At 45.1% G+C, this 72,089-nt stretch overlaps 3 protein-coding genes across 3 annotated transcripts; all 3 read right to left on the bottom strand.

Moving 5' to 3' along the window:
- Nucleotides 1-18,487: 18,487 nt before the first annotated feature.
- Nucleotides 18,488-20,398, bottom strand: LOC123397591 (glucan endo-1,3-beta-glucosidase 5). Its single transcript, XM_045092128.1, has 2 exons — nucleotides 19,996-20,398; nucleotides 18,488-19,787 (listed from the first exon to the last, which is right to left on the bottom strand). The coding sequence occupies exons 1-2, from the start codon at nucleotides 20,346-20,348 to the stop codon at nucleotides 18,647-18,649; spliced, it is 1,494 nt and encodes a 497-aa protein (XP_044948063.1). The 5' UTR covers nucleotides 20,349-20,398; the 3' UTR covers nucleotides 18,488-18,646.
- A 4,922-nt stretch (nucleotides 20,399-25,320) lies between these two features.
- Nucleotides 25,321-26,163, bottom strand: LOC123452045. Its single transcript, XM_045128618.1, has 3 exons — nucleotides 25,986-26,163; nucleotides 25,694-25,878; nucleotides 25,321-25,567 (listed from the first exon to the last, which is right to left on the bottom strand). Exons 1-3 carry the CDS (start codon nucleotides 26,088-26,090, stop codon nucleotides 25,321-25,323), a joined length of 537 nt encoding a protein of 178 aa, XP_044984553.1. The 5' UTR covers nucleotides 26,091-26,163.
- Nucleotides 26,164-45,828: 19,665 nt separating this feature from the next.
- Nucleotides 45,829-51,510, bottom strand: LOC123452693 (casein kinase 1-like protein HD16). Its single transcript, XM_045129401.1, has 16 exons — nucleotides 51,160-51,510; nucleotides 50,679-50,801; nucleotides 50,464-50,537; nucleotides 50,280-50,349; nucleotides 50,125-50,180; nucleotides 49,615-49,686; nucleotides 49,435-49,529; nucleotides 49,100-49,166; nucleotides 48,890-49,019; nucleotides 48,563-48,781; nucleotides 48,309-48,436; nucleotides 47,386-47,560; nucleotides 47,216-47,306; nucleotides 46,677-46,834; nucleotides 46,395-46,583; nucleotides 45,829-46,265 (listed from the first exon to the last, which is right to left on the bottom strand). Exons 1-16 carry the CDS (start codon nucleotides 51,244-51,246, stop codon nucleotides 46,206-46,208), a joined length of 1,794 nt encoding a protein of 597 aa, XP_044985336.1. The 5' UTR covers nucleotides 51,247-51,510; the 3' UTR covers nucleotides 45,829-46,205.
- Between the last annotated feature and the right edge of the window lie 20,579 nt (nucleotides 51,511-72,089).

The raw sequence follows: 72,089 nt of genomic DNA, 5'->3' as shown, positions 1-72,089 counted from the left end.
TTTTACGTGGCTGATTTGGGTTTCTAGCAAGACTGCCTTCTTACCTACATGACAGCCACAACGATGATATGCCAAAGCTATTTACCCTTCATAAGGACCCTTTTCATCAAATCCAATCCGACTAGAGTAGGAGAGACAGACACCCGCTAGCCACCTTTATGCACGGTGTGCATGTCTGTCGGTGGAACCAGTCTCACGTAAGCGTATGTGTAAAGTCGGTCCGGGCCGCTTCATCCCACAATACCGACGGAAAAAAATAAGACTAGTAGTGGCAAGCAATAAACAAATCATCGCCCACAACCTTTTGTGTTCTACTCGTGCATAGAATCTACGCATAGAAAACCTGGCTCGGATGCCACTGTTGGGTAACGTAGCATAAATTCAAAAAAATTCCTACGCATATTCAGATCTTCCTATGGAGAGACCAGCAACGAGAGAGGGGTGAGTGCATCTTCATACCTTTGAAGATAGCTAAGCGGAAGCGTTACTAGAACGCGGTTGATGGAGTCGTACTCGCGGCGATTCAGATCGCGGTGTGATTCCGATCTAGTGCCGAACTACGGCACCTCCGCGTTCAGCACACGTGCAGCCCGGTGACGTCTCCCGCACCTTGATCCAGCAAGGAGGAGGGAGAGGTTGGGGAAGATCTCCAGCAGCACGATGGCATGGTGTCGATGGAGAGACGAGGTCTCCCGGCAGGGCTTCGCCAAGCACCGGCAGAGAGGAGGAGAAAGAAGAGCAGGGCTGCGCCGAGGGAGAGGGAAAACTCTCTCTCCAAAAGCCCAAAAGTGCCCACTATATATAGGAGGAAGGGAGGGGGGTGCCACCCCTAGGGTTCCCTGTTGGGGAACGTCGCATGGGAAACAAAAATTTTCCTACGCGCACGTAGACCTATCATGGTGATGTCCATCTACGAGAGGGGATGAGTGATCTACGTACCCTTGTAGATCGTACAGCAGAAGCGTTAGTGAACGCGGTTGATGTAGTGGAACGTCCTCACGTCCCTCGATCCGCCCCGCAAACAATCCCGCGATCAGTCCCACGATCTAGTACCGAACGGACGGCACCTCCGCGTTCAGCACACGTACAACTCGACGATGATCTCGGCCTTCTTGATCCAGCAAGAGAGACGGAGAGGTAGAAGAGTTCTCCGGCAGCGTGACGGCGCTCCGGAGGTTGGTGATGACCTTCTCTCAGCAGGGCTCCGCCCGAGCTCCGCAGAAACGCGATCTAGAGGAAAAACCGTGGAGGTATGTGGTCGGGCTGCCGTGGAAAAGTCGTCTCAAATCAGCCCTAAAACCTCCGTATATATAGGTGGGAGGGAGGGGACCTTGCCTTGGGGCTCAAGGAGCCCCAAGGGGGTCGGCCGAGTCCAAGGGGGGAGGACTCCCCCCCCCCCCGAAACCGAGTTGGACTTGGTTTGGTGGGAGGGAGTCCCCCTTCCTTCCCACCTCCTCCTTTTTTTTCCTTTTCTCTTGATTTTCTCTTCTTGGCGCATAGAGACCTTTTGGGCTGTCCCACCAGCCCACTAAGGGCTGGTGTGCCACCCTCAAGGCCTATGGGCTTCCCCGGGGTGGGTTGCCCCCCCCCCCCCGGTGAACTCCCGGAACCCATTCGTCATTCCCGGTAACTCCGAAAACCTTCCGGTAATCAAATGAGGTCATCCTATATATCAATCTTCGTTTCCGAACTATTCCAGAAACCCTCGTGACGTCCGTGATCTCATCCGGGACTCCGAACAACATTCGGCAACCAACCATATAACTCAAATACGCATAAAACAACGTCGAACCTTAAGTGTGCAGACCCTGCGGGTTCGAGAACTATGTAGATATGACCCGAGAGACTCCTCGGTCAATATCCAATAGCGGGACCTGGATGCCCATATTGGATCCTACATATTCTACGAAGATCTTATCTTTTGAACCTCAGTGCCAAGGATTCATATAATCCCGTATGTCATTCCCTTTGTCCTTCGGTATGTTACTTGCCCGAGATTCGATCGTCAGTATCCGTATACCTATTTCAATCTCGTTTACCGGCAAGTCTCTTTACTCGTTCCGTAATACAAGATCCCGCAACTTACACTAAGTTACATTGCTTGCAAGGCTTGTGTGTGATGTTGTATTACCGAGTGGGCCCCGAGATACCTCTCCGTTCCCACGGAGTGACAAATCCCAGTCTTGATCCATACTAACTCAACTAACACCTTCGGAGATACCTGTAGAGCATCTTTATAGTCACCCAGTTACGTTGCGACATTTGATACACACAAAGCATTCCTCCGGTGTCAGTGAGTTATATGATCTCATGGTCATAGGAATAAATACTTGACACGCAGATAACAGTAGCAACAAAATGACACGATCAACATGCTACGTCTATTAGTTTGGGTCTAGTCCATCACGTGATTCTCCTAATGACGTGATCCAGTTATCAAGCAACAACACCTTGTTCATAATCAGAAGACACTGACTATCTTTGATCAACTGGCTAGCCAACTAGAGGCTTGCTAGGGACGGTGTTTTGTCTATGTATCCACACATGTAGATGAGTCTTCATTCAATACAATTATAGCATGGATAATAAACGATTATCTTGATACAGGAATTATAATAATAACTATATTTATTATTGCCTCTAGGGCATAATTCCAACATTCCCATCCTAGGTGGTGCGTCAGCCTCCCCAGATGGGAGGTGCGGCGGCCAGGGCACGGGGGAGGGGTGGCGCACCCCTAGGTGGGCCTTAGGCCCACCAGCGCCTAGGGTTTCCACTCCTCTCCACCTCCTGCGCCTTGGGCTGAGTGTGGGGGGCGCACCAACCCACCTAGGGGCTGGTTCCCCCCGTACTTGGCCCATCTAGCCTCCCGGGGTCGTTGCCCCCTTCCGGTGGACCCCCGGGGCCACCTCCGGTGGTCCCGGCCGAAACACTTCCGGTGTCCGAAACCATCCGTCCTATATATCAATCTTTACCTCCAGACCATTCCGGAGCTCCTCGCGACGTCCGGGATCTCATCCGGGACTCCTAACAACTTTCGATAACCTCGTATAACAATTCCATATAACCCTAGCGTCATCGAACCTTAAGTGTGTAGACCCTACAGGTTCGGGAGACAGGTAGCCATGACCGAGACACCTCTCTGGCCAATAACCATCAGCGGGGTCTAGATACCCATGGTGGCTCCCAGTTGTTCCACGATTATCTCATCGGATGAACCACGATGTAAGGATTCAATCAATCCCGTATACAATTCCATTTGTCTGTCGGTATAAAACTTTGCCGGAGATTCGATCATCGGTATACCTATACCTTGTTCAATCTCGTTACCGGTAAGTCTCTTTACTCGTTCCGTAGCACGTCATCGTGTGACTTACTCCTTTAGTCACATTGAGCTCATGATGATGTTCTACTGAGTGGGCCCAGAGATACCTCTCCGTCACACGGAGTGACAAATCCTGATCTCGATTTGTACCAACCCAACAAACACTTTTAGAGGTACCCGTAGTGCACCTTTATAGTCACCCAGTTACGTTGTGACGTTTGATACACCCAAAGCACTCCTACGTTATCCGGGAGTTGCAAAATCTCACGGTCGAAGGAAAAGACACTTGACATTAGAAAAGCTTTAGCATACAAACAATACGATCTAGTGCTACGCTTAAGATTGGGTCTTGTCCATCACATCATTCTCCCGATGATGTGATCCCGTTATCAATGACATCTAATGCCCATGACCAGGAAACCATGATCATCTATTGACTAACGAGCTAGCCAACTAGAGGCTTGCTAGGGACACATTATGATCTATTATTCACACATGTATTACTATTTCCTGTTAACACAATTATAGCATGAACAATAGACGATTATCATGAACAAGGAAATATGATAATAACCATTTTATTATTGCCTCTAGGGCCTATTTCCAACACCAAAGATGCATGATGGCTATATTCTCTGACTTTTGTGACTTCTGTGAAAAGATTGTCGAGGTTTTCATGGATGACTTCTCCGTTTACGGGTCTTCCTTTGATGATTGCCTTAGCAACCTTGATCAAGTCTTACAGAGATGCGAAGAAACCAACCTCGTCTTGAGTTGGGAGAAGTGCCACTTTATGGTTAATGAAGGTATCGTCTAGGACACAAAATCTCTGAAAGAGGCATTGAAGTTGATAAGGCTAAGGTTGATGCAATTGAGAAAATGCCTTGCCCCACAGATATCTGAGGTATACGAAGTTTCCTAGGTCATGCTGGTTTCTATAGAAGGTTCATTAAAGACTTCTCTAAGATTTCTAGGCCTCTTACCAACTTCTTGCAGAAGGATGTTCCTTTTGTATTTGATGAGGATTGTGAGGAAGCTTTCGAAATACTTAAGAAGGCTTTGATAACCGCACCTATTGTTCAACCACCTGACTGGAACTTGCCCTTTGAAATCATGTGCGACGCTAGTGATTATGCTATTGGTGCTGTTCTAGGACAAAGAGTTGACAAGAAGTTGAATGTCATTCACTACACTAGTAAATCTCTAGACAGTGCCCAAAGAAACTATGCCACTACGGAGAAGGAATTTTTAGCAGTCGTGTCTGCATGTGAAAAATTCAGATCTTACATAGTTGACTCCAAAGTCGCTATTCCCTCTGATCATGCTGCTATTAAGTACCTTATGCAGAAGAAGGACGCTAAGCCTAGGCTGATTAGATGGGTTCTCCTGCTACAGGAATTTGATTTGCACATCGTTGACCGAAAGGGTGCTGATAACCCTGTAGCAGATAACTTGTCTAGGCTAGAGAATGTCCTTGATGACCCACTACCAATTGATGACAGCTTTCCTGATGAGCAATTAAATGTCATCCGCACTTCACTTAGTGGACCGTGGTATGCCGATTATACAAACTATATCGTAGCCAAATACATACCACCCAGTTTCACCTATCAACAAAAGAGGAAATTCCTCGTTGATTTGAGACACTACTTCTGGGATGATCCTCACCTTTATAAGGAAGGAGTAGATGGTGTTATTAGACGTTGTGTGCATGAACATGAACAGGGATAGATCCTGCAGAAGTGTCATTCCGAAGCCTACGGAGGACACCATGCTGGAGATAGAACTGCCCATAAGGTATTGCAATCAGGTTTCTATTGGCCCACTCTCTTCAAGGATGCCCGTAAGTTTGTCTTGTCTTGTGACGAATGCCAAAGGATAGGGAACATCAGTAAGCGTCAAGAGATGCCTATGAACTATTCACTTGTCATTGAACCATTTGATGTCTGGAGCTTTATTATATGGGACCCTTCCCGAGTTCCAATGGGTACACTCACATCTTAGTTGTTGTGGATTACGTTACTAAGTGGGTAGAAGCTATCCCCACTAAAAATGCTGATCACCACACCTCTATTAAGATGCTTAAAGAAGTCATATTCCCAAGATTTGGAGTCCCTAGATACTTGATGACTGATGGCGGTTCACACTTCATTCATAGTGTTTTCCGCAAGATGCTAGCTAAGTATGATGTCAACCATAGAGTTGCATCTCCCTATCATTCTCAGTCTAGTGGTCAAGTGGAGTTGAGTAATAGGGAGATAAAGTTGATCCTACAAAAGACCGTCAATAGATCTCGAAAGAACTGGTCTGGCAAACTTGACGATGCACTATGGGCTTATAGGACTGCTTATAAAAATCCCATGGGCATGTCTCCGTATAAAATGGTTTACGGTAAGGCCTGTCATTTACCTCTTGAGCTGGAATACAAAGCTTATTGGGCAATCAAAGAGATCAACTTTGATTTCAAATTTGCCGGTGAGAAGCGGTTGTTTGATATCAGCTCGTTAGATGAATGGAGAGCCCAGGCACATGAGAATGCCAGGTTGTTCGAGGAAAAGGTTAAGAGATGGCACGACAAACGAATACAGAAACGAGAGTTCAATGTAGGTGATTATGTCTTGCTATACGATTCTCGTTTGAGATTCTTTGCAGGCAAGCTTCTCTCTAAATGGGAAGGTCCCTATGTTGTCGAGGAAGTATATCGTTCCGGTGCCATCAAAATCAATAACACGGAAGGAAATTTTCCTAGAGTGGTAAATGGGCAAAGAATCAAGCATTACATCTCTAGTACTCCCATAAATGTTGAGACCAATATCATCAATGTCATAACTCCAGAGGAGTACATAAGGGATGTTTATCAGCCTGTTTCAGACCTTGAAAATGAATATGTATCTTTTTCGGCAAGAAATTGGACTCTGATGCTTTTCCAATAGGAAATTTCCTCAGCTTTGGAATTTTTGGAAAATTAGAAAAATAAAAAAGCAGTCCGGAGAGCGAACGAGGCAGCCACAAGGGCCCACCCCGCCACCACCCCCTGGTGGCGGTGGGCAAGCTTGTGAGCACCTCGTGTGCCTCCCGGACCCCGTTTTCTTGCGGAGGACTCCTTATGGCCCAGAAAAAAAATCAATATATAGTCGCCCGAAGGTTTTGATCTCCGTATCGCGCAGTTTTCCTCTGTTTTCGTTTCGAGCTTGCTTCTGACGCAGATCTAGGTCAAGATGTCTTCTCAAGATTCAGAGGGAGAGAGCTATGTGGCTGACTACCTTGCTAACCCCAAGGTCTATGGGAACTTGGAACCATATGGCTGGACCACTGAGGGAAGAGGACTTTGAGCCCAAAGGGAAGGAGCAAACGAGTACCGATGAAGAGGAGGCTCCTCTACCTCAACCTGCAAACACCCATGTGGAGTTCAAGAAGTCAAGCCTCCCTGACCGTAGGAAGAAGCCTAAGACCTTGTTTATCCCTTCTCGTTTCTTGCAGGAGAGTAAGCACGAGCTTTGCCATAGAGTTTTGAAACTTGAGGAGGAAAATGACGATCTAAGGGAGCATAACTTTTTGCTCAAGATGAAATTAGACAAGCTCAAGACTGCTCCAACAACGCCACCGTCACCGCCAAAGGAAGACAACTAAGCATTGGTATGGGAAATCCCCTTGGCTTCTGCCAAGCTTGGGGGAGTTTCCCTGGTATCGTATCACCTTTATATCTTTTGCTTTTACCTTTGTTTTAGTTCTTTCCTTTTCAGTTTTTATTTCTTCTTTTAGAGGAATAAGTCTTTAGTTTTCAGTTTGAGTCTTTTGCTTTTGTCTCTCCCCCGCTGTATTCGAGCTTACGAGCTATATAATAAAGAGTTTCTTAGTTACGGGATTTGCTTTGTGCCATGATCAAAAGTATGAAAAGAACGATAGCATGAAAGATCATGAGATGATCTTATGGAAAGTGATAGCTTCACTTATGACACGTATGATGATTGAAACTTGTTGAGAGTAAATCAACATAGACCTCAGTCATTGTTGCAATTAATAAGAAGTAATAAGGAAAGAGAGGTTCACATATAAATATATCATCTTAGACACTTTTTACAATTGTGAGCACTCACCAAACTATTACATGCCTAGGAGTAGATGTTGGACAAGGAAGACAACATAATGAATTGTGTTTGCTTGGTTCCAAACAATGCTATATGATTAGAGATCCCTTAGCATGTGACGATTGCTTCCACCTCATATTAGCCAAAACTCTCGCACCAAGTAGAGATACTACTTGTGCATCCTTAAACCTCCAACCCAGTTTTGCCATAAGAGTCCACCATACCTACCTCTGGATTGAATAAGATCCTTCAAGTAAGTTGTCATCGGTGCAAGCAATAAAAATTGCTCTCTAATATGTATGATCTATTAGTGTGTGGAAAACAAGCTTTGTACGAACCTGTGATGAGGAAGACATAAAAGCGACATACTGCATAATAAAGTTCTTTATTACAAGGGGCAATATGAAGTGATGTTCCTCCGCACTAAGAGGACACGCATCCAAACCTCAAAAGCGCATGACAACCTCTGCTTCCCTCTGCGAAGGGCCTATCTTGTACCTTTACTTTTTACCCTTGTAAGAGTCATGGTGATCTTCACCAATTCTTTTTTTGCCTTTGTCTTGGCTACCGTCACATGCTTGGGAAAGATCTATATTCATATATCAACTTGGAGTTGAGTACTCATGCTTTATTATTGTTGACTTTACCCTTGAGGTAAACTGTTGGGAGGCAAAACTATAAGCCCCTATCTTCCTCTGTGTTCAGCTGAAACTTTGACACCATGAGTACCATGTGAGTTGTAACAATTGTGGAAAACAAAAGAGATGATTGAGTATGTGGTTTGCCTTACAAGCTCTTATTTGACTCTTTCTAATGTTGTGATAAATTGCAATTGCTTCAATGACTATGGACTATTGTTGGTTACTTCTCGGTAAGGTTTTTGCTTCATGCTTTGCTTTGTGAAGGAATTGTTACTTTCCCATAAGAATCTTTATGATGTATTGTTGTTCTATGTGTGATGATGATGCCCTCATGTCCGTATTATGTTTTATCGACACCTTCATCCCCAAACATGTGGACATGTTTATGGAACTTGGTTTTCGCTTGAGGACAAGCGAGGTCTAAGCTTGGGGGAGTTGATACGTCCATTTTGCATCATGCTTTCATGTTGATATTTATTGCTTTTTGGGCTGTTATATTACTGGTGGTACCATATTTATGCCTTTTCTCTCTTATTTTTCAAGGATTATTTGAAGAGGGAGAATTCAGGCAGCTGGAATTCTGGACTGGAAAAGGAGCAAATCCTAGTCCACTATTCTGCACATCTCCAAATGCCCTGAAAATTTACGTGGATTTTTTCTAGAATATATTAAAAATACTGGGCGAAAGAACTATTGGAGGGGGGCCACCAGGGCCCCACAAGCTTGCCCACGGCCACCACCACCCTGGTGGCGCAGGGCAGGCTTGTGGGCTGCCTGAAGGCCCACTAGCCCCCCTCTTTTTCTATTTGATGCGTCCTGACCTCGGAAAAATCATATGAGAGCTTTTTTGTGGTTTCGCCGCCGCCACGAGGCGGAACTTGAGCAGATCCAATCTAGAGCTCCGGCAGGACGATCCTGCCGGGGAAACTTCCCTCCCAGAGGGGGGAATCGTCGCCCTCGTAATCACCAACACTCCTCTCGTCAGAGGGGAGGCATCTTCATCAACATCTTCACCAGCACCACCTCCTCTCCAATCCCTAGTTCATCTCTTGTAATCAATCTCCGTCTCACGACTCCGATTGGTACTTGTAAGGTTGCTAGTAGTGTTGATTACTCTTTGTAGTTGACGCTTGTTGGATTACTTGGTGGAAGAGTTTATGTTCAGATCCTTGATGCTATTCATTACACCTCTGGTCATGATTACGATTATGTCTTGTGAGTAGTTACTTTTGTTCCTGAGGACATGGGATAAGTCATGCTGATAATAGTCATGTGAATTTGATATTCGTTCGGTATTTTGATATGATGTATCTTGTTTTTCCTCTAGTGGTGTTATGTGAACGTCGACTACATAACACTTCACCATATTTGGGCCTAGGGGAAGACATTGGGAAGTAGTAAGTAGATGATGGGTTGCTGGAGTGACAGAAGCTTAAACCCCAGTTTATGCGCTGCTTCATGAGGGGCTGATTTGGATCCACTAGTTTAATGCTATGGTTAGACTTTGTCTTAATTCTTCTTTTGTAGTTGCAGATGCTTGCGAGAGAGGTTAATCATAAGTGGGATGCTTGTCCAATTAAGGGCAGTACCCAAGCGCCGGTCCACCCACATATCAAACTATCAAAGTAACGAACGCGAATCAAATGAACATGATGAAACTAGCATGACAGAAATTCCCGTGTGTCCTCGGGAGCGTTTTTCCTCCTGTAAGACTTTCTTCAGGCTTGTCCCTTGCTACAAAAGGGATCGGGCCACTTGCTGCACCGTTGCTACTACTTGTTACTTGTAAATTTTTGCTTGCTACGTTTCACCTCGCTACACAATCACTTGTTACCGCTACTTTCAGTGCTTGCAGTTATTACCTTGCTGAAATCTGTTTATTAGAGCCTTCTGCTCCTCGTTGGGTTCGACACTCTTACTTATCAAAAGGACTACAATTGATCCCCTATACTTGTGGGTCATCACTCCGCCCGAGCTCCGCAGAAACGTGATCTAGAGGAAAAACCGTGGAGGTATGTGGTCGGGCTGTCGTGGCAAAGTTGTCTCAAATCAGCCCTAATACCTCAGTATATATAGGAGGAAGGGGAGGGACCTTGCCTTGAGGCTCAAGGAGCCTCAAGGGTCCGTCCGAAGGGGGGGAGGAAGATTCCTCCTCCAATCCTAGTCCAACTAGGATTGGAAGGTGGAGTCCTTCTCTATTTTCCCACTTCCCCCTTTTTTTTCTTTTCTCTTTGATTTTCTTTCTCTCCTGCGCAGGGGCCTTCTTGGGCTTGCCCACCAGCCCACTAAGGGCTAGTGCGGCACCCCTAAGGCCTATGGGCTTCCCCGGGGTGGGCTGCCCCCCCCCCCCCGGTGAACATCCGGAACCCATTCGTCACTCCCGGTACATTCCCGGTAATGCCGAAAACTTTTCGGTAATCAAATGAGGTCATCGTATATATCAATGTTCGTCTCCGGACCATTACGGAAACCCTCGTGACGTCCGTGATCTCATCCGGGACTTCGAACAACATTCGGTAACCAACTATATAACTCAAATACGCATAAAACAACGCCGAACCTAAAGTGTGCAGACCCTGCGGGTTCGAGAACTATGTAGACATGACCCGAGGGACTCCTCGGTCAATATCCAATAGCGGGACCTGGATGCCCATATTGGATCCTACATATTCTACGAAGATATTATCGTTTGAACCTCAGTGCCAAGGATTCATATAATCCCGTATGTCATTCCCTTTGTCCTTCTATATGTTACTTGCCCGAGATTCGATCGTCAGTATCCGCATACCTATTTCAATCTCGTTTACCGGAAAGTCTCTTTACTCGTTCCGTAATGCAAGATCCCGTGGCTTACACTAAGTCACATTGCTTGCAAGGCTTGTGTGTGATGTTGTATTACCGAGTGGGCCCCGACATACCTCTCCGTCACACGGAGTGACAAATCCCAGTCTTGATCCATACTAACTCAACATACACCTTCGGAGATACCTGTAGAGCATATTTGTAGTCACCCAGTTACGTTGTGATGTTTGATACACATAAGGCATTCCTCCGGTGCCAGTAAGTTATATGATCTCATGATCATCGGAATAAATACTTGACACGCATAAAACAGTAGCAACAAAATGACACGATGAACATTCTACGTCTATTAGTTTGGGTCTAGTCCATCACATGATTCACCCAATGATGTGATCCAGTTATCAAGCAACAACACCTTGTACATAGTCAGAAGACCCTGACCATCCTTGATCAACTGGCTAGCCAACTAGAGGCTTGCTAGGGACAGTGTTTTGTCTATGTATCCACACATGTATCTAAGTCTTCATTCAATACAATTATAGCATGGATAATAAACGATTATCTTGATACAGGAATTATAATAATAACTTATTTATCATTGCCTCTAGGGCATAATTCCAACACTGATGAGGTCTAAAAATGCTTTCTTCAGCAGGACTAGATTTATCATCGGTGATGGTGAATCAACTAGATTCTGGGAAGATACTTGGTTAGGGGAGTTGCCCTTGGCCATCCAATATCCACAGCTGTACCATATAGCACAATGTAGACAGGCGTCTGTTGCGTCAGTGCTCTACGAGTCACCTCTCAATATTCAATTCCATAGGTCCTTGATGGGCGATAGATGGGTCAGATGGCTGCATATAGTTAGGAGGTTAATGGACATTAACCTCTCTGACAATCCCGATCGTCTCCATTGGAAACTGACTACTAATGGAGTATTCGCGTGCCTCCACACTCATTGGACCACACACATCGGTATGTATGATTTCCAACAAGTCACATGCACGCTCCATTGTTCCGGAGAATGGAGTTTTAGTCATCTTGCCCATGAGGCATGGTTCGCACGTGTCAAGTGAATCAAATTCAAGTGACTCCAAAAGTCCATCGGTATGGAATTTCTTCATGCGCTTTACACAAAAATGACCTAAGCGGCAGTGCCATAAAAACATGGTGCTATCATTGTTAACTCTAACTCTTTTGGTCTCAATGTTATGTATATGTGTATTATCACTGTCAAGATTCAATATGAACAATCCTCTCACATTGGGTGCATGACCATAAAAGATATTACTCATAGAAATAGAACAACCATTATTCTCTGACTTAAACGAGTAACCATCTTGCAATAAACAAGATCCAGATATAATGTTCATGCTCAACGCAGGCACTAAATAACATTTATTTAAGTTCATAACTAATCCTGATGGTAACTGAAGTGAAACTGTGCCGACGGCGATTGCATCAACCTTGGAACCATTTCCCACGCGCATCGTCACTTCATCCTTTGCCAGCCTTCGCTTATTCCGCGGTTGCTGTTTCGAGTTGCAAATATGAGAAACAGAACCGGTATCGAATACCGAGGCACTCCTACGAGAGTTGGTTAAGTACACATCAATAACATGTATATCGAATATACCTGATTTTTCTTTGGCCGCCTTCTTATCAGTCGGATACTTGGGGCAGTTGCGCTTCCAGTGACCCATACCCTTGCAATAATAGCACTCCGTTTCAGGCTTAGGTCCAGCCTTGGGTTTCTTCGTCGGATTGGCAACAGGCTTGCCGCTCTTCTTCGAATTACCCTTCTTTCCTTTGTCGTTTCTCTTGAAACTAGTGGTCTTATTCACCATCAACACTTGATGCTCTTTACGGAGTTCTGACTCTGCGACTTTCAGCATCGCGAATAACTCGCCGGGTGACTTGTTCATCCCTTGCATGTTATAGTTCAACACGAAGCCCTTATAGCTTGGTGGCAGTGATAGCCTCTTGCGGGAGTTCAATCCCCAGCTCAGCTAGACGGTTTGAGTACCCAGACATTTTGAGCACATGTTCACTGGCAGACGAATTCTCCTCCATCTTCCAAGCATAGAATTTATCGGAGGTCTCATACCTCTCGATCCGGGCGTTCTACTGAAAGATAAACTTCAACTCCTGGAACATCTCATATGCTCCATGACGCTCAAAGCGACGTGGAAGTCCCGGCTCTAAGCCATACAAGACTGCACATTGAACTACCGAGTAGTCCTCCTTACGTGTTAACCAAGCATTCTTAACATCTTGGTCAGCCATAGCGGGTGGTTCATCTCCTAGCGCAGCATTAAGGACATAATCCTTCTTCCTAGCTTGCAGGAGCAACTTAAGATTACGAGACTAGTCTACAAAGTTTCTTCCATCATCTTTCAACTTAGCTTTCTCTAGGAACGTATTAAAATTCAGGGTGACTGTCGCGTGAGCCATTGATCTACAACACAAATATATTCAAAGTGGACTTAGACTACGTTCAATATAATTAGAGTTTAACTAATCAAATTACTTGCTAAACTCCCACTCAAAAAGTACATCTCTCTAGTCATTTGAGTGGTTCATGATCCAGTTCCACTAGCTCAAGTCCGGTCATCACGTGAGTTGAGGATAGTTTCAGTGGTAAGCATCCCTATGCTAATCATATCAACTATATGATTCATGATCAACCTTTTGATCTCATGTGTTCCGAGGCCATGTCTGCATATGTTAGGCTCGTCAAGCTTAACCCGAGTGTTCCGCGTGTGCAACTGTTTTGCACCCGTTGTATGTGAACATTGAGTCTATCACACCCGATCATCACGTGGTCTCTCGAAACGACGAACTGTAGCAACGGTGCACAGTCGGGGAGAACACAATTTCGTCTTGAAATTTTAGTGAGAGATCACCTCATAATGCTACCGTCGTTCTAAGCAAAATAAGGTGCATAAAAGGATTAACATCACATGCAATTCATAAGTGACATGATATGGCCATCATCACGTGCTTCTTGATCTCCATCACCAAAGCACCGGCATGATCTTCTGTCACCAGCGGCACACCATGATCTCCATCAACGTGTCGCCATCGGGGTTGTCGTGCTACTCATGCTATTACTACTAAAGCTACATCCTAGCAATATAGTAAACGCATCTGCAAGCACAAACATTAGTTGAAAAACAACCATATGGCTCCTGCCGGTTGCCGTACCATCGACGTGCAAGTCAATATTAACTATTACAACATGATCATCTCATACATCCAATATATCACATCACGTCGTCGGCCATATCACATCACAAGCATACCCTGCAAAAACAAGTTAGACATCCTCTAATTGTTGTTGCATGTTTTATGTGGTGACAATGGGTATCTAGTAGGATCGCATCTTACTTACGCAAACACCACAACGGAGATGTATGACTTGATATTTAACCTCATCCAAGGACCTCTTCGGTCAAATCCGATTCAACTAAAGTTGGAGAAACCGACACTCGCCGGTCATCTTTGAGCAACGGGGTTGCTCGTAGCTATGAAACCAGTCTCTCGTAAGCGTACGAGTAATGTCGGTCCGAGCCGCTTCGATCCAACAATACCGCGGAATCAAGAAAAGACTAAGGAGGCCAGCAAATCGCACATCACCGCCCACAAAAACTTTTGTGTTCTACTCGAGATGACATCTACGCATGAACCTAGCTCATGATGCCACTGTTGGGGAACGTCGCATGGGAAACAAAAAAATTCCTACGCGCACGAAGACCTATCATGGTGATGTCCATCTACGAGGGGGATTTCAGATCTACGTACCCTTGTAGATCGCACATCAGGAAGCGTTTAATAAACGCGGTTGATGTAGTGGAACGTCCTCACGTCCCTCGATCCGCCCCGCGAACTTTCCCACGAACCGTTCCGCGATCCGTCCCACGATCCGCTCCGATCTAGTGCCGAACGGACGGCACCTCCGCGTTCAGCACACGTACAGCTCGACGATGATCTCGGACTTCTTGATCCAGCAAGAGAGACGGAGAGGTAGATGAGTTCTCCGGTAGCGTGATGGCGCTCCAGAGGTTGGTGGTGATCTTATCTCAGCAGGGCTCCGCCCGAGCTCCGTAGAAACGCGATCTAGAGGGAAAACCGTGGAGGTATGTGGTCGGGATGTCGTGGCAAAGTTGTCTCAAATCAGCCCTAATACCTCAGTATATATAGGTGGGAGGGGAGGGACCTTGCCTTGAGCCTCAAGGAGCCCCAAGGGGTCGGCCGAAGGGGGGGGAGGAGGATTCCTCCTCCAATCCTAGTCCAACTAGGATTGGAAGGTGGAGTCCTTCTCTATTTTCCCACTTCCCCTTTTTTTTCTTTTCTCTTTGATTTTCTTTCTCTCCTGCGCAGGGGCCTTCTTGGGCTTGCCCACAGCCCACTAAGGGCTGTTGCGGCACCCCTAAGTCCTATGGGCTTCCCGGGGGTGGGCTGCCCCCCCCCCCCCGGTGAACATCTGGAACCCATTCGTCACTCCGGTACATTCCCGGTAATGCCAAAAACTTTCCGGTAATTAAATGAGGTCATCCTATATATCAATGTTCGTCTCCAGACCATTATGGAAACCCTCGTGACGTTTGTGATCTCATCCAGGACTTCGAACAACATTCGGTAACCAACCATATAACTCAAATACGCATAAAACAACGCCGAACCTTAAGTGTGCAGACCCTGCGGGTTTGAGAACTATGTAGACATGACCCAAGGGACTCCTCGATCAATATCCAATAGCGGGACCTGGATGCCCATATTGGATCCTACATATTCTATGAAGATCTTATCGTTTGAACCTCAGTGTCAAGGATTCATATAATCCCGTATGTCATTCCCTTTGTCCTTCTGTATGTTACTTGCCCGAGATTCGATCGTCAGTATCCGCATACCTATTTCAATCTCGTTTACCGGCAAGTCTCTTTACTCGTTCCGTAATGCAAGATCCCGTGGCTTACACTAAGTCACATTGCTTGCAAGGCTTGTGTGTGATGTTGTATTACCGAGTGGGCCCCGACATACCTCTCCGTCACACAGAGTGACAAATCCCAGTCTTGATCCATACTAACTCAACATACATCTTCGGAGATACCTGTAGAGCATATTTATAGTCACCCAGTTATGTTGTGACGTTTGATCACATAAGGCATTCCTTCGGTGCCAGTAAGTTATATGATCTCATGGTCATAGGAATAAATACTTGACACGCAAAAAACAGTAGCAACAAAAGGACACGATGAACATGCTACGTCTATTAGTTTGGGTCTAGTCCATCACATGATTCACCCAATGATGTGATCCAGTTATCAAGCAACAACACCTTGTACATAGTCAGAAGACCCTGACTATCCTTGATCAACTGGCTAGCCAACTAGAGGCTTGCTAGGGACGGTGTTTTGTCTATGTATCCACACATGTATCTAAGTCTTCATTCAATACAATTATAGCATGGATAATAAACGATTATCTTGATACAGGAATTATAATAATAACTTATTTATCATTGCCTCTAGGGCATAATTCCAACACTGATGAGGTCTAAAAATGCTTTCTTCAGCAGGACTAGATTTATCATCGGTGATGGTGAATCAACTAGATTCTGGGAAGATACTTGGTTAGGGGAGTCGCCCTTGGCTATCCAATATCCACAGCTGTACCATATAGCACAACGTAGACAGGCGTCTGTTGCATCAGTGCTCTACGAGTCACCTCTCAATATTCAATTCCGTAGGTCCTTGATGGGCGATAGATGGGTCAGATGGTTGCATCTAGTTAGGAGGTTAATGGACATTAACCTCTCTGACAATCCCGACCGTCTCCATTGGAAACTGACTACTAATGGAGTATTCACGGTCAAATCGATGTACTTGAATCTTATAGATTTTGTACCAATTCCAAAATCATCACATATTTGAAAGGTCAGAGTTCCTCTTAAAATTAAGATCTTTATGTGGTTTGTTCACAAAGGGGTGATTTTAACGAAGGATAATCTAGCCAAGCGTAATTGGAACGGTAATCCAATATGTAGCTACTGCCATGATAAAGAATCCATTAAGCACCTTTTCCTTGATTGTCCCATGGCTAAACTTCTATGGCGCTCGCTTCATATCTCGTTTAACATCACTCCCCCTAATAGTATTAACGCGTTTTTTGGGACGTGGTTACAGGGGGATGATGTTCAAGTCGCTAATCTGATTCGTGTAGGATCATGTGCACTATTTTGGGCCACATGGGATTGCAGGAATGACTTAGTGTTTAACAGACAACGCGATATTCATTTTTTGCAGGTTATCTTTAGAGCAACTGCCTTGATCCGTATGTGGTTGCTACTCACTCCTGTGGAAGTCAAGAAGCCTTTGGTTACTGGGTGTATCCGATGGAAGATGGTAGATCAGGGTATCTTCAACCGGTTTGGATGGCGACATATTAATAGGATAGGTGTTTAGTCATCTAGGTCTATTATTATCTTTGGTTCAGGAAGGCCAATCGCCATGTATCTTTTTATTTGTTTTTTGCTCCACAAACTTTGTTCAGACCTGATTTTTATTTCAATATATGGCTGCATGCATCATTCGATGCAGAGGCCGGGTCTCCGCCTCCTTTTCTAAAAATGTCTTTGCTTGGCTTTCAAGGTCAGCTAGGTACCTCCTCTTGGTTGCTAGTTGCTACACAACCTGTCCATATATAATCGCAATAATGCTAGACCAACAAAGAATCTACAGACATTTCACTACTTATTAATTAATAAATTTTCAAAGGAACGATCCCGCCCCTCCCCTAATTACCAATCATAATCCTTCGACATCAGCTTGCCTCTAAAATTATGAGTAACCTTTGTAGATGTAGCATATATTACTCTACATAATCGTCTCGCATCTTCCATCATCGATCTTGCACTCTCAACTTAACTGTGGCAATGCAATGCAATGCAATGCAATTTGTATATATATATATATATATATATATATATATATATATATATATATACAGTGGCGGAGCACCCAGGTGGGCTGCCACACCTTGATTTGCTCCAAATTCTGTTTATACATACGGTCATTCATCCACACTGTAGGAATACATTGCCAGGATTAAAGAAATAAATGTAACCTGTGATGGCGATTCATCCTATGCAAGGAATAACTAAGATTATGTTTGCTACCTGATGTTTGGATGGAATGTGAGCTACTCGCAGAGCATGTGCGTTTGTCTTTTTCATTATGGAAGATTCGCGTGATTCAGTCGTGTCATGGGAAGAAAATCTACGGAGTCAGGATTAAGGAGCTAGCTAGCTAGGTAGTCAGTAAGACATTCATGTGTTTGTTGTGTGTTTGTTGCGAGCAAGCGGGGCGAACAAGTGAGGGTAGATGTGGGGATCAAGCAAGCGGCGGGCGGCTTGGCCGTTGGAAGCGGTACACCTAGCGGGCGGCGGCAACGAGTGAAGACGAAACTGCGTGGACTCCGGCAAAGGGTCTGTCTTGAGGTTTCGCCCCACCTTAAAAAAAATTCGTCCTCCGCCACTGTATATATATATATATGCTTTCCTTTCTTCCAAGGTGATGAGCTATCCCTTTAGCATCGATCTTCCCATCTGATGCAATTTGTATATATATGCAAATCCAAACTTACTATGAATCATAGGAAGGAAGGAAGGAAGGACAAGTTTGCTCTTGGATGCATGGATATATCTCCATCTCATGCCTACAAGTAGTACAACTCACACAAGGACAAGTTGAGGTCCTCATGTCATGAGGTGAGAGGGTTTAGGGTCAGAGCGCCACGATGGCGAGCAACGCGAGCACGGCGGCGACGACGCCCCACGCGGCGGCGGCCCTTGCTGCGCCGGAGCCGTCTTGATGGCTGAGGTCGTGTCGTCCGGTGTCGATCATGATCTTGAAGCGGCATGTGCCCTGCGACGGGTCGGTGGTGGTGACCATGGAGAGGTTGTTGAAGCCGCATGACCCCTTCTGCTGGCTGGCGGACTGGAAGAACTGGTTGAAGGCGTAGGACACGTTGCCCCGCACGTCGAGGCCGGCGCACGACGACCCGGGGCTCAGGCTTGTGCAGTCGGCGTACTGGCACGCGTACCCGACGGCGCCGACGATGGCCGGGTCGGTGGGGCTGGCGTCTGGCCGGAGCACGCACCACTGCTTGGAGAGGTACCTGACACCCTTGGCCGGCACGACGCCGCGGCCGTTGGCGAGGCGGAGCGCGTACTTGGGCGAGCCGTCGTAGTTGAAGACGCCCCAGTGACGCTCGAAGTTGCCCGGGTCGACGCTCTTGGCGTCCTCGTCGAGCAGCGCGAAGACGTAGACGTCGGGCATCTGGGGCCGGCGCGGGGTGCCCTTGCCGGCGAGGATGCGGTCGAAGAGGCCCTGGTTGAACCTCTGCGCGGCGGCGGCGTTGGCGTTGGCGTCGCCGTCGGTGGGCCATCCGATCTCGCCGACGACGACGGTGATGTTGCCCAGGCCGTGCTTGTCGAGCGCGGCGACGAGCGTGTCGTAGTTGGCGTCGAAGACGTTGGTGTAGAGCACGTTGCCATCCTGCACGCTGGCCTGGGAGGGTGGCGCCCCTGGGGCCGGGAAGAAGGCGTAGTCGCGCGGGAAGTTGGCGTCCGCGTCCATGGAGAGGAAGGGGTAGATGTTGATGGCGAGGACGCCGCCGCTGTCGAGGAGGAAGCGGACGAGGCTGGTCATGAGGCCCGTGATGTCCGGCCGGAAGTCGCCGGACGAGGGGCGGCCGTCCAGCGATTCGTAGACGTCGGCGTTGAGCGGGACGGTGACGCGCACCTGCCGGGACAGCCCGGCCTTGACCAGCGCCGCCTGCACGTTGCGCGTCGCCGGGAGCGTCGCCGCCTCGAACTGCCCCTTGTACGACTTGAGGAACGGCTCGTTGCCCACCGCCACGAACCTGATTAATTCCATGCAATCGATAAGTTTGCTTGCTTGTTGGATCACTCAGTCTAGTAGGATGAATGCAATGTCGATCGATCGATCGTCCATGCAATCAGTTTGTTTGTTGCAATCAGTTTAAACTGCTGATTTTAAAGGATGATCGTGCATTCGTTCGTCAATGACGTACGTACGGGAAGAAGGAAAGAAGAAGAATGCTCGCTCACCGGATGTCTACGCCGTAGTCGGAGACGTAGTGAGAGACGTTGTGCTGCACCCACTGCTCGGCGGCGGCGACGTCCCGGGCGACGGTGGCGAGCAGCTCGTTGGGGAGGCCGAGCATGACCTGGATGCCGGAGTGTCCCAGAGCCTTGAGCGCCGCAGGGTCGGCCTCGAAGAGCTTCACCTTGTCGAAGCCGTTGTCCTTGAGCAGCTGCACGGTGATGTCGCCGGGGAGCGGGTGCAGCACCCGCGTGCCCCAGTTGGCCGCCAGCGCCTCCGCCCTCAATGCCAATGCGAATGCGACAGCTACAGCGAGCAGCCACATCGCCGCCGACGACGACCACCACCCCATAACCATAACGCGCGATGGATCGATATGATAGCTAGATCGAAAATATGTATGTATGTTTGTGTGAGTTGATGCATCCAAGAGATTGATAGATTTATATTGGGAGGTGAGGTTGTCCATCCCTTTTGCTTTGCTTGCTCGACAGTATAAAGAAAGTATTGATGGTTGCATGGGGAGAAAGTTTGGATTTGGGTTGCACTGCACATCAGGGAAGAAAGGAAAGCATATACAAATTGTGAGGGCATTGCATTGCATTGCTTTGCTTTGCTTTACACCGGTTGAGAGGCAAGGAAGAAGATGCCAATGCAAGAAGAAAGACCAGACCAAGGATATATGGACAAGTGTAGCAACCAAGGGCAAAGGGACGGAGGTAGCTCACCTAGGAAGGAAAAGGCCATTAATTATTATTTTTTTGCATCAGCTCAACTGCTTAGATCAAGTACAATAAGATACGCTGTAAGGATTAAAATACTATATTTTTGCTGAGTTGGATGAGAAAGAAGAGGCACTACAAGATATATACTAATACACGACGCTATATTTTCGTCGCTACATCGTCACTTTTTAAATTTACGACCATCTTACGACGAAAAACGAACCGTCGAAAACGGACAACAACGACGTTTTGATCGAAATCGTCGTAACTTTTACGACAATTCCTGGATCGTCATAACATTTACGACGATCCTAAATCGTCGTTGGCAATCTAACCCAGTCCTACGTGACAGTCCTACGTGGCAAAATTACGACGAAATCGAAACGTCATGGTTGAAATCAGCCCAACCCATTTCAATTGATCACATGGGCTGATTTTATTTTTTTGGGCTTTTTCTTATTGCGCTTCTTTTTGGGCCTTAGCCTATTTACAGCCACTTCTAGTATTTTTTCAAATTTTTTTGTATCATTATAATTTGGGCCCTGGCCTTTTAGTGCCCAAATACATTTGGTCCAGTTTCAGTTTTGGCCCTTTTTCATTTTTGAATTCAGTAACTTTTTGTTCGAGAACTTAGTTCCATTTCTATTTGTTGGGCCTTTTCAACCCAATTATTTGTCCAGTATTAAATCCAACACTATTTCATATTCAAATCAAGAAAATTCCAAGTCAAATTAAAATCATCCATCATATAACATCACAAAATACATATCTCAGGTTTACATAACACAATAAGTCATCTCATTAATACATTTCCTTACACAGAAACATAGCAAGAACGAACAGAATTACACAATAGAACAATGACACATCTGCTACTGTCCCAACAGTACAGTGGACTTCATTCAGCTCTCCTATGAGGCATGCTCGAGATGCGACAACTTGTCATCCTACAATAACATTACACTGCACATGAATCAATCAAAAGGAAATAAATATAAAAAATATTAGAGTTCAATAGTACACAACTAACACGATACTGAAACAAGAAAATCACGTGTATCTAATTCTGTATGTGTATTATTGACAATCCAAAATTCCTATCCAACAATATAAGTAATTACCATAATTTATCTATGCACAGAGAGAAGGGCAATTTAGCATATGCCATAAAGATTGGACATCTACTTGAGCAGGCCAGGTAGCAATAACAAGTAAACTATGCAAAGGAGAAAAGAAACTGCTACCAACAGGTTTGATGTGAAACTTAGAAAGGGAATGTCTGGTTCAAATGATAATGCGAGGTTGCCAAAATATCTTGTCCAACTTGCATAAGCTTTACTATTCTAAAACAATGATCACTAACTACAGACATATCGGCACACATGTGTACGAATTCATAATTTGTTTCTCCGTTTTTAAACTTGGTTGCTTTTGCAATCTACAAGTCATGGTTCCAGCCAACGAGTTTGTCTTTACACCTCAACAACACATGATTCAGTTCAATGAAGGTTTGAATAGGCAGCAACCAAATCCAGCATTAAGAAACAATAGAGCACATCCTAGAAAGCACTTTGCATATATCTTGAGCTAGCCAAACTACAAATCTGAATTCTCACATCAGCCAGGCACTGGTTAAGGTTGTCACATGCTAAATAAAACAGGATCAACAGATGCACTTACGCTTTGACAACTATCACGACATGGCCATTAAGCATATCAAGATCCCTGGTCCTGTAACAACCAACCATGACTTCCACGTGTTTCTTCTCCTCTCCTGTCATCAATAATATCCGAGGAACCAAGTCAGGTCTCTCTAATGGACACAACACAAGATGATGACAAGAGTGAAGAAGCTCTTAAGGTTGCACAAATTCCCTAACTGTGCATGTCCGTTTTGGACGGGTTTGTCCCCAGCCAAGATACTGACTAAACACTGCCTGATAACTAAGGCATGACTTTGTGCATCATACAAAGTTAGCAAAGGAGTGGAGAAGCTGGGTAGCTTACCTATGCGGTGGTCAAAGAAGAAGCAGCCATCCAAGGCGGAGGGGGGAGCCGCAAGGGGGGCATCCGTCTGTGTGAACTGAGCCACAAAAGAGAGCTCCCTCTCCTTATCCGGCTCTTCAGCATGCCCTCGAGCACGCTTGTGAAGGACCTCCAGTGGGGTGGTGAAAATCAAGGTGTGAGTTCGCGGAGAGTATCAGAGTTTGAATTAGAAATGTTAGTAGCTGACTAGAAAGGAGGCCATGCATTGCAATCAGTAAATATATACAAGGATTGAAAAGAAAACTACTTCCTGCAATTTCAAAGGGCATGATAAACATAAACATAGAGAGAGAAGGCATACAGCTTATTATCCTATACAAAAGCGAGAGAAGCTCAGTTCTGAAGTATTTCTCATATACCTTTATATTCTACTCCCTCCATCCCATATATAAGAACGTTTTTCAAGCTGTTTTAGCTTGCAAAACGATCTCATATTACGAGGCGGAGGGAGTAGTACAGTTCCTTATAGCTGCAAAGTAGATGTTTTGATGTGAGATTCACTAAGATTGAACAATGGATATTAACACTAAACAAGAGCATCACATTCATCTTTTCCAGACACTAAACAAGAGCGAAGATGCGATGATCATTGTATTAAAGCTCAAAGAGGGAGAGAGGGAGAGAGAGAGAGAGAGAGAGATTGACATCCAGGTAGTGACTATAGACCTGTAGGTCTGTGCTGTACTACTCACACATCATCGTGAGGGCAACAAGGTTGATGAAGAGGCCATCCGTGATCGATCCCCTCCAGCAAGGTGCCGGAATGGAGCTCCAGATGGCCTTCCATCAGAACAGAGACTTGTTGCGGCGTAAAAAGTGTTTTGGGACTCCCTTTGGAATTTTAAGGTAGATGAGAATTTATAAGCCAAAGAACGAAGCCGGGAGGTCCACGATGGAGGCACAAGCCATGAGGGCGGGCGCGCCAGGTCGCGTCATGTTGGCTTGTGGGCCCCTCGTGAGGCCTCCAGCCTTCTTTCGATGCTCGTTGGTCTTCTTTTGGTTCATAAAAAAATATCAAAAAGTTTCATGATAACTGGATTTCGTTTGGTATGAAAAACCTGAAAAGTGAAAAACACGCAGAAAATAGCAACTCGCAATGGACACTAGGTCAATAGCTTAGTACTAAAAAATAATATAAATTGGTAAATAAATACCCTAAAAGTATTCTAGAACGATAATTTATTTGCATGGAACAATAAAAAATTATAGATACACTCGAGGTGTATCACCCCACGACGCCGTCGAGGTCACGAACTAAGGAGGCATGCCCGTTAGCACAGGGGGAGTTGCGATGCGGTAGATTGCTCCCTGGGCGGCGCGAGGGGACGACACTGCTTGGATCCGTCACCGGGCGACCCATGGAAGCCGACGGTTCTCAAATTTGATGCCGAGATATGAAAATTGGCGGCGGTCGTGGAGCGAAGAGGAAGTTGTGGCATGGGAGATTGCAATTTGGGCGGCGCGGCGGCTTCATTTGGCTGCGTTGGTACGTCTCCGGCGACCCCCGCCGGCGGTGTGATGCTGGGCAACATTGGCTGGTGAGTCGGGAGGTGGGGAGAGATGCGTGAGGTGGGGTTAGGCCGGTTACGTTACTAGCGTCGTTATCTCAGCCCTAGCCATGTGGCACGTGACTGTGGGGCCGAGGGGTCAGTTTCTTTTGTCTCTAATTCAATGATCTATGTTTTCGAAAACCGTCATCACAATGTTGGTGGTTTTGTTTAAGAAAAAATTCAAATGATGACGGTTTTTTGAATTAAGGTCCTCAATTAATATATATTTTTTCACCTGCAAAAAGAAATAAAAAGTATGATGGTTTTTTTTTTGCATACTCTGTATGGTGTGAGGAACTGAATTTGTGAAACTATGGGATTGTGCTGGCTGAACAAATGTGTAACTTCAAGAAGCATAGTATGTCCAGTGGCGATGTCTGAGAACAGGGTTTTCAAAATGTTTTTTTCATACCGGCCAAACAGTTCAAGTGCAACCCACGGCCATCCGAACGACGTTACAACAATAAGTTCTACACTGCACCCATTAGTACTATTTCCGTCCGAAATTATTTATCATGAAAATGGATTCAAATGAATGTATCTAAAATTAAAATATATCTTTAAATACATTCATTTCTTGAATAAGTAATTCCAGACACAAGAAGTACATTATAAAAGCAACTCTGTCCTACAACCAATGTTGTGTCAGATCTCAAAGATAACGTGAGGACGAGCACTCCTCTGAATTTTCGAAACCCAACCCCAACAAATGTATTTGCTCAGATATACACGTACGCATCACATATGTCGGCCCCAACAAATGGATCTATTCAGATAAAAGCTTCCCTCCCAACAACCAACCTCTTTGGGTTGGTACATGAATATTCCTTCCTTTCTTCCCTTTCCAAATCCAATAAAAATGGAACACAGCAGGGTCTTGCTTCAGATTGATTGCATGATATGTGAATGTGAGTTAACAAAACAATGAAACCAGAAGAAAAAAAAGTAACGCCCTCACATGGGATGGGAGATCCATGGGATGTTGGGGCCGACTCACATCGTACGCTAGCTAGGATGCCACAGGAGGAGGAGGAGGAGGAGGAGGAGGAGGAGGAGGAGGAGGAGGAGGGGAAAGTAACTTGGAAGAGCACCCTCCAAAGATGATGGCCAAGATGCCGAGGTCGCATGTCTTCTCCATAAAGTGATGATGATCCGCCTCAAGATAGGTGTAACACTCGGGGGCTTTACCGCGGTTCCCGGGCCGGATCGCCGCCATGTCCATGAGAAGGTACTGGCACGCTCTCAACGCCAAGCACCTGCACACACCCACACCATACCATGAGTGGAAAGGAGAGGAGCAATCTGGAAGGCAGTGATCTAAATGCTCTTATATTATTTTTTCTGTATGAAGAGGAGGGAGCGGGACGACTCGACTCACTCACCATGAGATGAAGATGAGGAGGATGCCGAGCCTGAAGTTGGGTCCGGAGACGCCGTCACGGAGTGCGAAGGTGAAATGCGAGACGACGGACATAATGAAACCCATTTCGACCAAGCCCAGCGCGAAAGACATACTCATGGGGTACACGCACTCACCCCGCTCGTTTAGCCTGATATCATCTGGCTTCTTTTTGTTGTATAAATTTGAATTTGTAACGACCAAGTAATAAGTATTATAAACACATGCGGACGAAAAGATAATACTATGAATAATCATGTCATGTGGTAGCTTACTTGGGGCCTTGTGGCATCGGCGAAGAGAATCAAGCCCCCTATGACTAATCCTACCACCAACCCAATCATCAACCTTTTTAACCTTTCTATCGTCATTTCCTCCATGTCCGATTGGCGGTAGGATCATGCATGCATGACAATTCACTCACTTTCTTCTTTGCGTGCATGATCTCGCAAGCAAAAGAAGAAGAAACAAGAAGAGAAATAATTAAGACGAATTGTTGTAATTAAGACATTATGGAAATGCATCTACTCACAATTCACATGGAGGATTGAAATTTGTGTATGGATCTCTGTTGTAGATTGCCGCGTATGCATGCTTGCATTGACTCTTGTTGTGAGGAAGGAACCATGTCGAAACGGGATTGGAAGCGGATTATATGTAGGGAGGAGAATGAAAGTAGGCGAGCGGCGTTTGGAGGTGGAGCTAGTTTTTGTTTCTTGCGTTGTATTCCTTCCGTCCCAAAGTAGGTGGACCTCCAATTTTGTAGCTAGTTTGTTGTTTCTTTTCTTTTCTTAGTTTGCATGTTAATTTTTTTTATTTCTTTCAAATATATGTGACTAAAGTTTATTAAAAAAACAGAGTGAAAGCAAATACTCCTAAAATATGAGACATTTTTACAAATCTTTATTTTTTAGCATAGCAAATTTACTTTTTATCCAGGACGCTAGACCGAACGTTCGGTCCTTATAGGGGTCCAAGAAAAGGATTACGAGTTTACAAATCTTTAATTTTTCATGCAGCTGTTTAATTTTTAATGAATATAACATATTTTTACAAATCTTTAATTTTCCTGCAGCTGTTTAATATTTAATATTCTAGGGATCCTTATACTCCTAGAATATAAGACATTTTTACAAATCTTTAATTTTCATGCAATTGTTTTTTTAACATCAGTTGTGCAGCTGCTGGATTGCGGCCAGCTGGACTGGGCCATGGCCTGCTGAAAATCGGCCTGCATGCCAGGATTACGAGTGGGCGACCTTGTTGTGACCCAACTGAATAGTGACGCTGGTTTTATAATTTATATACAACCAGGAAATGAAGTATAGTATATATAAAACCATATATGTTTCAAACAAATACCAAACAATATATAAAAACTATATATACTAATATAGGGAAGACAAAACATTTTTCCATCCCAAATATGAAATAAAATATACATAGTTGTTTTATTAAATTAATTTGGGATTTATAAATACTGCATAAAATTATTTTTGAGCTTCTAAACAATTCAAAAAAAAATTCAACTCCAAATAAAATAACCAAATCATTTTTAATACTCCAAATCAGTGAGCAGAAAGTAGGGTAGCACCCATTGCATTGATTTATTTTCCTTTTGTTTTTCCATTTACACGCACATGAAAGGGCCGACCCGAACCATCTCCCTGAAGGCAGGAAGGTTCGGAAATACTCCCTCCGTTCCTAAATATAAGTCTTTCTAGAGATTCTACTAGAGGATAACATACGGATGCATATAGACATAATCTAGAGTGTAGATTCATTCATTTTGCTTCGTATGTAGTCATCTAGTAAAATCTCTTAGAAGATTTATATTTAGGAACGGAGGGAGTAGCTTGCAGACTATCCCTGGCTTTTCCAACCTTATGTATTTTTGGGCTCGCTGCTGAAGTCGCTTACGCTTGCAGGCCGAGGAAGCTCTAGCCCACCACCGCCAGCTCACGCTTTTGGCCACCTTTTTTTTTTGGCTGGTTGGTTTTTCCCACGTGTATTTTCTATGAAAAAATGTTTAATTTATGTGGTTTCCCAGTGCTTTCTATTTCTTTTTTTTTACAACATACGGAAAAATTACATGATATTTTAATAAAACAAGTGAAGGACAGGGTGGCATATTTCTTAGATATATATGAACATTTTCTAAAAAGTGCGCAGGCCTTGGCCATGGCCGGCGGTGACCACGTTGGCGTTGGCGGCCTGTTCCCGCTGCTTAGCTTCCAGGTGACGCGACCCGCGGGGTTCCCCTATGGGTACGGACACGGCCATGGCCGGCGGTGACCTTTAGCTTATTTCTTGGACGATGGGGCAAACAGAAATTGCTAAGGCCTTTTGTTTTGCTGCAAGATATGTGTTCAGTGCAAATAAGTTCATCTTGCCATTTCTCCTTTTTTTTTACCCAACCACATATTGATGCCAAGTGTTTGGCTTGGAAGCTTTTTTTTATGGTATGGGTAAATGTTACGAGGAATGCATACTCGAGGTCATTCCTGAAAATATCCTACTAATCCACTTGCACGGAATTTCGGTGGAGCTGTCAAGTTATACCTGGCCGACAGGTGCTACGTTGAGTCATGCCTGGTTGGTAGGTGCTACGCACGACAGATCTCCCGGAGTCTTCGCATCTGGACGGATGAGCGCAGGGCGGTGGCGCCGTTGGGCACCATGGTGGCGTCGACGGATGATTGGACTGGCAAGGATGATGCGGATCTCTTTCCTGAAGATGAGTCAGTGGTTCGAGGATGATGGCGGCTAGTAAAACGTGTGCGTGAGGTGTGCGTTTTAGGTGTGCTGCATCAGCTGTTGTTCCCGATACGTTATGTGGATGGATTGGAAACAACACCGGTCTTAGCTATGTGGAGTGAGAGCGCTCCACATTATCGAGTTTGTAGGTGTGAGTGGTGGCTTTGGATGGATTGATGTATACTCTTGTTAGGCCTTTGTGGAATAATTAATAAGATGGTTGCATGCATTGATTGATGCAGAGGCCGGAGATTTAACCTCCTTTTCTAAAATAAAATAAAAGACATCCACATGTGCATTTATATGTGCATGGTTGGAAATGGTCACTGCTCATGTTTGCATGATTAATTGGGTCGTAAAGTCGCATGTGTTTCCACTCAACAATTACACCCATTCTCTTAGTTACTAGTTACTTGAGTTCGGACTGGTATATATTGTATTACTCCACAAGGTATGATGCGTTTAAAAGGAGGTTGTTGATGAGGAGATGATTGCTTGTGGATGAAGTTCTGGCCATTGTCACGTTAAGTAGTATGCTTAGGCCAAAAAACATTGTGTCCATGAGAGATACATGGACAACCCCCACGTTACAAGTTACATGCATGTCAATCTGGGTACACGGTAGCCATTTCTCCTTTTTTTACCCAACCACATAACGATGCCAAGTGTTTGACTTGGAAGCTTTTTTTGATGGTATGGGTAAATGTTACGAGGAATGCATACTCGAGGTCATTCCTGAAAATATCCTACTAATCCACTTTCTCCGTCTTAAAATAAGTGTCTTAAGTTTAGTATAATTTTATACTTAAGCTAATACAAAATTGCGATACTTATTTTGGAAAGGATGTGGTCGTGCATGAAGGACAGCTGCCAGTTCTTACTATTAACCTATTATCTGAAAATACTTGGGACACAAGTATAGACTGTTGGAAGGTCCCATGCAAGCATGTGTTGCATGCACAATTAGACTTGACAATAAATTAAAAGGAACAACAAAACCAAAACCGTTGGTTGGATTATACATTTTTAATGGCATGGCTGCGGTGTGGTCTGCGGTGCAACCCAGTGGATATGATGGCCTACTCTCGGTGTAACGATGGTGATCATACTCTCAGGCAATGCAATTAGATCAATACGGGGGGATATGGGGCTTGGGGATTGTCGTGGGAGAAATGGGAAGCTCAACTTGGGAGCTTCCATGGGCAAAATTTCCGCAAAGTAATTGCCTTCATTTCGTGGATGAAAAGTTTACATTTTGTCTGAATTCTTATATGACCACACTGTGTGCTTACGTAGGAAAGAATATGCAAAACATGATATTAATTATCACTTGATTGGATTCGGGTTCGGTACGAGTTCATCTCGTACACGGGACGGGCAGGAGGTAGAAGATGACTATCTTGTGATTCTTCCATAGTACATAGACATTCCATGAAATTCCAATAAATTAAAATGAATTTGTGGTTAGGAAAATAGTTTTTTATCAAATACAATTTAATAATATAATTTTGGTTTAGTAGGGCTTTGTAGGCCTTTAACAAATCCCCAAAATTGATTTCAATAGTGTATGAACTAAAATGCAAATAAATACTTTGTTATCGAGATGTGGAAAGAAGATGAGGTCGCCAACAGTCACAATTTTGGGAGAATCAGGCCCGTTTCGTGGCTTTGTTCATATTCTTTTGGGGGGGGGGGGCTTCGATGGTAATTTTAGAGCTTGGGGAGCTTCAGATGTGCTTATAGGGCACGTCGCCAAAAGTTACATATTTTGCAGAATCGAGCTTATTATTTCCTGGGTTATTGCTCATTATTGTGGGGATCCCATCGTGATTTTAATGTTTGGGGAGCCCTAGATGCGTTGACGGGGAGGTTGCCAAAAGACATAGTTTTGGTAGAAGCGGGCCCGTTGTGTGGGTTATTGTTGACCTTTTAGGGGGTCCCATGGTGATTTCAGCGTTTGGTAGCCCTAGATGGTCTTACGGGAGAGGTCGGCAAAATCCGCTATTTTGGTGGTATTGAATCCATTTTTTTTATTGCTCGACTTTTGGGGGGTCCCACGATGATTTTATTGTTTGTGGAGCCCCGGATGCACTTACATGGAATGTTACTAAAAGTCGTAGTTTGGAAGAAGACATTTTCCATGGGTTATTGCTCACCGTTTTAGGGGTCCCATGGTGATTTTAGTGTTTCACTAGCCCTAGATGTGCTGATGGGGAAGGTTGTCAAAAGTTACAGTTTTGGTAGAATCTGGCCCGTTTTGTGGGATATGCCTTACCGTTTGAGGATCCCACGATGATGTTAGGTTTTGGGGTGCCTCAGATGTGTTGACGGGGGAGGTTGCCAAAAGTCGTAGTTTGGGCTTAATCGGGCCCTTTTTATGGATTATACTTCATAGTTTAGGGGGTCCGACGGTGATATTAGATTTCAGGGATCCTTGGATGGGCCTACAAGGGAGATCGCCAAAAGTAGAAGTTTTGCAAGAATCGGGCCCGTTTTATGGGCTATTCGGTTCCTCACCCTTTAGGAGGTCGCACCTTGATTTCAGTGTTGGGGGAGCACACATAGGCTTGAGAGGTGACGAAAAGTCATACCCGGTGTCCATGTCATGGATGACGCCAAAGTGGATGCCCAGGATGTTAGCCCATCATACAAATAATCGGTTGAGTTTGTATCGACGATTTGACCATCATACAAATAATCGGTTGAGTTTGTATCGACGATTTGACCATCATACAAATAATCGGTTGAGTTTGTATCGACGATTTGACCATCATACAAATAATCGGTTGAGTTCGTATCGACGATTTGACCATCATACAAATAATCGGTTGAGTTTGTATCAATGATTTGACGATCATAAGACTAATCGTATTGTTTTCATTTTTTGGCCACCGTTTATCGAAGCTCATCATTGCCTGCTCCTGCCCACCACCGCCTGCTCACGCTTTTGGCCGTCGTTTTTTCGGCTGGTTGGTTTTTCCCATGTGTATTTTCTATGAAAAAATGTTGAATTTATGTGGTTTCCCAGTGTTTTCTATTTCTTCTTTTACAACACGCGGGCAAATTACATGATATTTTAATAAAATAAGTCAAGGACAGGGTGACATATTTTTTTAGATATATATGAACATTTTCTAAAAAGTGCACAAACACTTACATCACTAGTAGAAAATGGGTCTTTCGGCCAAAGCCGAAATCCACATTAGCCCCGGTTCAAACAAAAATCGGGACCAATGCCAGGCATTGGTCCCGGTTTAGCTGGCCAGGGCGTTGGTCTCGGTTCGGTTCACCTCATTAGTCCCGGTTCGGGGCAGAAACCGAGACTAAAGATCCAGCGACTGCCACATGGCGTGCCGCGGAGCATTAGTCCCTGTTTTTGCCCCGAACTGGGACCAATGGGTAGACTATTAGTTCCGGTTTTTTCCCCGAACCGGGACTAGTGTTTTGCCTATAGAAGCCCTCGCCCCTGCCCACCCTCTTCTCTGTTTTTTGGCAGTTGAGGTGTGTCCATGCCATGCTCTTGCCACTCTAGTTCATGCACATGACGTGTTCGATGAAATGCCCGAGCCACACTACTTAAGCTTTCTCCTCTCCAAGCTCAACCTCCAAGCTCCATTTTCTTCAACATTTGTCTAGGTTTGGTCGTGCACCAACTGCACAAGTGTTTTAAAAGGTTAGCTACTTCATCCTTTCATCTGTCACTGCTAGTTTAGCTCATTTCAAATGCTCTAGAAGTAGAGTGATTTGTGAGGGAGTGTCCACCATATATGAGAGAAGAAGAATGCCGACTATTGTTGTGGGGTCGCTTCTCCTTCTTCTCCTTGTGCTAGATATTTGTTATGCACTAGGGAAGTAGGAGTAGCGACCATCATCGACGGTCGAAAAATCAGGTGAGGGAGTGTCCATCATATATGAGAGAAGAAGAATGCCGACTGTTGTTGTGGGGTCGTTTCTCCTTCTTCTCCTTGTGCTAGATATTTGTTATGCACTAGGGGAAGTAGGAATAGCGACCATCATCGACAGTCAAAAAATCAGGTGAGGGAGTGTCCACCATATATGAGAGAAGAAGAATGTCGACTGTTGTTGTGGGGGTCGCTTCTCCTTCTTCTCCTTGTGCTAGATATTTGTTATGCACTAGGTGTTGGAAATATGCCCTAGAGGCAATAATAAATTAGTTATTATTATATTTCTTTGTTCAGGATAATCGTTTAGTATCCATGCTATAATTGTATTGATTGGAAACACAATACTTGTGTGGATACATAGATAAAACACTGTCCCTAGTAAGCCTCTAGTTGACTAGCTCGTTGATCAAAGATGGTCAAGGTTTCCTGACCATAGGCAGGTGTTGTTACTTGATAACGGGATCACATCATTAGGAGAATCATGTGATGGACAAGACACAAACTATGAACGTAGCATATTGATCATGTCGTTTTATTCCTATAGTTTTCTACGTGTTAAGTATTTGTTCCTATGATCATGAGATCATATAACTCACTGGCACTGGAGGAATACCTTGCGTGTATCAAACGTCACAACGTAACTGGGTGACTATAAAGATGATCTACAGGTATCTCCAAAGGTGTCTGTTGAGTTAGTATGGATCAAGACTGGGATTTGTCACTCCGTGTGACGGAGATGTATCTCGGGGCGCACTCGGTAATACAACATCACACACAAGCCTTGCAAGCAATGTGACTTAGTGTATGTCACAGGATCTCATATTACGGAACGAGTAAAGAGACTTGCCGGCAAACGAGATTGAAATAGGTATGCGGATACCGACGATTGAATCTCGGGCAAGTAACATAGCGAAGGACAAAGGGAATGACATACGGGGTTATATGAATCCTTGACACTGAGGTTCAACCAATAAGATCTTCGGAGAATATGTAGGATCCAATATGGGCATCTAGGTACCGCTATCGGATATTGACCGAGGAGTCTCTCGGGTCATGTCTACATAGTTCTCGAACCCGCAGGGTCTGCACACTTAAGGTTCGGCGTTGTTTTATGTGTATTTGAGTTATATGGTTGGTTACCAAATGTTGTTCGGAGTCCTGGATGAGATCACGAACGTCACGAGGGTTTACGAAATGGTCCGGAGATGAAGATTGATATATAGGTTTGTCTAATTTGATTATCGGAAAGTTTTCGGGCATTACCGGGAATGTACCGGGAGTGGCGAATGGGTTCCGGATGTTCACCGGGGGGCCAGCCCACCCGGGGGAAGCCCATAGGCCTTAGGGGTGCCGCACCAGCCCGCGCAGGAAAAAAATCAAAGGAAAAGAAAAAAAAAGGGAAGTGGGAAGGAAGGGAAGGACTCCACCTTCCAATCCTAGTTGGACTAGGATTGGAGGAGGACTCCTCCTTCCCCCCTTCAGCCGACCCCTTGAGGTTCCCTTGAGCCTCAAGGCAGGTCCCTCCCCCTCCCTCCTATATATACTGAGGTATTATGGCTGATTTGAGACAACTTTGCCACGGCAGCCCGACCACATACCTCCACGGTTTTTCCTCTAGATCGTATTTCTATGGAGCTCGGGCGGAGCCCTGCTGGGATAGATCACTGATACGTCCATTTTGCATCATGCTTTCATGTTGATATTTATCGCTTTATGGACTGTTATTATACTTTGTGGAACCTTACTTATGCCTTTTCTCTCTTATTTTGCAAGGTTTATTTGAAGAGGGAGAATATCGGCAGCTGGAATTCTGGACTGGAAAAGGAGCAAGTCTGAGTGCTCTATTCTGCGCAACTCCAAATGTCCTGAAAATCAACGTGGATTTTTTTAGATTTTATAAAAAATACTGGGCGAAAGAAGTCTCAAAGGGGAGCAACCAGGGGCCCACAAGCCTGGTTGCCGCGGCCTACCCCCCTGGCCGCGGCAACAGGGCTTGTGGGCACCCTGGCGGCCCACTGGCCCCCCTCTTTTGCTATATGAAGGGTTTCGTTCCAGAAAAAAATCATTCGGGAGCTTTTCGTGATTTCGCCGCCGCCACGAGGCGGAACTTGAGCAGATCCAATCTAGAGCTCTGGCAGGACGATCCTGTCGGGGAAACTTTCCTCCCGGAGGGGGAAATCGTCGCCTTCGTCGTCACCAACACTCCTCTCGTCGGAGGGGACGCATCTTCATCAACATCTTCATCAGCACCATCTCCTCTCCAATCCCTGGTTCATCTCTTGTAACCAATCTCCGTCTCGCGACTCCGATTGGTACTTGTAAGGTTGCTAGTAGTGTTGATTACTATTTGTAGTTGATGCTAGTTGGATTACTTGGTGGAAGAGTTTATGTTCAGATCCTTGATGCTATTCATTACACCTCTGATCATGATTATGATTATGCTTTGTGACTAGTTACTTTTGTTCCTGAGGACATGGGATAAGTCATGCTAATAATAGTCATGTCAGTTTGGTATTCGTTCGGTATTTTGGTATGTTGTATGTTGTTTTTCCTCTAGTGGTGTTATGTGAGCGTCGACTACATAACACTTCACCATATTTGGGCCTAGAGGAAGGCATTGGGGAGTAGTAAGTAGATGATGGGTTGCTGGAGTGACAGAAGCTTAAACCCCAGTCTATGCGTTGCTTCGTAAGGGGCTGATTTGGATCCACTAGTTTAATGCAATGGTTAGACGTTGTCTTAATTCTTCTTTCGTAGTTGCGGATGCTTGCGAGAGGGCTTAATCATAAGTGGGATGCTTGTCCAAGTAAGGGCAGTGCCCAAGCGCCGGTCCACCCACATATCAAACTATCAAAGTAACGAACGCGAATCATATGAACATGATGAAAATAGCCTCACAGAAATTCCCGTGTGTCCTCGGGGGCGTTTTTCCTCTTATAAGACTTTGTTCAGGCTTGTCCCTTGCTAAAAAAGGGATTGGGCCACTTGCTGCACCATTGCTACTACTTGTTACTTGTTACTTTTCGCTTGCTACGTTTCACCTCACTACACCATCACTTGTTACCGCTACTTTCAGTGCTTGCAGTTATTACCTTGCTGAAAACCGTTTATCAGAGCCTTCGCCTCCTCGTTGGGTTCGACACTCTTACTTATCGAAAGGACTACGATTGATCCCCTATACTTGTGGGTCATCAATCACCACCAACCTCCGGAGCGTCGTCACGCTGCCGGGGAACTCATCTACCTCTCCGTCTCTCTTGCTGGATCAAGAAGGCCGAGATCATCGTTGAGTTGTACGTGTGCTGATGAGATCATCGTGGAACGTGTGGGAGCCAACATGGATATCCAGACCCCGCTTTTGGTTATTGGCCGGAGAGGTGTCTCAGTCATGTCTGCATGCTTCCCGAACCCGTAGGATCTACACACTTAAGGTTCGATGACGCTAGGGTTATAGGGAAATAGTGTACGTGGTTACCGAAGGTTGTTCGGAGTCCCATATGAGATCCTGGACATAACGAGGAGTTCCGGAGTGGTCCAGAGGTAAAGATTGATATACAGGATGAAAGGTTTGGGACACCGAAAATCTTTCGGGTGTTACCGGTAACGTATCGAGACCACCGGAAGGGTTCCGGGGGTCTACCGGGAGGGCCACTAATACGTCCATTTTGCATCATGCTTTCATGTTGATATTTATCGCTTTATGGACTGTTATTATACTTTGTGGTACCATACTTATGCCTTTGCTCTCTTATTTTGCAAGGTTTATTTGAAGAGGGAGAATACCGGCAGCTGGAATTCTGGACTGGAAAAGGAGCAAGTCTGAGTCCTCTATTTTGCACAACTCCAAATGCCCTAAAAATCAACGTGGAATTTTTTGGGAATATATAAAAAATACTGGGCGAAAGAAGTGCCAGAGGGGAGCTGCCAGGGGCCCACAAGCCTGGTGGCCGCGGCCTACCCCCCTGGCTGCGGCAACAGGGCTTGTGGGCACCCTGGTGGCCCACTAGCCCCCCTCTTTTGCTATATGAAGGGTTTTGTCTGGAAAAAAATCAGGGTGGAGCTTTTTCGTGGAATCTCCGCCGCCACGAGGCGGAACTAGAGCAGAACCAATCTAGAGCTCCGGCAGGACGATCCTACCGGGGAAATTTCCCTCCCGGAGGGGGAAATTGTCGCCATCGTCATCACCAACACTCCTCTCGTCGGAGGGGACGCATCTTCATCAACATCTTCATCAGCACCATCTCCTCTCCAATCCCTGGTTCATCTCTTGTAACCAATCTCCGTCTCGCGACTCCGATTGGTACTTGTAAGGTTGCTAGTAGTGTTGATTACTCTTTGTAGTTGATGCTACTTGGATTACTTGGTGGAAGAGTTTACGTTCATATCTTTGATGCTACTCATTACACCTCTGATCATGATTATGATTATGCTTTGTGAGTAGTTACTTTTGTTACTGAGGACATGGGATAAGTCATGCTAATAATAGTCATGTGAATTTGGTATTCGTTCGGTATTTTGATATGATGTATGTTGTCTTTTCCTCTAGTGGTGCTATGTGAACGTCGACTACATAACACTTCACCATATTTGGGCCTAGAGGAAGGCATTCGAGAGTAGTAAGTAGATGATGGGTTGCTAGAGTGACAGAAGCTTAAACCCCAGTCTATGCGTTGCTTCGCAAGGGGCTGATTTGGATCCACTAGTTTAATGCTATGGTTAGACGTTGTCTTAATTCTTCTTTCGTAGTTGCGGATGCTTGCGAGAGCGGTTAATCATAAGTGGGATACTTGTCCAGGTAAGGGCAGTACCCAAGCGCCGGTCCACCCACATATCAGACTATCAAAGTAACGAACGCGAATCATATGAACATGATGAAACTAGCATGACAGGAATTCCCGTGTGTCCTCGGGAGCGTTTTACTTCCTATAAGACTTTGTTCAGGCTTGTCCCTTGCTAAAAAAGGGATTGGGCCACTTTGCTGCACCGTTGCTACTCTTGTTACTTGTTACTTTTCACTTAATACGTTTCACCTCACTGCACCATCACTTGTTACCGCTACTTTCAGTGCTTGCAGTTATTACCTTGCTGAAAACCGTTTATCAGAGCCTTCTCCTCCGCGCTGGGTTCGACACTCTTACTTATCGAAAGGACTACGATTGATCCCCTATACTTGTGGGTCATCAAGACTCTTTTATGGTGCCGTTGCCGGGGAGTTAAGCACCTTTGGTAAGTCGAATTTGGTAAGGAATCATTTATATACTATGCCGAAATTTATTGTCACTTGTCACTATGGAAACTGTTCCTTTGAGGAATTTGTTCGGGGTATCTTCACCACGATCGGTGGCACGAGGAGTTGATCCTCAAGCTAAGGTACCTACTGAAAGTATCTTCTATGAAATTCCTTCGGGTATGCTTGAGAACCTGCTGGCTAATCCTTTTAGAGGAGATGGATCTTCACATCGAGACTTGCATCTAATCTATGTAGATGAAGTTTGTGGTTTATTTAAGCTTGAAGGTTTGCCCAAGGATGAGGTAAAGAAGAAAGTCTTTCCTTTATCTTTGAAGGATAAGGCGTTGACATGGTATAGGCTATGTGATGATACTGGATCATGGGACTACTATCGGTTGAAATTGGAATTTCATCAAAAGTTTTATCCTATGCATTTAGTACATCGTGATCGGAATTATATTTATAACTTTTGACCTCATGACAGGGAAATCATACTCAAGCTTGGGGGAGGCTTAAATCAATGCTATATTCATGCCCCAATCATGAGCTCTCGAGAGAAATTATCACTCAAAACTTTTATGCTCGGCTTTCTCATGAAGATCGTACCATGCTTGACACTTCTTGTACCGGTTCTTTTATGAAGAAGGATATTGACCACAAGTGGAATTTATTGGAAAGAATCAAACATCACTCTGATGATTGGGAGCTTGAAGAAGGTAAGGAGTCAGGTATGAATTTCCAGTTTGATTGCGTTAAATCTTTTGTTGAAACAAACACTTCTAGAGATTTTAGCGCTAAGTATGGACTTGACTCTCAGATAGTAGCTTCTCTATGTGAATCTTTTGCTGCTCATGTTGATCTTCCCAAAGAGAAGTGGTTTAAGTATCATCCTCCTGTAGAAGTCAACATAGTTAAACCCAGTCTAGTTGAACAGAAAGTCATTGCCTATAATGATCCTATTGTTCCTTGTGCCTACACTGAGAAACCACCTTACCCTGCTAGGAAAAAGGATTATTCTAAAGCTTCAACTGTGTTACGTAGGGGTTACATTAGACCACTTGCACCCCCTGAGGAAATTACAGTTGAACCTAGTGTTGCTATTATCAAAGATCTCTTAGCCAAAGACATAGACGGGCATGTTATCAAATTCTGTGAGGACTCCGCCAGAATTGCTAAACCTCACGCGAAAGACAAATACGGACCTGTAGTTGGCATGCCCATTGTTTCTATCAAGATAGGAGATCACTGTTATCATGGTTTATGTGATATGGGTGCTAGTGTTAGTGCAATACCCCGGTCCCTTTATGATGAAATCAAAGACGAGATTGCACCTGCTGAGTTAGAACCCATTGATGTCACTATTAGTCTAGCTAATAGAGACACTATCTGCCGTGTGGGAATTGTGAGAGACGTAGAAGTCCTGTGTGGTAAGACGAAGTATCCTACTGATTTCCTCGTCCTTTCTACTGTACAAGATAGCTTTTGTCCCATCATATTTGGCAGACCCTTTCTCAACATTGTCAATGCTCATATTGATTGCATTAAACAGATTGTCATTGTTAGTTTCGAGGGTGTGTCTCATGAATTTAACTTCTCCAAGTTTGGAAGACAACCCCATGAAAAAGAGTCGTCTGGTAGGGATGAAATCATTGCTCTTGCCTCTATTGTCGTGCCTCCTATGGACCCTTTAGAGCAATATATGCTTGAGCATGAAAATGATATGCATATGGATGAAAGAGATGAGATAGATAAAAAAAATTTAGAACAATATCCTACTATTAAGAATAATCTTCCTGTTGAACTGCTTGGGGATCCTCCTCCACCAAAGGGTGATCTTGTGTTCGAGCTAAAACAGTTACCAGATACTCTTAAGTATGCCTATCTTGATGAGAAGGAGATATATCCGGTTATTATTAGTGCTCACCTCTCGAATCACGAAGAGAAGAAGTTATTAAAAAATTTGAGGAAGCACCGTGCTGCTATTGGATATACTCTTGATGATCTTAAGGGTATTAGTCCCACTCTATGTCAGCACAAGATTAAAACTAATCCTGACTCTAAGCCAGTTGATGATCATCAACAGAGATTAAACCCTAGGATGAAAGAGGTCGTGAGAAAAGAAATATTAAAGCTTCTGGAAGCAGGAATCATTTATCATGTTGCTCCTAGTGATTGGGTAACTCCAGTACATTGCGTACCTAAGAAGGGAGGTATCACTGTCGTTCCTAATGATAAGAATGAACTAATCCCATAGAGGATTATTACTGGCTATAGGATGGTGATAGACTTCCGGAAACTGAACAAGGCAACCAGGAAATTCCATTATCCTTTGTCGTTTATCGACCAAATGCTAGAAAGGCTATCTAAACACACACACTTCTCCTTTCTAGATGGTTATTCAGGTTTCTCGCAAATACCTGTTGCACAATCTGATTAGGAGAAAACCACTTTCACCTACCCCTTCGGTACCTTTGCTTATAGACATATGCCTTTTGGCTTATGCAATGCACCTGCCACCTTTCAAAGATGTATGATGGCAATATTCTCTGACTTTTGTGAAAAGATTGTTGAGGCTTTCATGGATGATTTCTCCGTTTACGGTTCTTCCTTTGACGATTGCCTCAGCAACCTTGATCAAATTTTACAGAGATGCGAAGATACCAACCTCGTCTTGAACTGGGAGAAGTGCCACTTCATGGTTAATGAAGGCATCGTCTTAGGACACAAAATCTCTGAGAAAGGCATTGAAGTTGATAAGGCTAAGGTTGATGCAATTGAGAAAATGCCTTGCCCCACAGATATCAGAGGTATACGAAGTTTCCTAGGTCATGTTGGTTTCCATAGAAGGTTCATTAAAGACTTCTCTAAGATTTCTAGGCCTCTTACCAACCTCTTGCACAAGGATGTTCCTTTTGTTTTTGATGAGGATTGTGACGAAGCTTTCGAAATACTTAAGAGGGCCTTGATAACCGCACTTATTGTTCAACCACCTGATTGGAACTTGCCCTTTGAAATCATGTGCGACGCTAGTGATTATGCTGTTGGTGCTGTTCTAGGACAAAGAGTTGATAAGAAGTTGAATGTTATTCACTACGCTAGTAAAACTCTAGACAGTGCCAGAGAAACTATGCTACAACGGAGAAGGAGTTTTTAGCAGTCGTGTTTGCATGTGAAAAGTTCAGATGTTATATAGTTGACTCCAAAGTCACTATTCACTCTGATCATGCTGCTATTAAGTACCTTATGGAGAAGAAGGACGCTAAGCCTAGGCTAATCAGATGGGTTCTCCTGCTACAGGAATTTGATTTGCACGTTGTTGACAGAAAGGGTGATGATAACCCTGTAGCAGATAACTTGCCTAGGCTAGAGAATGTCCTTGATGACCCACGACCTATTGATGACAGCTTTCCTGATGAGCAATTGAATGTCATCCGCTCTTCACATAGTGCACTGTGGTATGCTGATTACGCAAACTATATCGTAGCGAAATACATACCACCCAGTTTCATCTACCAGCAAAAGAAGAAATTCTTCTTTGATTTGAGACACCACTTTTGGGATGATCCTCACCTTTATAAGGAAGGAGTAGATGGTGTTATTATACGTTGTGTGCCTGAACATGAACAGGGACAAATCCTGCATAAGTGTCATTCCGAAGCCTACGGAGGACACCATGCTGGAGAAAGAACTGCTCATAAGGTATTGCAATCAGGTTTCTATTGGCCCACTCTCTTCAAGGATGCCCGTAAGTTTGTCTTGTCTTGTGACGAATGCCAAAGAATAGGGAACATCAGTAAGCGTCAGGAAATGCCTATGAACTATTCACTTGTCATTGAACCATTTGATGTCTGGGGCTTTGATTATATGGGACCCTTCCCGAGTTCCAATGGGTACACTCACATCTTAGTTGCTGTGGATTACGTCACTAAGTGGGTAGAAGCTATCCCCACTAGAAATGTTGATCACCACACCTCTATTAAGATGCTTAAAGAAGTCATCTTCCCAAGATTTGGAGTCCCTGGATATCTGATGACCGGTGGCGGTTCACACTTCATTCATGGTGTTTTCCGCAAGATGCTCCCTAAGTATGATGTCAACCATAGAGTTGCATCTCCTTATCATCCTCAGTCTAGTGGTCAAGTGGAGTTGAGTAATAGGGAGATCAAATTGATCTTACAAAAGACTGTCAATAGATCTCAAAAGAATTGGTCTAGCAAACTTGACGATGCACTATGGGCTTATAGGACTGCTTATAAGAATCCCATGGGCATGTCGCCGTATAAAATGGTTTACGATAAGGCCTGTCATTTACCTGTTGAGCTAGAACACAACTTCGGTAGTTGCCCTACCCCCTGGCCACGCCTGGTTGCCTCGTGCCTCCCTCGTGAGGCCTCTAGTCTCCTCCCGGAGCATCCAGGTCTTCTTTTGGTCCAAAAAATTCATATTAAAGTTTCGTGGCAATTGGACTTCGTTTGGTACTATAAACCTGAAAAGCAAAAAACATGCACAAAACAACAACCGGCACTCGGCACTGGGTTTATAGGTTAATGCTCAAAAATAATATTAACTGGTAAATAAACACCCAAAAGGCATCCTAGAATGATAATATAATTTCATGGAACAATCAAAAATTATAGATGCGTTGGAGACTGATACGTCTCCAACGTATCTATAATTTTTGATGGTTCCATGCTATTATATTGTCTTCTTTGGATGTTTTATATGCATGAATATGTTATTTTATATCTTTTTTGGGACTAACCTATTAACTCAGTGCCAAGTGCCAGTTTCTGTTATTTTCCGTGTTTTTGACCCTTTTTCAGGCGGAGTCCAAATGGAACAAAACTTTGCGATGATTTATTTTGAACCAAAAGAGACCCCCGAAGCTTTGGAAGAAGGCCAAAAGAGCCACGAGGGAGTCACAAGCCCATGGGGCGCGGCCTACCCCCCTGGTCGCGCCGTGCAGGCTTGTGACCTCCTCGTGAGCCCAACTGACGCAATTCCACCGTCATAAATTCCTATAAATTCATAAACCCCCAAAAAGAAACCTAGATCGAGAGTTCCGCCGCCGCAAGCCTCTGTAGCCACCAAAAACCAATCGGGAGCCCGTTCCGGCACCCTGCCGGAGGGGGAACCCATCTCCGGTGGCCATCTTCATCATCCCGGCGATCTCCATGACGAGGAGGGAGTAGTTCTCCCTCGGGGCTGAGGGTATGTACCATTAGCTATGTGTTTGATCTCTCTCTCGTGTTCTTGAGATGTCTTGATCTCGATGTACCGCGGGATTTGCTACTATAGTTGGATCTTATGATGTTCTTCCCCCTCTTCCTTCTTGTAATGAATTGAGTTTCCCCTTTAAAGTTATCTTATCGGATTGAGTCTTTGAGAACACTTGATGTATGTCTTGCACGTGTCTATCTGTGGTGATCAACTTGCGGGTTTGTGACATTGGGAACCTATGCATATGGGTTGGCACACGTGGATATTCATGTGAGTACTCGATGTATGTTTTGGTGATCAACTTGCGGGTTTCGTGACATTGGGAATCTATGCATATGGGTTGGCACATGTTTTGACTCTCAGGTAGAAACTTCGGGGCACTCTTTGAAGTTCTATGTGTTGGTTGAATAGATCATTCTGAGATTGTGTGATGCATATAGTATAATCATGCCCACGGATACTTGAGGTGACAATGGAGTATCTAGGTGACATTAGGGTCTTGGTTGATATGTATCTTAAGGTGTTATTCTAGTACGAACTCTATGATAGATCGATCAGAAAGAATAACTTTGTGGTGGTTTCGTACCCGACAATAATCTCTTCGTTTGTTCTCCGCTATTAGTGACTTTGGAGTGACTCTTTGTTGCATGTTGAGGGCTAGTTATATGATCCAATTATGTTATCATTGTTGAGAGAACTTCACTAGTGAAAGTATGAACCCTAGGCCTTGTTTCCACGCATTGCAATACCGTTCGTGCTCACTTTTACCATTTGTTACCTTGTTGTTTTTGTAATTTCAGTTTACAAAAACCTATATCTACCATCCATATTGCACTTGTATCACCATCTCTTCGCCGAACTAGTGCACCTATACAACTTACCACTGTATTGGGTGTGTTGGGGACACAAGAGACTCTTTGTTATTTGGTTGCAGGGTTGCTTGAGAGAGACCATCTTCATCCTACGCCTCCCGCGGATTGATAAACCTTAGGTCACCCACTTGAGGGAAAATTGCTACTGGCCTACAAACCTCTGCACTTGGAGGCCCAACAACGTCTACAAGGAGAAGGTTGCGTAGTAGACATCAGAGACGTATCAGCATCCCCAAGCCTAATTCATGCTCGTCCTCGAGTAGGTAAATGATAAAAAGAGAATTTTCATGTGACATGCTACCCAACATGAAATATTTTCTAGGTTTGATCGTTCAGAAACAATGAATTAATAAACATCAACATAGTAATACTTATAAACATAAGCAACATAATCATCAAGTTTTAAAGCATACGATCCATAAAAAATGTTCACCCCCTATTCATTTTATCATATAAATATAGCATGGCTCCGTCCTCATCACATAAATACAAATGTTAAGCACCACGGTGTCAAGTCAAGCAATTGGATCATACCTTTTAACGCTCTTAAGGTTTTTATTACTTGCGCAATATATGAGCGTGAACCATGAATATAGCATAAAGGTGGAATAGAATATGGTGGTAGGTTTCAAAGGGGTGAAAGTGGAGAAGAAAGTCTCACATCAACTAGGTGTATCAACGGGCTATGGAGATGTTCATCAATAGATATCAATGCTAGGAGTAGAGATTGCCATGCAACGGATGCACTAGAACTATAAGTGTATGAAAGCCCAACTAAAGCTAAGTGGGTGTGCATCTAACTTGCTTCTTCATGAAGACCTCGGGCATTTGAGGAAGTCCGTCAACGGAATATATAAGCCAAGTTTTATAATGAAAACTTCCCACTAGCATATGAAAGTGACAAAACAAGAGACCGCTTGATCAGACGAAAGGTGACCGCGGGGAAGGGAAGGGTCGCGGCGGCCCTCGTTTATGATGAGGTTGTCGCTGCGGCTGCGCCGACGAAGCGGCGTCTCCTACGGCTCAGGCTTGATGGCAATGAGCGGTGTCACCGCATCGGAGGAGCGGGAGTCGGAGGACGACTCCACGCGCCTCAACAGCCACAAACTCACGCTCCAACGAGAGAATGACGACGTCGGGTACTCCGATGGCGGTTCGTTGCCTCCCTCGATGTGCTCGAGGACGGCGTGCAGTGAGCGTGCGGGGACGCCCCACCATTGACGGCGGCCGTCGGAGTTGTGGCACCCCCTCGGCGCCGCGGCGCCGTTGGTCGACGCCAGCCGGTCGGCGTGGCGGCGCTGGAAATACGCCGCCGGAGGGCGTGGTTGTCGGGGACGTACCTTTGCTGCTCACGAGCATGCTCCGGCAAGGACGCCCAAATCCGCGTGCTCTCGGTGGGGCGCTCCGCGTCGGAGGACGTCGGAGGCACGGGGACGCCGACGGCGCTTAGCCGTCATGCGCCCGGTACGCACATGTTGGGTGGCGTCAGGTAGTTCGCCTCCTGAAGCAGGCCTGCCTCCCACTCGTGCAGCCACCGGCGGCCGAAGCCGTTGGCCGCCGCTCCATCACCGAGGAACCTTTCCGCCATGGCCTTGAGGGAGTTTTTCGACGTTGGAGGATGAGAGAGCTGGGGGATGACGAGTGTGCGACGAGCGACGACAAGGCTCGGCTTTTATAGCAAGGAAAGGGCGGAAGCGGTGTCGGCTTTTATAGCAAGGAAAGGGCGGAAGCGATGTGTACGCATGACGAGAAAGGGCGGGACACGCTGCGGCTCGCCGCCAATGCACTGCCAAATCTCTTGAAACCCCAACCAGCACGGGAGCCAAGGTGATGAGGGCGACGAAGGCGTGCGTCGCCAACGACTCATCTGGTCCACAAGGAATCTCGCCTCGCTGGGCTCGGTCTGGATCCACCGACGCCAATTTCGGCCTTAACCAGCGAATTTTGGGATCTTGGGGGTGTTACTGGACGACTTTTTTTCAGCCGGTGATAAAAAAAAGACGCCTAGGGGCCTGTTGGGGGGGGGGGGGGGGCTGGTGATGCTCTAAAACAGCGACAATTATTTGGAGATGAAGGGAGTATAAGAGACCAGCAACAGCAAAGCATACATCATAGGATAGGATAGGATAGGATAGGATATAACATAATCATCATCAAAATGACTAGCAGTCAGATAGTGCATTACATGATCAATCAATCAATCAGGAAATTCATTCATTCACCATCCAGCCAAACAAACAAACAAACGCGCTACGATGATCTAGTAATTAAAAGTAAGTAAGCAGATACTCCTGCTGCTGCTGACCACCAATGCTTGCTCGGCGAAAATATACACATGAATGTGATGGCTTTTTTTGGTTGGGTTGGGTTGGGTTGGGTTGGGTGTCAGCAACAGGAATCAGGTCTGCATAAATACAACTCAGAAGAGTCGCCTAATACCGAGGATGGATGGATGGATGCATTGCATCCAGCTCCGCCGCAAGCCCGACGGCAGGCATGGCTATGCTACCGCTACGCCACCGTTCGCCCATAACAGATCCCGGCGAGGTAGAGGTTCTTGGCCCACTTGTCCTGCAAAATTCATTCCATTGCCAGGCAAACTCGGTCAGGGAAAACTCAGGCTTGCGGCTTATTTCTTCTCATGTTTGTACCACCAATCCATAACAACTTGCTTACAACGAAGGGTTCAAACATACGTACCTTGACGTGCGCGCTGGGGAACTGCGACGTCCGCAGCGTCTCCTGCGTCTCGTCCCGAGGCCGGCGCCTCGGCATGCTCAGGATCAGAGCAGACTGGTCCATGGTCGCCGCCATCGCTGTGATCCGGTACCCATTGTCCCACCGCCGGTGGACGCCCTCGCTAGGGTACAGAAAGTCCAGCTCCACCACCTGTATGTATGTCAATCAAGAGTTACAAACAATGCTACCAGAATGTCAAACAAAACTCGTGTTTTCGCTCTTCACTCGACAAATTTTTTAGACCTGGTCGGTGAACCCAGCGTTGCGCGACATGACTATGGCCCATCGGCTGCCTGATGTCGCCATCGACGTCACGTAGAAGCCTTCCTTCCATTTCTTGTTTATCCATTTAAACGGGAAGGAATCGCTCACCTTGTACGACTGCTGTGTGTATGGTGTGCCTGCCAATCATCACATATACCACAACATATTACAGCAGAAAGCAACAAAAGAATCATGAACAGGGGCTCCGTCAAAAGATGGCAACTGCAATCTGGTAAGCAGACAAAATATGACAGATGCCTATGCAGGATACTCAGATGGAAGGTCTGGTATTTCAGACGACTGATCAGGCTGAGCGGATTTGGAGCAGGGACTTCGCTCCCCAGGTTTACTTCTGACTTTCTGAGGCTGCCTGACTAACACGGATGTGGTACATTGCAATACAACTAGATTCACCACGATAAACATGCTTACTATCCATACCGCAACTTATGCGACAGCTAGGGAGGGAAAAAACAGAGAGTAAAGAATATGTGTAGTGACACAAAAGATATGCATACCTTTGGACATCACTACAAGAGAGCTTCCAGTATTGGCGCCAGCGACAGAACTGATGTAGAAATTTTTCTCCCATTGTTCCATAATCCAGTCCTGATTTGTTTTGGGGTTAAAATGAGTGCAAGCAAGAAGAATTAAGTTACATGAGGGAGAGATGGGAAGTTTCTTCTACCTTGTGAAGGAAATGTGGCGACAGTTCATAGACTTGATCCGTGAAGCCAGTTCCAGCATCCATAATGACTGCCCAAAGATCAACACATGATGATATTGAGCTTATCAGCAGACCGTCCTCATTTCCTTTCTCCACGTGTGGTGCTAACCTATTGTCAGCCACATTATAGTGGTACCTATCAAGGGGGAAAGTTAATCAGCCTGTATACACATAAACTACATAAAAAAGATGATGGTGCATCAATCAATGCAAACAATGAAGGAGAATACTGTAGATTGCCAGCATATTTCAGTTCCCAGCAAAGATTGTAAAGTTTCCTTCACTTATACTTGAGCTCTCCTAACAGATTATAAACTACAGGCAACACTGCAAAATGGAAATATAATGGATGTGGCACATGAGCTTCACAGGTCTCGGTGGGAAGATAACTTTTTATCGTTGCTATGCGTACGAGGGCATTACAATACATACATCATATAAAGGAAGGATCATCACACTCCAGACCTACACGACAGGCAAACTGCATGTCTAATCATAGTTGGATCATACAAGAAAAGTCTTATGTGGGGCATTTTTTGCCAACACAAAAGAGCATGCATAGCTGACCATGGCTAACAATAACATGTGCATTGCCTGTTACAGCTTACAGAAGCCAGTATGAACCTAAGATGTAAACATCTGAAGTGAGTTCCATGAATACATCTAAAGTAAGTCTGAGTTGCTTTATGATTGTAATAATCAGGGTAAACCCTCAAAGCTGAACGTGAACCAGTAGATAACTGTCAAAAGAAATCCTAATATGATTCTGTGGGTTTCACTAAAACAGAGCAGCAAGGAAACACTGCGAACTCCACGCATCATGCAACAAAGAGTACTGGAGGAAATCACGGGCCATTTCCAGTTCAACAATAGAGGAGCTGTACCTCTGTTTCATGGGTGATCTAGAATTATACACTGAAATCCACTGTGTTGCCGGAACACCCAGGCGAATCTTCTTTCTTGCATTGCTATCGTCGTCGTCATTAAGCAGCCTAGAACGCTTCTGCCCTACCTGCAGGGAATGAATGAGTTCAGTAACACATGCAGTGTTTTCAGGTTCACTTAATAACCTCATCGCAAAAAAAAAAAAAGGGTTCACTTAATAACCCCAAACCATGTGCAGTGCCCTAAAACGAACCTTTTGGGCTCCATCAGTATTGATTGGTCTGATGGACGGGTTTGGTCCGATTAAAACATCGAACAAAGAAATCAACTTGGAGTAGTTTGGTTCCTCATCAAACTTCATGTTGACTACAGTCTCAAGAAATAGCTTAAAAGGTTGAGGACAGAGGCCGCAAAGGATATCGGGTGACGTACTCATCTTTCTCTTGCACACCAGAAATGATTTATTATCACCCTGCAAACACACACATGCAAGATATATATATGTGATTCTCAAACAGACATCCTACAAAATGATGGTGAATGGACAAAAAAAAACTAAATAGATAAGACAATACGATACCTGGTACCCTTGCCACGGCAACCTGCCTCGATGGAGAAATACTAGTGTATAAGCCAGTGATTCCAAGTCATCTCTCCTGCTTGCAGTTCTTCCTAAATGCGCATGGGCACTAGCATATCTGACTGTTCCTCTACATCAGGAAGGCAAGATTTAGGACATCTGCAGATATATAGGATTGTATGGAACTGACAAATTTAACACATAGCAGACCTGAAGGCATCCGGACGTTGATCATAATCAACATGCTGTTGAGTAGCAGGATCTTTCCACTTTGTTGCTGCCAAATGATAAATCTTAAATGATCCAGAGTTCCAGACACAAAGCAATATGGAACACCCAAGGTCTAAAGCAGTCAAGATTATCAAGTACCAGTACACTAGCAACAGTATTCTACCAGAACACTCGGAACTTTCACCGCTGCAGTGTAAACTACTCCCTCCGTCCCATAATATAAGATGTTTTTGGAAGCTAACATAGCTTGCAAAAACGTCTTATATTGTGGGACGGGGGGAGTAACAAGAGTCTGGATAAAGAGGCTTGCTTACCTAATCCAAGATCTACAAGAAAAAGTTTCTTTTCTTGAGGAGTTCCAGGCTGACCGAGAAGGAAATTCTCAGGTTTGACATCTCCATGTACATATCTGAAAGGAATTTACAGAAGCATCATGAGAAAGAGGGAAAATGCCTGATGCATTAGACATAGCTAACCTTCGTATGCCTGCTTACCCTTTAGAATGCATGCTTTCCAGGATAGAGATGGCCTCTGCAGCAATACAAGCTACCATTTCTGATGACATACTGAAAGTTTTCAACACAAGTCAGAAAACCAGGAAGTATCAAGCTACACTGCAAAATTTAAGAATAGGTGCAAGATGAAAAATAATTCATCGAGTGTGAAAAAAATATAGTCAAGACTCTGTTCCAGGATAACTACACTGCAAAATTTCCAGGATAGATCGACGTGTGAGAAAAATGTAATGGGTGCATGAAAAAGGATAAAGTTGTGCTTCAAACATCTTAGATGCAGGCATACAGCAGAAACAACTGTTTTATTTCTAAAAAGAAAATGTATGGTATATGAAGCAAGTAGACATTCGTAACAGTGCGGTTGTGTGTTCGGAAAGAGTGGTTTCCAAGAGAAGCAGCTACTAAACAGCTTCCTTGATTACAACCAGATAAAAATAAAAGGAAGTCGGCCTAATCCGTTAGGAAGACTAATTGAAGAAAGAAACTCACGTCTGCCCTGCTAAATTCCAGGAATCCCACAAGCTAGGCCCCAGCATATCCATAATCTGCAGTTTCACAAGAGGGGATATAAAACAAGACGTTCTGCCCCACAAGGGTAACGTCATCCAGTAGAACGGTCGGAAAAGGGCAATAATAATTCATACCATGACATAGTAGTCACCCTGCCGGCCTTTATAATGCACCTTGGGCACGCCGTGAGTACCTCCAAGAGCACTGGTATATATATACATAGTCAAAAACAAAACAAAAAGCATGAACGTCACGACAAAGATGATGGCGCAAAGCATGTAGTTGCTACAAGTAACGCCGACGGAACACGAGACTTACGAATACACATGCCACTCGTACGGAGGGCCGTAGTTGCACCCCTTGCTGGTGTTGTGCTCGAATTTTATTGCAACCTACAAATGGAATGGAAGCTAGTCAGCGGCGACGAAACGAAAAAGAAACACGTCTCTTTTTTTTTTCTTTCTTTCTTTGCAGAACATGTATTTTTGAAAGAAAGAAAGCACAAAGAGATGACAGGGATTTGGCAGCAGCACCTCCTGAGCACCGGCGCCGCGTCCGTTCCCACCGGTTAGGCGGCGGCCGACGAAGACGTGGCCAAACCCGCCTTTGCCGAGCTTCCTCTCGACCCTGTACTCGGGAGACCCTCCTATCTGGACCTGATAAGGGCACAAGGAGGCATGAGGTTTGCATTTCGTAAGCATAAACAAAAGGATAAGAGCTGATAAGGGCACAAGGCAGTGTGTGTGTCTGTCTGTGTCTGTGAAGTAAAACCGAATGTTGCATCTTTGCATTTGGCATCATCATACTGTATATTATTTCATTCATTTGGAGATTATTATTATTTTGGTGAAGAAGTGAAGCAATCAAGAAATTTATTTTGGTGGCCGGCGCCGAATGTTGCTTGGTTGTTGTCAGATCTGCTGAGAAACGGCCATGGTTTCCTCCTCCCTCATGCCGTGGTAGTAGTGGACAAGGGAGATGGAGAGGAAAAAAGTTAAGGGATTTAGTATGTACCGTGTCGGGGAAAGGGGCGGTGTTGCCCTCCTCGTCGTCGTTGCCGGCGGCGGCGTTGTTGGCGCTGACCCCGCCGCTGTCCGCCATCCCTCCCGCCGCCTCCTCCTCCTCCTCCTCCTCCTCCTTGCTCCTGCTGTGCCTTGGCCTTGGTCTCCTTGGGTCTCCCCGGCGATCCGGCGACCCAAAGACCGATCTTGGATTTCTAATCTAATCTATATCTTCTGCTAGCGCTAGGGTTTGCTTGCTTCCGGCGATATTTTCCCCTGCTCTCCTCTCCTCTTCTTCTTCCCCTTTTTCCTCTCCCAAACAAAAAATAAAAACACTGACTTTGGTCAAGCCAAGCCAAGCCAAGCCAGCAGCCACACTCCCACTCTATTCTCCCTACTAGTCTAGGCCTAGCTGAGTGAGGTGGCACTCCAAACTCCAACCTCATAATAATAATAATAATAATATGTATAATATAATATGGAAGAAAAAAAGGATATCACGAAAGGGAACTATAGTGTTTCTTTGACTCGTCTCTTAGTTCCCTGCGAGGGGGATTTCACCGCTCAAGTGGTGGCGCGTGTTTGAGGAGGCCGAGCTTTGGTTCCATTGCTTGAAGCTTACATCGCGTCGCGCGGCATCGCTTTCTCATGAGTCTCGTCTCGAAGGTGTGGTTCCACCTTTCCTAGGGTCCACCATTTTTCTTGTATATAAGGGGTGGTATCTGCGGTGGAACGTTCTTTTCCCGCGCTGGCCTACGGGATGGGTCTAGCCGCGTCACAGAATCATACTGTTTTTGGCACCGGCGATGTTTGGTTGGGATTGAGCGAGTAATGCCCTCTTGATAAGGGCCAGGGCATGGCCTCGCAGCCCCGTGTGAAAGTGCATACATCCCTACATGACTTTTTAGTGTGACAAAACAATTAATGATGGCTGTTAGGATTTATCTCCGGTCATTGTTTCCTTGCATGTTTATTATGGAGATGGTTGAACCAAAAAAAATATCAAAGGTGTGCTTTTCTTGGGTTTAGTCGAGTCATATGGCAACCACGCACTATCAAGAGGGTCAAGGTGGAAGAATGAAGAATTGAGAACACCCTAATACAATGTCTTCCGACACCCACCAGTATAAATGGAGCTTCTTTGTCATAAATTCCATATCTTCATTGTGCCCATAGAAAATGCCCAGAGTCTCTAAACACCCCATGCCGATGGGGTACATCATATGCCTCTGCACACCCCCATGCGCTTGGGGTTGTATTTTCATCGCCGTCGTCATCACCAACCCTTCTCCATCAACAATCTGCGGCGATCGGGCGATCCAAAGAGCGATCTTAGATTTCTATCTATCTAATCTATATCTGCTAGCGCTAGGGTTTGCTAGGCTAGGGTTTATTATGGAGATGGTTGAGCCCCCCCCCCCAAAAAAAGAGCAAAAGTGTGCTTTTCTTGGGTTTAGTTGAGTCATATGGCAACCACACACTATCAAGAGGGTCAAGGTGGAAGAATGATGAATTGAGAACACCCTAATACAATTTCTTCCTACACCCACCACTATAAATGGACCTTCTTTGTCATAAATTCCATACCTCATTGTGCCCATAGAAAATACCCAGAGTCTCTAAACACCCCGTGTCGACGGGGTACATCATATGCCTCTGCACACCCCGTGTGCATGGGGTAGTATTTTCATCCCTAGACACCTGTGCACACTTGGCCAGCTTGGCCCTTGCTCACGTGGTACAACGGTTGAAAACAACTAATTGAGAACGAATACTATAAAGAAAACCTTCTCCTACCTCCAAACCTAATCTTCTTGCCTTGTTGACTCCACCATTTCCAACCTATATTTTGATGATATCTCTCAATCCCTTTAACCCATACTATTTGATACTTTGAGTGAGCAAGACCGTGTGTTGCATGCGATTTTGGTTTTCTGTCTATCAGCTAGGTAGGGTTTCCTTCCTCGCTTGCTTTCTTGCTTCTCCGCCCCGGAGATATACCCCCTGTTCTTCCTAGCTTTCTTCACTTCCTTTCCTCTCCGAAAACAACAATGACTTTGGTCAAGCCAAGCCAGCAGCCACACTCCCACTCTATTCTCACTAGGTCTATGTGAGGTGCCAACTCCAAGCTGTTAATATTAGGAAAGAAAAGGAGACTACAAAATTATAATAGGAGGAAATAAAAAGTAAATACAATACTACTTTAAGGTCCTTGTTTTGTAAAAAGGATGAAAACGAGTATTCTGGTCCAATGCCTCGAGAGAAGGTGTGTTTCTATGGCTCGTCTCTTGGTTCCCTGCGAGGCAGCAGCGAAGGTCGGTTTTGACTGGTGGAGTGGCGGTGTGTGTTTCGGGAGCCCGAGATTTAGTTCCTTTGGTTGCAACTTGCGTTGCGGCGCGCCACTTTGCTTTCTCACGAGTGTTACACTAGTAGGAAAAACCTTATAGATAGACACTTACTAGTAGCGCTGATTTTTACCACACGCTATTGGTACTTACTAGTAGCGCAGGGTATAAAAAAGCGCTACTGCTAAGTGGTGTTCACTCTGTCCCCCGGGACAAGCCATACTATTAGTGTGGGTTATAAAACAAGCGCTACTCCTAAGTCGGTAGTAGTAGCGTGGGTTGTTACCACTCGCTACTACTACTTACTAGTAGCACTGGGTATAAAAAAAAGTGCTACTGCTAAGCGGTCTTCATTGCATAGGGTATAAAATCCCCATCTCCTCCCCCAAATCCCTCCTCTCTCATGTCACTCTCCCCCTCTATCCATAGGCTCTCTCACGGGGCTCCTCCCCATTCACGCCTCCTCCTACATGGTGTCGAAAGAGGACGCTGCCTCACGTCACCGGCGTCCAGGAGCTCTTCGGTCTTCCCCCGCATCTCCATGCCACCACGCTGGAGCACCTCGCCACCGGTGCCCAGCCCCGATACTCCCTCCATCTCCTTCCTCTCTACCTCGTTTCTCCTTATCTATCTCTCCCTCCATTTTGACTCACCCTCCCATGTCCATGCCCGTGCACTTCGTCGCCATGGACGACTCGGAGCACTTTACCTTGGTCGAGAAGAGTAGCCCTGATAACCCACAAGTATAGGGGATCGCAACAGTTTTCGAGGGTAGAGTATTCAACCCAAATTTATTGATTCGACACAAGGGGAGCCAAAGAATGTTCTCGAGTATTAGCAGTTGAGTTGTCAATTCAACCACACCTGAAAGACTTAGTATCTGCAGCAGAGTTTCAGTAGCAAAGTAGTGATAGTAACAGTAGCAGCGGTAACAGTAGCAGTGGTAACAGTAGCAGCGGCAAAGTAACTTAGCAAGGACCAGTAGGAAAAGCTCGTAGGCATTGGATCGGTGATGGATAATTATGCCGGATGGCATTCATCATGCAACAGTTATAACGGAGGGTGATATACAACTAGCTCCAGCTCGTCAATGTAATGTAGGCATGTATTTCGTATATAGTTATACGTGCTTAGGGAAAAGAAATTGCATGACATGTTTTGTCCATCCCTCCCGTGGCAGCGGGGTCCTAATAGAAACTAAGGGATATTAAGGTCTCCTTTTAATAGAGAACCGGAACAAAGCATTAGCACATAGCGAATACATGAACTCCTCATACTATGGTCATCCCCGGGAGTGGTTCCGGCTATTGTCACTCCGGGGTTGCCGGGTCATAACACATAGTAGGTGACTACAACTTGCAAGATAGGATCTAGAACACACATATATTGATGAAAACATAATAGGTTCATATCTGAAATCATGGCACTCGGGCTAGTAGCTAGATGGCTTCTTCTCTCTCTTGGATCTTCAATACAAAGTTCTCCATGATCTTCATGGAGATTTATCCGATGTAATCCTCTTTTGCGGTGTGTTTGTCGAGATCCGATGAATTGTGGATTTATGATCAGATTATCTATGAATATTATTTGAGTCTCCTCTGATTTATTATATGCATGATTTCATATCCTTGTAATTCTCTTCGAGTTGTGGGTTTTGTTTGGCCAACTAGATCTATGATTCTTGCAATGGGAGAAGTGCTTGGTTTTGGGTTCGTACCGTACGGTGACCTCACCCAGTGACAGAAGGGGTAGCGAGGCACGTATCGTGTTGTTGCCATCAAGGGTAAAAAGATGGGGTTTTCATCATTGGTTTGAGTTTATCCCTCTACATCATGTCATCTTGCTTAAGGCGTTACTCTCTTCGTCATGAACTCAATACACTAGATGCATGGTGGATAGCGGTCGATGTGTGGAGTAATAGTAGTAGATGTAGAAAGTATCGGTCTACTTGTCTCGGACGTGATGCATATATGTATGATCATTACCTTAGATATCGTCATGACTTTGCGCGGTTCTATCAATTGCTCGATAGTAATTTGTTCACCCACCGTGTTATTTGCTAATTTGAGAGAAGCCTCTAGTGAACACTATGGCCCCCGGGTCTACTTCACATTATATTTCCAGCCTTACACTTTTACTTTGTTTTGCTTTCCGCTTTCAGTTCTCACTTTGCAAACAATCTAGAAGGGATTGACAACCTCTTTATAGCGTTGGGTGCAAGCTCTTTTGTGTTTTGCGCATGTACTTGATACGTCTCCGTCGTATCTACTTTTCCGAACTCTTTTGCCTTTTTTTGGACTCTAATTTGCATGATTTGAATGGAACTAACCCGGACTGACGCTGTTTTCAGCAGAATTGCCATGGTGTTGTTTTTGTGCAGAAATAAAAGTTCTCGGAACGTCCTGAAAATTTACGGATATTTTTTCTGTAATAAAAGAAAAATACATGCGCAAAGATCCATCGAAGGGGGCGTGCCAGTGGGCCACAAGCCCACAGGCCGCGGCCACCCCCTATGGCCGCGCCGTGAGGGCTTGTGGGGCCCACGTGGCACCACCGCCCCCAATCTTAGTTCTATATCTTCCGTTTCGCCTGGAAAAAAAAAAGAGAAGGTTTCATCGCGTTTTGCGATACGGAGGCGCCGCCACATCCTGTTCTTCATCTGGAGGGCAGATCTGGAGTCCGTTTCGAGATTCGGAGAGGGGAAATCATCGCCATTGTCATCATCAACCTTTCTCCATCGATAATTCCATGATGCTCTTCATCGTTCGTGAGTAATCTCATCGTAGGCTTGCCGGACGGTGATGAGTTGGATGAGATCTATCATGTAATCGAGTTAGTTCTTGACGGGGATTGATCCCTAGTATCCACTATGTTCTAGATTGATGTTGCTACTACTTGGCTATGCTTAATGCTTGTCACTAGGGCCCGAGTGCCATGATTTCAGATATGAACCTATTATGTTGTCGCCAATATATGTGTGTTTTAGATCCTATCTTGCAAGTTGTAGTCACCTACTATGTGTTATGACCCGGCAACCCCGGAGTGACAATAGCCGGAACCACTCCCGGAGATGACCATAGTATGAGGAGTTCATGTATTCACCGCGTGTTAATGCGGTCCGGTTCTTTATTAAAAGGAGAACCTTAATATCCTGTAGTTTCCATTAGGACCCCGCTGCCACGGGAGGGATGGACAATAGATGTCATGCAAGTTCTTTTCCCTAAGCACGTATGACTACATACGGAATACATGCCTACATTAGATTGACGAACGGGAGCTAGTTACATATCTCTCCGTGTTATAGCTGTTACATGATGAATCAGATCCGTAACACTCATTCATCACCGATCCACTGCCTACGAGTCTTTTACTACTGGTTCTCGCTACGTTACTTTGCCTAGGCTTGTCCCTTGCTACAAAAGGGATTGGGCCACTTTGCTGCTGCTGTCACTTTGCTGATGTTACTTGTTACTTTGTTGTTGCTGCTACTACTGTTTCTTTCTACTCCGCTGTTACTTGTTGAAAGACTTCGTTGGCACTAACATCCCGTCAACAAGGCCTTTTCTAGCGCCATTCATACAATAGTTAGGAATAGTCTGCCGTCAATAGATCGTTTCTGGCACCATTGCTATCATACTACTTTGCTACTGATACCTTGCTTGCAGACACTAATCTTTCAGGTGTGGTTGAATCTGACACATTCAGCTGCTAATACTTGAGGATATTCTTTCGCTTCCCATCGTGCAAACCAACAAATTTGGGTTGAATACTCTACCCTCGAAAACTGCTGCGATCCCATACGCTTGTGGGACATCAAGGCTTTTTTCTGGCGCCGTTGCCGGGGAAGCACAACTATATTCTCTGAGTCACTTGGGATTGACGTCTGCTGATCACTATCAGGAATCCGAAAGATCCAAGAACTAAAATCCTACCTTCCACTACGAGGAGAGGTAAGGAACTGTCATCTAGCTCTGCACTTGATTCACCTTCGGTTTTGAGTAAGTTTGCGACATCACCTCCTGCTAGAAATCTTGATATGTCGCATATGCTTGATGATGCTACTTTTGCTGCTTATGATGCTATGCTTGATACTATGACTGATGATGCTATGCTTGATACTATGCCTGCTATGCCTGATACTGCTTTGCCACTAGGTGCATTCCTTGATGCACAACTTGCTAGAGTTGATGCTAGACGTGATGATACTTCTGAAATTGCTGATACTATTGAAGTAGAACCTGCTACTATGCCTGTCATGCCTGATACGCGCTATGTTATGGAGGGAGAGATAGCTGAGGACTCTCTTGCGTGTAAGGATAGCTATGATGTTGAGAAACTTCTGTGCAAGTGGAAAGAAAAATCTCTGAATGCTAGGATGAAATACGACCCGAAGTTTGCCACTTCGCCTATCTTTGTGACCGATAAGGATTATGAATTCTCTGTCCACCCTGAGTTAATCACTCTGGTCGAATCTGATCCTTTTCACGGTTACAAGTCTGAAATGGTTGTAGGCCATCTTACCAAACTGCACGATATAGCCACCCTATTCACTACCGAGGAAAAGATCCGCCACTACTATATGCTCAAGCTGTTTCCTTTCTCGCTAAAGGATGATGCTAAGACCTGGTTCACTTCTCTTGCTCCTGGTTGTGTGCGTAGCCCCCAGGATATGGTCTACTACTTCTCTAAAAAATATTTCCCTGCCCATAAGAAGCAAGCTGCCTTGCAGGAAATGTACAACTTTGCTCAAGCTAAAGAAGAGAGTCTCCCACAAGCTTGGGGGAGGCTCATCGAGCTACTGAATGCTTTGCCTGATCACCCTCTTGAGAAGAATGAGATACTTGATATCTTCTATAATGGACTTACCGATGCTTCCAAAGACCACTTAGATAGTTGTGTCGGTAGTGTTTTTAGGGAACAAACCGTAGAACAAGCTGAGATTCTACTGAACAACATCTTGTGCAATGAGAATGCTTGGACTATTCCCGAACCACCTCCTAAGCCAACTCCGAAGAAAAGAGGTATTCTATTCCTCAGTCCTGAAGATATGCAAGAAGCCAAGAAATCTATGCGAGAGAAAGGCATTAAATCTGAAGATGTCAAAAATCTACCACCTACGAAGAGATCCATGGTCTCGATAACCTGATACAGGTAGTAGAAGTGAATTCTCTGCGTAGGTTTGATGAGAGTGATATTCCTTTTGACAAACCTGCTAGCTTATGCATGGATGAATTTGATAACTTTGTTGCCAAACAACAGTGTTTCAATGATTATGTTAATAGACAATTGGAAAAGAATGCTCGTATGCTTAGTCATTTAAGTGCTTGTGTGTACAGAAATGTCAATGATCTTAAGCTTCTGAGTAAGCATGCCTCTATGGTTACTACTCAGGTAGAACAAGTACTTAAAGCTCAAAATGACTTGCTCAATGAGTTGAATGACAATTCCATCAAAGTCGTCACTAGAGGCGGTAGAATGACCCAGGAACCTCTGTATCGTGAGGGTCATCCAAAGAGAGTTGAACAAGAGTCTCAAGGACTTAGCACTGATGCACCTAGTCATCCTAGAAGAAGAAAGATGATAGGAACCTGCACGCTAGCAACCCTGTTGCTACTACCCCTGAGAGTCCAAACGATGCCTCTGTCTCTGATGCTGAAACACAATCTGGTGATGAACATGAGCCTAATAATAATATCAATAGTGATGTTCATGAAGATGCCCAACCTAGCAATGTAAAGGATGTGGAGATTGAACCTATTGATCTTGATAACCCACAACCTAAGAATAGAAGATATGATAAGAATGACTTCGCTGCTAGGAAGCACGGTAAAGAAAGGGAACCATGGGTTCAGAAACCTATGCTCTTTCCTCCCAAACCATCCAAGAAAAGGGATGATGAGGATTTTGAGCACTTCGTTGAAATGATCGGACCTGTCTTTCTGCAGATGCGTTTGACAGATATGCTCAAGATGTCTCTGTATGCTAAGTACATGAAAGATATTGTGACTAATAAGAGGAGGATACCTGATCTTGAGATCTCCGCCATGCTTGCCAATTACACTTTCAAGCGTGGAACTCCGAAGAAACTAGGTGATCCTGGTGTGCCCACTATACCTTGCTCCATTAAAGGCAACTACGTTAGAACTGCGTTATGCGACGTTGGAGCCGGTGTTAGTGTTATGCCTCTCTCTCTTTATCGTAGACTTGAACTGGATAAGTTGACACCCACTAAAATCTCTCTGCAAATGGCCGACAAATCAACTGCTTTCCCTATCGGCATTTGTGAGGATGTGCCTATTGTGGTTGCTAACACCACTATCTTAACAGACTTTGTTATCTTGGATATTCTCGAGGACGATGCCATGGCTGTCATCCTCGAAAGACCCTTTTTAAACACTGCAGGGACTGTTATAGATTGCAACAAAGGCAATGTCACTTTCCATGTCAACGGTAATGAGCATACGGTGCACTTTCCGAAGAAACAATATCGAGTACATTGCATCAATGCTATCGAAAAAACATCATCGATTCTTATTGGGAGCTTTGAATGCCCTATTCCTCGTGTCAAGATGAAGTATGACTTGCTTGTTGGGGAGATACACATCCCCATTGAGGTGACCTAGTGACAGTTCGAAAAATTCTCCGTTCTCTTTTGCGATTCAAGAAAGTTTTGTCAAGGGGTTTTGATCAACCCCATTGATGGATTTCTTTCGACGATCATGAGATGGATGAATCGAGGAGTCACAAACCTCTGTTCCAAGCTTTCACCTTAGGTTGCTTAGAAGAAAAATGATAGGTTTAGTTTAGTTTTCCCTATTTTCTATTTTAGCGTCCGGTAGAAAAATACCCCGAAAATAAAAGTTCTCCGAACACTGTGAAAATCTAGTATGCTTTTTCTGGAATATTTGAAAAATACTGGGACAAAGAGTCTGTCTGGGGGCCACGCCAGTGGGCCACAAGCCCTAGGGGCGCGAGCACCCCCCCTAGTCGCGCCACCCAGGCTTGTGGGGCCCACAAGCACCCCCTCCACTCATTCTTGCTCCCATCCAGTTCTCCTACCTCCAGAAAAAATCGTTTCACAGCTCAAACCCGTGCTCTTGCTCCTCTTGCTGGGATTTTCGATCTCTTTGCTCAAATCACCGTTCTCTGAACTATTTTGGGGAAATTACTACTTGGTAAGTGACTCCTCCATTGGTCCAATTAGTTTTTGCTCTAGTGCCTTATACCCCGCGTATTTTTGCTGCCTTGGTGACCATCTTCTTGAGCTTTGTATGCTGATTCTAGCTGGTCCCAAGTAGTTTTGATGCGTAATACAGTCTCTAGGCACTTGTTGGAGTAGTTGCTACGAGTTTCGTTAAGCCTTATTCACTTTTCCTTAGAATCACTAAAAATTTAGAAATTTTCAGAGATAGAAAAGGGAAAAGATGAGGAGGTTCTTAAGAGGCTCGTCAAGCCGTGACCCCAAGGATGATGGGAGTGAGAAGAAGCCCAAGTATTTGGTCCCTCGAGTCGCGGAAGTTCGAGCGTGTGAGTGGCCAAGCGACGTGTTCTTACGCGCCACTGGAATTTATGAGGGCTTTTATCACTTGGTGGAGAACGCACGCCTTACCGCCTTCGTTGAAGATAAGTGTCCGCAATACCTCCTCCTCACTAATATCTTCGTACAAAGCTTTAACTTCTATCAGAGGAAGAATCCTCCTATGGTTGAGTTCAAACTTTATGATGTCCCCCAGCGCATGTCACTCCAGGATTTTTGCAATGTTTGCAAATTACCTTACGTTGGGGATATTCATGAACCTCGTCCATGGGACTTGGAAGCTTTCATCGGTACAATTGTTGTAGGAGAGGAGAGAGGAGTGTCTTGCGCTAGAGCTGCTAGCATACATTTTCCCATGCTTCGGTACTTCTCACTATTTATGGGAAAATGTTTGATTGGTCGTGGGAAAGCTGGGTCACTTAATTCCCCAGATCTTGCGGTCTTGCGCGAAGCCCTTTATAACGATAAAACTTACAGCTTGGGCGCTATAGTATCTCAATGGTTGAACCTGGACCATTCTAAAGGTGTTGTCTATGGAGGTATCTACGCTACTCGTCTTGCTAGACACTTTGAGATACCTATTAGACTAGAGGAAGAAGAAGAGGTTCTTCTTCCCGAGAGATATCTAGATTACGATAGCATGGTTCTCCATGACTTTCTTGATAGAGATATAGGTGGAAGGATGATTTATAATGTGGTATTTAGTCAGGGTACTCGTGAGACTATTACTTTGCCTACTCCTTCTTTGTTCAATCTTCATGCAGGCAGGTACATTATTATGCCCTCGGACATCTACGTATATGTTGGAATTATGCCCTAGAGGCAATGATAAATAAGTTATTATTATAATTCCTGTATCAAGATAGTCGTTTATTATCCATGCTATAATTGTATTGAATGAAGACTTAGATACATGTGTGGATATATAGACAAAACACTGTCCCTAGTAAGCCTCTAGCTGGCTAGCCAGTTGATCAAGGATAGTGAGGGTCTTCTGACTATGTACAAGGTGTTGTTGCTTGATAACTGGATCACATCATTGGGAAAATCATGTGATGGACTAGACCCAAACTAATAGACGTAGCATGTTGATCGTGTCATTTTATTGCTACTGTTTTCTGCGTGTCAAGTATTTGTTCCTATGACCATGAGATCATATAACTCACTGACACCGGAGGAATGCTTTGTGTGTATCAAACGTCACAACGTAACTGGGTGGCTATAAAGATGCTCTACAGGTATCTCCAAAGGTGTCCGTTGAGTTAGTATGGATCGAGACTAGGATTTGTCACTAGGATTTGTCACTCCGTGTGACGGAGAGGTATCTCAGGGCCCACTCGGTAATACAACATCATACACAAGCCTTGTAAGCAATGTAACTTAGTGTAAGTTGCGGGTGTTGGAAATATGCCCTAGAGGCAATAATAAAATGGTTATTATCATATTTCCTTGTTCATGATAATCTTCTATTGTTCATGCTATAATTGTATTAACAGGAAACAATAATACATGTGTGAATAAATAGATCACAATGTGTCCCTAGCAAGCCTCTAGTTGGCTAGCTCGTTAGTCAATAGATGATCATGGTTTCCTGGTCATGGGCATTAGATGTCATTGATAACGGGATCACATCATTGGGAGAATGATGTGATGGACAAGACCCAATCCTAAGCGTAGCACTAGATCGTATTGTTCATATGCTAAAGCTTTTCTAATGTCAAGTGTCTTTTCCTTCGACCGTGAGATTGTGCAACTCCCGGATGCCGTAGGAGTGCTTTGGGTGTATCAAACGTCACAACGTAACTGGGTGACTATAAAGGTGCACTTCGGGTACCTCTGAAAGTGTCTGTTGGGTTGGTACGAATCGAGATCGGGATTTGTCACTCCACGTGACAAAGAGGTATCTCTGGGCCCACTCGGTACAACATCATCATGAGCTTAATGTGACTAAGGAGTTAGTCACACGATGACGTGCTACGGAACGAGTAAAGAAACTTACCGGTAACGAGATTGAACAAGGTATAGGTATACCGACGATCGAATCTCGGGCAAGTTCTATACCGACAGACAAAGGGAATTGTATACAGGATTGATTGAATCCTTGACATCGTGGTTCATCCGATGAGATCATCGTGGAGCAAGTGGGAGCCACCATGGGTATCCAGACCCCGCTGATGGTTATTGGCCAGAGAGGTGTCTCGGTCATGTCTACGTGTCTCCTGAACCCGTAGGGTCTACACATTTAAGGTTCGGTGACACTAGGGTTATAGGGGATTGTTATACGAGGTTATAGAAAGTTGTTCGGAGTCCCGGATGAGATCCCGGACGTCACGAGGAGCTCCTGAATGGTCCGGAGGTAAAGATTGATATATAGGACGGATGGTTTCGAACACCGGGAGTGTTTCACGCGTCTACGGTAACGTACCGGGATCACCGCGACCACCGGAGGTGGCCCCGGGGGTCCACCGGAAGGGGGCAACGACCCCGGGAGGCTAGATGTGCCAAGTGCGGGAGGGAACCAGCCCCTAGGTGGGCTGGTGCGCCCCCCACACTCCACCCAAGGTGGAGGAGGTGGAGAGGGGGGAAACCCTAGGCGCTGGTGGGCCTAAGGCCCACCTAGGGGTGCGCCACCCCCACCCCTTGCCCTGGCCGCCGCACCTCCCATCTGGGGGGCTGCCGCACCACCTAGGGTGGGAACCCTAGGGGTGGCACCCCCTCCCCTCCTCCTATATATAGTGGGGGTTTCGGGTTTGTTTTACACACAGTTTTCCCTCTCCCTCGGCGCAGCCCTGCTCTTCTTCCTCCTCCTATCTGCCGGTGCTTGGCGAAGCCCTGCCGGGAGACTTCGTCTCTCCATCGACACCACTCCGTCGTGCTGCCGGAGATCTTCCCCAACCTCTCCCTCCTCCTTGCTGGATCAAGGTGCGGGAGACGTCACAGGGCTGCACGTGTGTTGAACGCGGAGGTGCCGTATTTCGGCACTAGATCGGAATCACACTGCAATCTGAATCGCCGCGAGTACGACTCCATCAACCACGTTCTAGCACTGCTTCCGCTTAGCAATCTTCAAAGGTATGAAGATGCACTCATCCCTCTCTCATTGATGGTCTCTCCATAGGAAGATCTGAATATGCGTAGGAATTTTTTTGAATTTATGCTACGTTACCCAACAGCGGGATCTTGTATTACGGAACTAGTAAAGAGACTTGCCAGTAAACGAGATTGAAATAGGTATGCGGATACCGACGATCGAATCTCGGGCAAGTAACATACCGAAGGACAAAGGAAATGACATACGGGATTATATGAATCCTTGGCACTGAGGTTCAAACGATAATATCTTCGTAGAATATGTAGGATCCAATATGGGCATCCATGTCCCACTATTGGATATTGACCGAGGAGTCCCTCGGGTCATGTCTACATAGTTCTCGAACCCGCACGGTCTGCACACTTAAGGTTCGACGTTGTTTTATGCGTACTTGAGTTATATGGTTGGTTACCGAATGCTGGACGGAGTCCCAGATGAGATCACGAACGTCACGAGGGTTTCCGGAATGGTCCGAAGACGAAGATTGATATATAGGATGACCTCAATTGATTACCGGAAGGTTTTCGGAATTACCGGGAATGTACCGGGAATGACGAATGGGTTCCGGATTTTCACCGGGGGGACAACCCACCCCGGGGAAGCCCATAGGCCTTAGGGGTGTCGCACCAGTCCTTAGTGGGCTGGTGGGAAAGCCCAAAGAGGCCCCTGCGCAGGAATAAAATAAATCAAAGAGAAAGGGAAAAAAAGGGGAAGTGGGAAGGAAGGAAAGGACTCCACCTTCCAATCCTAGTTGGACTAGGATTGGAGGAGAACTCCTCCCCCCCCCTTTGGTCGAACCCCTTGGGGCTCCTTGAGCCCCAAGGCAAGGCCCCTCCCCTCCCACCTATATATACAGAGGTTTTAGGGCTGATTTGAGAAAACTTTTCCACGGCAGCCTGACCACATACCTCCACGGTTTTTCCTCTAGATCGCGTTTCTGCGGAGCTCGGGCGGAGCCCTGCTGAGATTAGATCACCACCAACCTCCGGAGCACCGTCACGCTGCCGGAGAACTCATCTACCTCTCCGTCTCTCTTGCTGGATAAAGAAGGCCGAGATCATCGTCGAGCTGTACGTGTGCTGAATGCGGAGGTGTCGTCCGTTCGACACTAGATCGGAGCGGATCGTGGGACGGATCGCGGGACGGTTCGTGGGACGGTTCGCGGCGCGGATCGAGGGACGTGAGGACGTTCCACTACATCAACCGCGTTTATTAACGCTTCTGCTGTGCGATCTACAAGGGTACGTAGATCAGAAATCCCCCTCGTAGATGGACATCACCATGATAGGTCTTCGTGCGCGTAGGAAATTTTTTGTTTCCCATGCGACGTTCCCCATCAGCATATTGGGGCTTGGCCCAACCACAGGTGCCCGTACCCGAGCCACCAGTCGAGTACTAGACACTGATACGTCTCCATCGTATCTACTTTTCCAAACTCTGTTGCCCTTGTTTTGGACTCTAACTTGCATGATTTGAATGGAACTAACCTAGACTAACGCTGTTTTTTTGCAGAATTGCCTTGGTGTTAGTTTTGTGCAGAAATCAAAGTTCTCCAAACGTCCTGAAAATTTACGGAGATCATTTATGGAAAATATGAAAAATACCCGCGCGAAGATCCACCTGAGGGGGTGGGCCAGTGGGCCACAAGCCCTAGCTCCGCCACCCCCTGGTGGCGGTGGGCAGGCTTGTGGGGCCCACATGGCTCTGTCGCCCCCAATTCCAGCTCTATAAGTTCACTTTCGTCCCAGAAAAAATAAAAAGAGAAGTTTTCGTCGCGTTTGCGATATGGAGGCGCCGCCACAACCTGTTCTTCATCTGGAGGGCAGATCTGGAGTCCGTCTTGGGCTCCAGAGAGGGGAAATCGTCGCCATCGTCATCATCAACCTTCTTCCCTCTCCAATTACATGAATCTCTCCATCGTTCGTGAGTAATCTATTCGTAGGCTCACTGGGCGGTGATGAGTAGGATGAGATCTATCATGTAATCGAGTTAGTTTTGATGGGGATTGATCCCTAGTATCCACTATGTTCTGAGATTGATGTTGCTACTACTTTGCCGTGCTTAATGCTTGTCACTAGGGCCCGAGTGCCATGATTTCAGATCTGAAATTATTATGTTGTCACCAATATATGTGTGTTTTAGATCCGATCTTGCAAGTTGTAGTTACCTACTATGTGTTATGATCCGGCAACCCCGGAGTGACAATAATCGGAACCACTCCCGGTGATGACCATAGTTTGAGGAGTTCATGTGTTCACCAAGTGCAAATGCGTTGGTCCGGTTCTTTATTAAAAGAAGAACCTTAATATCATGTAGTTTCCTTTTGGACCCCGCTGCCACGGGAGGGGTGGACAATAGATGTCATGCAAGTTCTTTTCCCTAAGCACGTATGACGACACACGGAATGCATGCCTACATCACATTGACGAATGGGAGCTAGCCACATATATCTCCGTGTTATAACTGTTGCATGATGAATATCATCCAAACAAATCACCGACCCATTGCCTACGAGTTTGTCCCACTGCTGCTGTTACTTGTCTTGCTCCGTTGCTGTGACTTGTCTTGCTCTGCTGCTGTTACTTGTCTTACTCTGCTGCTGCTGTTGCTACTACTGTCGCTTGCTACTGTCGCTACTTGCTACTGCTGTTCCTTGCCACTGTCGTTACTCGCTACTTTGTTGTTACTACTTTTGCTTGCAGATACTAATCTTTCAGGTGTGGTTGAATCTGACACATTCAGCTGCTAATACTTGAGAGTATTCTCTCACCTCCTGTTTGGCGAATCAACAAATTTGGGTTGAATACTCTACCCTCGAAAACTGCTATGATCCCACGCGCTGGTGGGCCGTCAACAACATTCTTCTAGTTTCGATTGCCGGAGAGTGCTAGCACCATTCTTATGGTGCCGTTGCAAGGGAAGGTCTACTGTTACGGAGTCAGGATTCTTCTGGCGCCGTTGTCGAGGAAGCACAACTCACATCAAGCATTTTTCTGGCGCCATTGCCGGGGAGGTATTGCTATATTCTCTGAGTCACTTGGGATTTATATCTGCTGATCACTATGAAGAATCTGAAGGATCCGAAGACCAAAGTCTTGCTCTCAACTACGAGGGGAGGTAAGGAACTGCCATCTAGCTCTGCACTTGATTCACCTTCAGTTATGAGTAAGTTTGCAACATCACCTCCTGCTAGAAATCTTGATATGTCGCATGTGCTTGATGATGCTTGTGATAATATTGCTAGAGATGCTACGCTTGATACTATGCCTGATGCTATGCCTGATATTGCTAGAGATGCTATGCTTGATACTGCATTGCCTGATGATGCTAGAGATGCTATTTTGCCTGATGATGCTATGCTTGATACTGCTAGAGATACTACTTTGCCTGATGTTCCACTAGGGGTGTTCCTTGATGCTCATATTGCTAGAGTTACTGCCAATGCTCGTGATGCTTCTGAAACTACCGATACTATTGAGATAGAACTTGCTTTTGCTCCTGCTAGATCTAGCTCTCCTAGATATGAATTGCCTGATATACCTGAGGGTTACGTTATGGAGGGAGAGATAGCTGAGGATTTTCTTGCGTGTAAGGATGCCTATGACGCTGAGAAATTACTTGTCAAGTGGAAGGAAAAATCTCTGAAAGCTAGGATGAAATACGACCCGAAGTTTGCCACTTCACCTATCTTTATCACCGATAAGGATTATGAATTCTCTGTCGATCCGAAGATAATCTCTCTAGTCGAATCTGATCCTTTTCACGGTTATGAGTCTGAGACGGTCGTAGCCCATCTTGCCAAACTACACGATATAGCCAACCTTTCCACTAATGAGGAGAAGATCCGCCACTACTATATCCTTAAGTTGTTTCCTTTCTCTCTAAAGGATGACCCTAAAGCCTGGTTCACCTCTCTTGCTCCTCGTTGTGTGACTAGTCCCCAGGATATGGTCTATTACTTCTGTGAGAAATATTTCCCTGCCCACAAGAAGCAAGCTGCCTTGCAGGAAATATACAACTTTACTCAACTCCAAGAAGAGAGTCTCCCACAAGCTTGGGGGAGGCTCGACCAGCTACAGAATGCTTTGCCTGATCACCCTCTGAAGAAAACGAGATACTTGATATCCTTTATAACGGACTTACTGATGCCTCTAGAGACCACCTAGATAGTTGTGCCGGTTGTGTTTTTAAGGAACGAACTATAGAACAAGCTGAGACCCTACTGAATAACATCTTGATCAATGATAATGCTTGGACTATTCCCGAACCACCTCCTAAGCCAACTCCAAAGAAAAGAGGTATTCTATTCCTCAGTCCCGAAGATATGCAAGAAGCCAAGAAATCTATGCAAGAGAAAGGCATTAAATCTGAAGATGTCAAAAATCTACCACCTATCAAAGAGATCCATGGTCTCGATAACCCGATACAGGTAGTAGAAGTGAATTCTCTGCGTAGGTTTGATGAGAGTGATATTCCTTTTGACAAACCTGCTAGCCTATGCTTTGATGAATTTCACAACTTTGTCGCCAAACAACAGAGTTTCAATGATTATGTTAGCAGACATTTGGAAAAAGTACTCGTATGCTTAGCCATTTAAGTGCTTGTGTAGACAGAAATGTCAATGATCTGAAGCTTCTGAGTAAACATGCCTCTATGATTACTACTCAGGTAGAACAAGTACTTAAAGCTCAGAATGACTTGCTCAATGTATTAAATGACAACTCTGTCAGAGTCATTACAAGAGGAGGCAAAATGACCCAGGAACCTTTGTATCCTGAAGGTCATCCTAAGAGAATTGATCAAGATTCTCAAGGAATCAATGCTGATACACCCAGTCATCCTAAGGAGAAGAAGAAGGATGGTAGAAACCTACATGCCAGTTCACCAAATATTGTCACACCTGAAGAACCTAATGATATTTCTGCGTCTCATGCAGAAACACAATGTGGTGATGAACATGAACCCGGTGACATAATGGACAGTGATGTTCATAATAATGCTCAACCTAGCAATGATGAGGATGTGGAGATTGAACCTACGGTTAATCCTGATAACCCACAACCTAAGAAATACGATAAGAATGACTTTACTGCTAGGAAGCATGGTAAAGAAAGGGAGCCATGGGTTCAGAGATCTATGCCCTTTCCTCCTAAGACATCCAAGAAAAAGGATGATGAGGATTTTGAGCCCTTCGTTGAGATGATAAGACCCATCTTTCTGCAGATCCGGTTAACTGATATGCTCAAAATGTCTCCGTATGCCAAGTACATGAAAGATATCGTGACTAATAAATGGAAGATACCAGATCTTGAGATCTCCACCATGCTTGCCAACTACACTTTCAAAGGTGGAACTCCTAAGAAACTTGGTGATCCCGGAGTGCCCACTATACCTTGCTCTATTAAAGGAAACTACACAAGAACTGCTTTATGTGACCTTGGAGCCGGTGTTAGTGTTATGCCGCTCTCTCTTTATCGTAGACTTGAATTGGATAAGTTGACACCCACTGAAATTTCTCTGCAAATGGCCGACAAATCAACTCCTTTTTCTATTGGCATTTGCGAGGATGTGCCTGTTGTGGTTGCTAACACTACTATCTTAACAGACTTTGTTATTTTGGATATTCCCGAGGACGATGCCATGGCTGTCATCCTCGGAAGACCCTTTTTAAACACTGCATGGGCTGTTATAGATTGCAACAAAGGCAATGTCACTTTCCCTGTCAACGGTAATGAGCACACGGTGCACTTTCCGAAGAAATGATATCAAGTACATTGCATCAATGCTATCGAAAAGACTTCATCGATTCTTATTGGGAGCTTTGAATGCACTATTCCTCGTGTCAAGATGAAGTATGATTTGCTTGTTGGGGAGATACATATCCCCATTGAGGTGACTTAGTGGCTATTTGAAAATTCTCCGTTCTCTCTTGCAATTCGAGAAGGTTTTGTCATAAGGATTTGATCAACCCCATTGACGGATTTCTTCCGATGACCATGAAACGGATGAATCAAAGAGTCACATACCTCTGTTTTAAGCTTTCATTTTCTTTTGCTTAGAAGAAAAATGATAGATTTAGTTAAAATTTTCTTGTTTTCTGTTTTAGCGTCTGATGTCAGCTGTGCTTCCCTTGCAACGGCGCCAGAAATACTTTTGCTATCTCAAAAAAGATCTCCGGCAACGGCGCCAGAAATAGGCTTGTCGACGGCACCAGGAATCCTTCAGCTGCGGCTACGCCTTAAGGGACTTCCTAGGCAAGTATGCAAAGGATTTCCCCCATGGGCTTGGAGCCTTGCGTTGGTGTTCCCTCGAAGCGGAAAGGGTGATGTAGCACAGCGGTGGTAAGTATTTCCCTTAATTTGAGAACCAAGGTATCAATCCGATGGAGGAGTATCTCAAGATCCTGCACAAACACAAAAGCTTGCTCCCAACGCTATGAAGGGGTTGTCAATCCCTTATAGATTGTTTGCCAAGTGAGAACTGAAAGCAACAAAGTAACAAAGCAAAGTAAAAGCGGAGATGTAAACGATGGATGTTAATAGACCCGGGGGCCGTAGTGTTTACTAGTGGCTTCTCTCATGAAAGCAACTAGACGGTGGGTGAACAAATTACTGTCGAGCAATTGATAGAACCGCGCAAAGTCGTGACGATATCTATGCAATGATTATATCTATAGGCATCACGTCCAAAACAAGCAGACCGATACTGTCTGCATCTACTACTATTACTCCACACGTCGATCGCTATCCAGCATGCATCTAGTGTATTAAGTCCATAAGAACAAAGTAACGCCTTAAGCAAGATGACATGATATAGAGGGATAATCTCAAACCAATGATAAAACCCCCATCTTTTTACCCTTGATGGCAACTACTTGATGTGTGCCTTGCTGCCCCTACTGCCACTGGGAAAGGTCACCACATGGGAGAACCCAAAACCAAGCACTTCTCCCATTGCAAGAATCATAGATCTAGTTGGCCAAACAAAACCCAAGACTCGGAGAGACTTACAAGGATATCAAATCATGCATATAAGAAATCAGCAAAGACTCAAATATGTATCATAGATAATCTGATCACAAATCCACAATTCATCGGATCTCGACAAACACACCGCCAAAGAAGATTACATCGGATAGATCTCCATGAAGATCATGGAGAACTTTGTATTGAAGATCCAAGAGAGAGAAGAAGCCATCTAGCTACTAATTACCGACCCGTAGGTCTGAAGTGAACTACTCACGAGTCATTGGAGGGGCGATGATGATGATGAAGAAGCCCTCCAACTCCAAAGTCCCCTCCGGTAGGGCGCCGGGAAGGGTCTCCACATGAGATCTCGCGGAAACGGAAGCTTGCGGTGGAGGAAAAGTATTTTCGAGGCTCCCCTGATTTTTGCGGAATATTTGGGAATTTATAGGCCGAAGATCTAGGTCAGGGGCGGCCAGGGAGGTCACAAGCCTGCCCACCGCCGCCTCCCCGTGGTGGCGGAGTGGGGGCTTGTGGGCTCCGTGGAGCCCACTTGGCTTGGCCCAAAAGCCCCCTAGTCTTCTTCCGTTCGGGAAAAAATCATTTCGGGGTTTTTCTTCCGTTTGGACTCCGTTCCCAAATCAGATTTGAAAAGAGTCAAAAACACGGAAAAACAGGAACTGGCACTTGACACTGAATTAATAAGTTAGTCCCAAAAAAGATATAAAAGGTACGTAAAACAACCAAAGAAGACAAGATAACAACGTGAAACCATCAAAAATTATGGATACGTTTGAGACGTAACAGCGTCCCGGAGAAAAATATCTCGAAAATAAAAGTTCTCCGATGGTCCTGAAAATTTAGTATGATTTTTTCTGGAATTTTTGAAAATTACTGGGCCTGAGAGCTGGCCTAGGGGCCAGACCAGTGGGCCACAAGCCCTGCCACCGCCTGCCCCCTGGTGGTGGAGTGCAAGCTTGTGGGGCCCACAGGGACCCCCTCCAC

The sequence above is a fragment of the Hordeum vulgare genome, chromosome 5H (assembly GCF_904849725.1).
Source record: "Hordeum vulgare subsp. vulgare chromosome 5H, MorexV3_pseudomolecules_assembly, whole genome shotgun sequence".
Classification (NCBI taxonomy): domain Eukaryota; kingdom Viridiplantae; phylum Streptophyta; class Magnoliopsida; order Poales; family Poaceae; genus Hordeum; species Hordeum vulgare.
The sequence above is the reverse complement of the archived record's forward strand: the minus strand, read 5'-3'. Positions and strand labels throughout refer to the sequence as shown.

Bases quoted from the DNA above. Each gene is read 5' to 3' on its own strand.
- LOC123397591 (XM_045092128.1), bottom strand. From the start codon at position 20,348: ATGGTTATGGGGTGGTGGTCGTCGTCGGCGGCGATGTGGCTGCTCGCT. The intron at 19,788-19,995 runs GTGAGCGAGCAT...GGAATTAATCAG, and splicing joins GACTACGGCGTAGACATCCG to GTTCGTGGCGGTGGGCAACG.
- LOC123452045 (XM_045128618.1), bottom strand. From the start codon at position 26,090: ATGGAGGAAATGACGATAGAAAGGTTAAAAAGGTTGATGATTGGGTTG. The intron at 25,879-25,985 runs GTAAGCTACCAC...TACAACAAAAAG, and splicing joins CCGATGCCACAAGGCCCCAA to AAGCCAGATGATATCAGGCT. The intron at 25,568-25,693 runs GTGAGTGAGTCG...GGGTGTGTGCAG, and splicing joins CTCCTCATCTTCATCTCATG to GTGCTTGGCGTTGAGAGCGT.
- LOC123452693 (XM_045129401.1), bottom strand. From the start codon at position 51,246: ATGGCGGACAGCGGCGGGGTCAGCGCCAACAACGCCGCCGCCGGCAAC. The intron at 47,561-48,308 runs GTACAGCTCCTC...CCCCCTTGATAG, and splicing joins AGATCACCCATGAAACAGAG to GTACCACTATAATGTGGCTG. The intron at 47,307-47,385 runs GTAGAAGAAACT...AAAACAAATCAG, and splicing joins CGCCACATTTCCTTCACAAG to GACTGGATTATGGAACAATG.